The sequence below is a fragment of the Vitis riparia genome, chromosome 10, assembly GCF_004353265.1.
Source record: "Vitis riparia cultivar Riparia Gloire de Montpellier isolate 1030 chromosome 10, EGFV_Vit.rip_1.0, whole genome shotgun sequence".
In the NCBI taxonomy this organism is placed as follows: domain Eukaryota; kingdom Viridiplantae; phylum Streptophyta; class Magnoliopsida; order Vitales; family Vitaceae; genus Vitis; species Vitis riparia.
Genome location: NC_048440.1, coordinates 11,253,560 through 11,325,648, shown reverse-complemented (window position 1 = coordinate 11,325,648; position 72,089 = coordinate 11,253,560). Strand labels below are relative to the sequence as shown.

Here is a 72,089-nt window from a genome sequence, read left to right as displayed (position 1 = left end):
CATCTACCCCCAAAACATAATTCTTCCTTAATTTTATGGAAAAAAGAAATAATTATGTCCCTTTTTAAAAAAAATTCAATTATTATATGATTAGTTTTATTATTATGAGAGGGCCACATATGAAAAATAATAATAATGGGAAGAAATTAATAATAAAAATGAGAAAGGCAAGTGGTCAAATCAAGATGAGGAGTGGCGGGGTGTCAGAGGGTTGTGGACTTTTGTATGGGGTGCTGGTTTTTGTCAAATATTTGGATTGATTCATTTCAGAATTCAGGTTGAGAGGTCCTACCTCTTTGGACTGTTTGAGAATTGAGACCTTCTGCATTTACTGTACACAGTGAGGGTAGTAATTGCCACTGTTGATGATGGTCCACACTCCCTTCTATGTGATTTTGATTTAATTCCCTCCGTATATTATAATATATTGAAAAATCATAATCATATAAATAAGAGGAATGAATTAAGGCTCAAAAAAATAAAAATAAAAATTTAAGTTACGATCTTTTTTGTTATTTCACGACCTTTATTATTACTTGATCTTTTTTGTCCCATTTATAAGTTACGAGGATAAATATTACAATTTGATTATTTAAAATAAATTTTAAGTTAATTTTATTAAACAATCATAATACTTAAAATTAAAATTAAATAATAAGTTTTAAGTTCACAATTTAAATATAATTTAACTTAAATTTAACTTAATTCATTAAATAATAAGTTTTAAGTTTTACCAAGCCCCCTAAACATTACTCTTTAATAAATAAGGTAAAGTATTGAATTTTAAATATAAGGTGGTAAAGTATAAAAATAAAAATAATTTTTTTGAATAAACTGTATTTAATCCTAAAAATATATAAGCTATTTTTTGCCAACTATTTTTTACCCCCTCATCTTTTCTCTCTCTCTCTCTTTTTTTTCTTTTTCTTTTTTTAATTTAAGGTGAAATAGAAATAGAACTCTAGAATGAAAATTTTCTTAAATATTTCTTAAAAAAATAGTTTATGAGAAGAGTTTTTTTGTTTAAAACAAATTTATGTATTTTTAAAATAAAAAGTTTATTTGAGAATTTGAAATATTCTCAACCAATGTTTTGTATTTTTAAATATTTCTTAAAATATAATTTTTATTTATAATAATTTTCTCATTTATTTGGAAACTTTATGTATTTGTACAATTACTAATTAAAACCGAAAATGAGTAAAAATAACCTAATACAATTAAAATATATTTTAAAAACAAACTATATTTTGAAAAAATTTGATTTTTTTATCCATAAGGACAAAAATTGTTCACGCACTTACCAAACATAGCGAATATTTTATTTACTTTCTTTTGATCCTTATAATATGAATCATTCTTCTAGTAACTAGAAATATTTAAAATATAGGGCTAATTTCACTCACATTCCTTAAGGTTTTAACTAAATACATTTAGCGTCCATTAGTTTGAAAATTTGTTAAATACCTCCCTTATTTTGAACTAGATAAAATGTGAAATATCAAATGAGAAGGATAGAGGAGACATATGATGAAATTTAAAACCAATGGAGAGCCAAAACCTCGGAGGAGTTCAATAAAATTAACCCTTAAAAATATATTCTAATATTAAAATGCTATATTAAAAAATTCTCAGAATCAGGAACAATTGTTATTTTGTTCATAAAAACAAAAAAGGCTCTTGATAACATTCACCAAACACAGTCAATATTTTTCTCTACTTCTTTCCATCCTTGGAATGGGATTGACATTACATATTAACTCAAATAGAAAAGACTAATTAGAAGCTCTCATGATGGGTGTAAAGGAAGTGACTTCAACTTCTTAAATGCTTTCTAGTATGCCCTGGTTTATATAAATTATGCATCCTTGAGAAATAAGGCACATGGAGGTCAAGAGATCTTTCAAAAATCTTATATGAACCTCTTATAAAAACCTAGATGTCCTAAAAATTGTCTCACCTTTTTAAGAGTAATGGGTTGAAGTAGCTTTGGAATGAGTTTGATTTTTGTTGGATATACCTTAATACCCTCTCTAAAGATGATATGGCCAAGCACGAATTTTAAGGTCTACCATGAAATGGCACTTCTCTAGAGATGATATGCACTTTAAGCATCTTAGCAATTTCATCTCTTGCTCTTTGGTCAACATAGTAGAAATCATCACTGAGTTTTCTTCATTTTCCTCTAGATATGCTTACTTCAAACCATGTGGTAGAGGTTGAAGAGAACCCAAAATTTTCCATTCTCAAGCCTTAGATCGTATAGGTGCATGCAATCTACCCTAAACCTTTAGATCCTATGCAACGAAAGTGAAAAATAACATTTTTATCGATTATATGAACTAAATGAAAAGCTTTAGAAAATAATACCTTGATTAGATGTTCTGAAATCAAATCCACATGATGAAGAATAGTTACGTAGTCATAAGAAGCCTCGTAAACTCAAAATCTTTCACCTAATGGCTCAAATTTGACCTTGACACTCTAAAGGATAGGTCTTTGGAAGGGAAGAGGCTATGACTTTCTTCTTTCTTTGAAAGTGGAAGACAACTCCCTCAAAAGGTAATGGAAACCCTATCAAAGGACAGCTTTGCTGTCCACACTTCTTTCCTTATTTTAACCCACACTTCTTTCCTTATTTTAGCCTACAATTGTTTCCTTATTTCTCCATTTATTATTCTGTACAGTTAGCATATATTATTTGACAGATTATAGTTTACATGTATAGGACTAGAATCATGAGAGAATTTATTTGCTTTTATTTGCTTTCCATGTATAGCATCCTTGTAAAGTCTATATATAATATACAAAACTTAAGGCCAAGGGATTCGGCCATTCACACAATATTTTGACATGGTATCAGAGCTTGTGTTCTAAACCTAGAGTTTACACGCTTTCTAGTTTTTCTTTGGGTTTTCTCGGATTTAGCCCTAAGGGCTCTCGGATTTAGCCATAGGAGCTCTCGGATTTAGCCCTAGGGGCTCTCGGATTTAGCCCCTAGGGGCTCTCGGATTTAGCCCTAGGGGCTCTCGGATCTAGCCCTAGCGGCTCTCGGATCTAGCCCTAGCGGCTCTCGGATCTAGCCCTAGGGGCTCTCGGATCTAGCCCTAGGGGCTCTCGGATCTAGCCCTAGGGGCTCTCGGATCTAGCCCTAGGGGCTCTCGGATCTAGCCCTAGCGGCTCTCGGATCTAGCCCTAGCGGCTCTCGGACTCTAGCTCAGCTTTTGGGTTCTTTTTCTTTTTTTTGGTGGTTGTGACAACACATCTGTGGTGTGATCTTGGAGTTTTCTTTGGGTTTCTTCGCTTCTAGGCTCTTGGAGATCTTCGATTATTTGGAGTTTAAGATGTTTGTGAAAAGTAAGAAGCAAGACAGAATCTCTAAGTCATCTACGGAATCTGAGTATCGGGCGATGTCTCTTGCTTGTTCTAAAATCATATGGCTTCGAGCTTTGCTTGCGGAGTTAGATTTTTCTGAGACCGATCCTACACCTCTACATGCCGATAACACAAGTGTTATTCAGATCACGACCAATCCTGTCTATCATGAGCGCACAAAGCATATTGAAGTGGACTGTCACTCTATCCGTGCAGCCTTTGAAGCTCGTGTTATCACTCTTCCACATATTTCCACTGACTTACAAATTGCTGATATCTTCACCAAGGCTCTACCTCATCATCGATATTGCTTGCTAAGTAGCAAATTGATGCTTGTTGATCAACCTGCATCAATTTGAGGGGGGCTATCAAAGGACAGCTTTGCTGTCCACACTTCTTTCCTTATTTTAACCCACACTTCTTTCCTTATTTTAGCCTACAATTGTTTCCTTATTTCTCCATTTATTATTCTGTACAGTTAGCATATATTATTTGACAGATTATAGTTTACATGTATAGGACTAGAATCATGAGGGAATTTATTTGCTTTTATTTGCTTTCCATGTATAGCATCCTTGTAAAGTCTATATATAATATACAAAACTTAAGGCCAAGGGATTCGGCCATTCACACAATATTTTGACAAACCCTACCCTTAAAAGGGTATTTATAGGTTTCCCAAATTAGGCTTAATTAACTTAAGCCTACTAAGAGCTTGGTCATGTAATCTAGTCTAAAATGGGTCATAATTGATTAATTAACCTCACAAACCATCTAATTACTCAATTAGTCAATTCAGATACTACTAACCCTTGTGCAATCTTACGTAATTACTAAAACGGCCTTATACACAAAAGTAAACCTTGAACAAATCCAATGCTAATAGACCTTGTCATTAAGGTACATGAACTCGAGTAGGGACCACTAAGACCCATAAGAGTATTGGCTCTCTAAGAATGCAATTTTGAAGTTGATTCAATATACCACTATAGAGAATCAACTACACTTTAATACCTTATGTAAATAACAATAAGAGGAAGTTTGGGTCTATGACCTACTATCCATTACATGCAGATTCCTCATGAATTGGTGTCCATAATCTAACAAGGATATGTTATCATCTATCAAGATTATCTCTTCAATTATTAAGTTACAGATCCTCCTTATTGTGTGATTAATTGACATAATCTAACTCCAATGAGGATATGTCGAAATTTACTAAGTTAAATGGTATGACCACAATATTCTAAATCACATGTCCTTTGGATCACCTAAGGTGATGCACTATCTCAAACCTATGAGATATCATAGTGCTAATATTGAGAATATTTGTTACCACCAACCTCCATTAATAATGACCTAATCTATAGGAATATGAGACCACCTTAGGGTATGACTCATAGGTTAAAGCCTCCTATTGACTATGACATAGGCTCAATATCTTCTCGAGGTTGAGAGTTCATGTAGTATAGTAGTTTGGTAAATCATGTCAGTCGATAGTTTTAGGTAATGATTCATCGTAGGTTCCGTCTAATGTGGTAAACAAACAAACTTGTGCACTTACCATGGGAAACTCATTCCAATGGCCAAGACAGATCGTTCATCTAATTAGGTGATAGTGCGCTACAATCTCTATTGGATTACCTAAATCCATGAATGAACCATAGACAACTTATCTATTTACAAGGAACCCATGACTTATATCTTCTATGCAACTTCAATTGCACCAAAGTCATGTACAATATAAGAGATATGAGTTGAATGCTTAAATCAATGTCAATGTGTAAAAAAGATAGCATAGGGACAATGAAGTCCAACTTTGTTACATTATATTTAGGGGCTTCAACTTTGTTTTGTCAATCTCAACTACCTCATTCTTATTTTCTTCACCAACTATGACTCTGCTCAAAGCCTAAATATTAAATTTTTCTAGTCACTTTGTAGCAATCTCCATCTTCTCTCCTTTTATCATTGTAGTAAAAAATTTCTTTATTTTATCGTCCATCAACTTTTTTGCGTGCTTTTGTACCAAAGCCTCAATTAAGCATACTTGCTCGTTTTCCACGTCATTATGATCCATTGGCTGCTTGCACAAGTTGAAAACATTCATTTCAACGATTATGTTCCCAAAAGATAACTGCATTAATTCATTACGACAATTGACGGGAACATTGGTTGTGGTAAGGAATGGCCTTCCAAGAATAACTAGAATCGAATTCACATAATTCCTCATTAGTTTTGTGTCTGATACCACAAAATCCATTGGGTAATGTAACTTGTCAACTTGCACCAAAACATCTTTAACCACACCTTTAGGTTCCTTAATTGAGCAATCTGCAAAAGAGAGTGTTATGGCAGTAGCCTTAAGCTCTTCTAATCCCAATTTCGTATAGATGAAATATAGGAGCAAATTGACACCAACCCTCAAATTTAACAAAGCTCTCTCTACAAATGAGTCTCCAATTTGGACTAAGATGGTGGGACAATATTTCACCAACACCTTATTCTTAATAATGACATTGACTTGCTTTGTGAGAAATGTGTTCTTACTTAACTTGATCTTTCTCTTCATTATGCATAAGTCTTTAAGGAACTTTCCATAGGTTGGAACTTTCTTGATCATGTCAAGGAGTAATATTTTATCCCATTTTGAAATACCTATTAAATTAATTAATATGACATATGGGGTTTAGTATATGATTTTAGGACTTTACCACTCTGTATAGATATGCTTAAGGGTAGATGTTAGATAACTAGAAATCAAGAATTGTTAAGGTCCTTAGAATTATTGAATGGGCAATTATACTAGCCCGTAACACAAACTAACATTAGAGGTTATTTTGCTTTTTTATGTTAAGGTCTTAATCTTTTATTTAATTTATTATTAAGTTTGATTTTACCTATGTTTACCTTTTAGGTTTCAACCCTAGGTTTTCATACATCATGTCTCAAGATAGTTTTTTAGCCTTTCATGAATATATTGTCACATACACAATCCATTAAATACGATGAGGATCATTCTTGAAAATAAAGAAACCAGAAATAATAAATTAATTAACCATAATGGAGAAGAAAAATAAACCAAAATCCTCATTGTGTCTTCTTCTATGTAAACTCTTTAGAAAAACCTAAAAGCTGAGTTTTTATAATTTGGGTAAAATCCCTATATATGACATATTCTTATTGGCCACTTATTTATAAATAAATAAAAACTACCTTGAAATAACTAAAAATTAATAAATGATAAATATAAAATGTTTAGGGCCCCATTTTGCGTTCGTGAAATGCCAAAATGCTTCAAGCCTCGAGTATTTGTAAACGGTGTCCGATTAGAGTGGTCCATTTGAAATTTATTTCAACAAGCATTTTGATATGACTAGTTGGAGATTTCAACAAACAATTTGACATCACGAACTTAAGTCAAATTTTCATTCAAACAAAAAAACTTGTTGAAATTAGTGGTTGTGCAATTTTGATATGAAGTTCTACTTTTTAATTGCATATTTCAATTGACTATAACTTTTTCATTCTAACTTTGATTCATGCATCGTTTGAAGCATTAGATTCCTAACTTCTCAAGCTTCAAATCAATGTGTTATGCTCCAAAGTGATCTCCGGAAACGCTCTAGAATTTAGTTTAAATTCAAAATTTACTTCATCCAATCTTCAAATTGTCTTTTGATTCTTTTTTAATTTTCCTCAAGCCAGTTTGATCATGTCTTCATCTTCTTTAGATGCCTTCATAGGCTCCATCACTTATGCATCATGCTCATGACTTGTCTCTTTTGGTTTTATTTGGCTTTCTTCATGTTTCATGTCTTCATATTTGATTACCTCATTGCCATGACTAAAAATATCCCTCGCAACTTACGGTCTTTTCACCCTTCAAACTTAAGATTCAGCTCAAACATACAAGTTAGATCTAAAATTAGGCTCCTAACAATATAATGCATAATTTACTCTATACATTTTTCATTAGAACACTTTGGCTCTAATCAATATAACGGCAAAATGGTCCGACTTCCTTTGTCAAGTTCAAAAAATGAGCTTTACTGCTTTGTAGTGGGTAGAGATGCCTTTTTCCCAATAAAACATAAAATATGATGCAGAAGATGAAGACATGATCAAATTGGCTAGAAGGTGTCTGTACAACAACCCCTCACCCCATTTTCTCCACTTGTTGACAACCAGCTAATGGACAAGGGAAAAAGCGTTTCCAAAACAATTCTGGCCACTTTTTCCTGGGAAACAAACAGGAGTTACTTCATTGATAACCCAACAAGTTGTTCTCTATTTAGAAAGAGTGTAAGACAGCAAGATGGGCTCCAAGTGAATGTTACTAAGAAATTTACTGACGTCCTATACCGAATAGGAACCCAACAAAACAAACAAATGGTACCAAGAGGTGGACAGCAGAAAGCACCATTAAGCAAACATAAGCAATACATATATAGATGAGTGTTTATGAGATCCTGATATACTTCATTCATGTCATAATGTAATATTGTACCGACTTTTTTCTAAAGCCACATACTATATAACTTAAGATATAGCAAAGCCTATGTGCATCACACAAAGGACCAGTTTATAAACATGAAAGCCAGGCAGTGATTGGAGTCCTCATCGTTCAGGACTTTCCATGCAATGGCCTGCTCATAAGACACAGGCCTGCCCATGCTGGATGTGCATATCCCTGCTGGCAGATACGCAAAGCCCTGCAATTGAAAAACAAAAGACTTGAGATATTGTAATACAGTTTCACATCGAATTTCAAAATTGGGCTTGTATGTGATTTTGTTAACCCATGATTACAAAACAAAACATGATGCATCATAATTACCTGTTGCATGATCTTAGAGAACTCCGAGCAGAGAATCTTCCTCCCAGCTTCATCAAGAATCTTGTCTAGCATTATATCTTGAAGGGCCACCAGAGTAGTTTCAAGCATATCAAGCCCAGCCTGGTTAGCAAATGTGAAAACTGGAGATGCCTGCATTCGTAGTCAATCACAGTCAATCACATCAATTTTGTTTGTGAATGCAAAACCCAACAGAGCTCCATTTGGTTGTTTTGAGAAGGGAGGAAAAGAAAACACATAGGGATAGTTCACAATAAAGCTGTGCTTTTCACTTGGATGTTCTTTGTAAAAAAGTTGCAGAAAATTTTGGAGCAATTACATTTGTTTTCAGGGAGCAGCACATGATTGCATCAGAATGATTCCAAAGTAGCTTCAAGACAGCATCACCACCTTGGGAGTCAACCCGAAGGAGCTCTCCCCCAGTGTGAATCCTGGAAGTAAGCAAGTCAGCAGCGGCAAAGCAAATAATAGTTGAGAGATGCTTAAAAGAACACAGAAAAGTAAGAGCCTGATGGAAAAACTCTATAATTTTGAAGTTTAATATGATCCAAGTCAAACCTGTAGCTACGACAAATCCACCGTGCCAAAGTAAGAGCCTCAGGAGAACCAGGAAGTGGTTTTAGGCCCATATGGGAGCTGAGCCGGGAAGGGGCAATAGCCATGGCAACCCTCTGAACAGAGGCCATAACACTACGTACATATTGGCGAGCCATAGCAGCCACATTGTCTCGAACATGGTTCTCAAAAGTAAATTGGAATGCAATAGTCAGAACAGATCTGAGGTTATAATTGTTCAAATCAGACTCATTGGCTGGGCGTGCCCCACCAGCTCCCACTTCAAGTGTAGAGGCCAAATCCAATGTCCTAGTAGCAGCAGGTCCATCCTGCAGTACAAAGATATGGCTGTTACAAATGCAAGACAAAAAAGAAAATGTAAAGTAAGCAAAAATTACAGAAAGGGTATGCAAAGGCTTTGGCCAATGAAGTCCAACTGAAAAGTTCCATTTCTTGGTTGGAAAACCTTAGATATTACCCACAATTAAAAAATCCATTATAATGAATCCAGTAAAGATTCCAGCAACCAAATCCTGTCTCATTTTTAGACTTTTCTGTATCTTGCATGCATATTAATTGAACACTCTTGGTTTTTTTTTGAAAAAAAAAGAAAAACACTTAGAATCCTTGAGGAAAATACTCTATCCATGAAACATTTGGTGCACGCTCCTTTTATTATCCCAAAAACTGTGGAACACCATGCTTCATTGATTCTCACTGAAAATAACATTTTCTCCAAAATGGTAATATCATTCAATGTATAGAGCTTCACAAACCGTTTTAGGATCCAATGGTATGACGCGGAAGCCAGATGGCAGCAAAGGAGCATCATCAGCAAATGATTCATCAATAGGTGCAAAAACCAGCTGAGCACAGGCACCAGCTGCATTCTCATCAACCCCACTGCATAGCTGCCACAGAAAATTTAAGAAAAATTTATGTCAATAAGATAAACTTACAAAGTTCTACCTATGAAAAAGATAAGCAAAGTCACTTCCATAAATATTTATTATAGATAACCTGTAGTAAGTACATGTCCCGTGTCAAAGCCACATCCTCAGGCGAGAATGCATGTCCTTCTAGACGAACCACCTCCAAGAACTGCATCAGGTAAAATACGCATTGATAAGTTTGCATTGTAAAACTAATGCATAGAGCAAGATAAGAAGAAAATGATGTAGAAAGAATTTGAGATTGGATGAGAAAGTTGTCACCTCCTCATGCTCCACTGTATGGGCGAGAGGCAAAATGACCTGGCTACTGGGGAAGCCTCCAGGTCTTGCACAGGGAACTTCATAAGGACTAGCTTTAAGACATGCAGCAGAATAAGCATCAACACCATAGTCAGCCCACTCAGAACGGTGTTCTCTCAGGAATCGAACAAGTAAAGCAGGGGGAACATTCTGCAGATTCAAATAAACAGTCAGATATGGATATATCAAATATTTCAATAGTGATGTTAACCCAGAAGATTCAAATAATATTTGTGGGGTGGCATTGAGAGATAAGACAGAAGTTGGACATCCACAAATTAGCATACATTCACTATCAATAGACCTTACAAGGTTGTCTAGACTTTCTATTTACCTGTAGCAGCATTGATGCTTTGGCACACAGCACGCCACCTCCGAAAGTTGGAAACATTGTCGAGTTATACTGGGGCCGAGGAATTTGCTTGGAGATGAGTTAATCACAATGGTTACGTCCTCCACCCCATCACTACCCATGAGCGACCAACCATCATCCGCAAACCCATTAACAGCATCATTGAACCCCCTAATATACATTTTAAATTAGTCGAGAAACAGACTGATGAACATTACAAGAGAAAAAAAAAATAGGTCCTAAAGACCAAATTTCATTTTTGTCTCTTTTAAAAAAAATTCTAAAAAAATCCCTAATCAGATGATAATGTGGAACACATCTCAACTGGTTTGGTCAGTCAGGTTTGATGCAGTGACTAATCCACTGTAATACACCTAATTGCTGGATCAGATGCAAGCACTGAGCAGATATTTTAAAACAAATATGCTTGATGGCATTACCTGCACAATCTCTGGCTAAACGTCCTTAAAACAGCAGGTTGGCGGCCCCCACCATACTGAATTTCTCCACTGGTTTCTTGTGCAATTTGTCGTATGTGCCGTAATGCCTGCATACAAAAAATCAAAAGATATAAGAGAATGAACGAGAATATGATAAAACCAGAGAAAATGACCCCACACAACCATAAGTTCTTACAGCAACAGTCGTTTTCTGAGCGAGAATTTTAGATGATTCATATAGCGGCCTAAGAACTTCAGGAACACTCCATGCCTGAAATATACAAATAGATAAATTAAAGACAAACAAAACAAATAAACCACAATTGGATAATTGAGAACCTGAAGTAGCTTAATTAGATTTTATCCTTACATCCAAATCAACATGATCAACAATGTGAATAATGGAGCCACCACCCTCACAAGGTCGGATTAGATAGCCACTAGGAAGCATTTCCGCTCTTATATAACTTGATGCAGGGGGTCCAGTAGGGCCACCAGTAGAAGATGTCAATGACCTCTCACAAATCTGCAAGTATGTTACTGAGACTGTCAAGCACACTCCAACAATACAAGGGAACTACAGTGAAATCAGTTGACATAGTAGGCCTACATATTACATGAGGTCAGCAACAACTTCCACAAGAAAGCATACAATTTCCCAAAAAGGGGATCATTTGATATGTTACAAGAATGTCTCCTCCATAAATGTAATAAAGGAATGATCTTTAAATCAGAAATATCCATTTAAAATGATAATTTTAATTTTATCCAACTCATGTGTTGTATATTAGTTATTGACAGGTAAAGCTTCAACATGAATAAGTAAAATATTTCTAAAAATTCTCCCTCTGAAAAGATAAAAATAAAAAATAAAACAAGAGATTATGGGAATAAAGTAATGTCACTAAATGGGCTACCAGCCCTAGACTGCCATCTTCCAAGCTTGTAGTATATCTCAATGTCCAAAAATCGCGTGCTGATGCCAATGTTGTAGGAGCATATGTCTGAGAAGGAAAGAATTCAACATTATACATGACCAAGAATTGAATGGTTGAAACCATTACAAACTATTAATTTATAAACACAACAAACCTGCATGTATATGAGTTCTATTGTCCCCCCATTTCCCGTAGGGATACACTCAATACATCGAGGCATCGGCAGTCACGAAACCAAGATGGACGATCTTTGAGGATTTCCGCAACCTGTAAAGATGTTACCACATACTTTACACCAAAACTAACGCAGTACAATAGAGTAAGAACAAGTCAGGACAAGTACCTTCGTGGGTTCTAGACTCACGAGGCCACAGGCTCGTGCTGCTACCCCACTACAGTTGCGGGAAACAGCAACGATTCCAATAGAATCCGGACCAGGCTACATGGATATCAAAAGATGGTTACATTTGGGAACTGCTACAAGGTAAAGCAACTAGTGAAATTAAAGAAAGGAAGCTGAAAGAGATTGTACCTTCATCCCAATCATCTGGACCCAGTCGACAGCAGTTCCAGTAGCCTTGGACAGGAACTCTGCCAGGGTCTCCTCAGCTATTGCGAGTAGACTATGACACACAAAAGAAGGCTCATAAGCATGTAAATCAACCAGGAAATTAGGTATTTTCTTTATATCAGATTAAATAGTTGAAAGTAAGTTACCCAGCTGGGTTGCTTGCATCCCTTTGAGGATGCTGAGGTGTTGGGTTTTGCTGTTGTTGGTGCTGACCGCTCATGACCACAGACTCGCAGCTAGTGTCTGTGGTCGCTGTAGATGCCTGGTATATAATCCAGCAAATGAGATTTATAAGAACATAAGTACAATTAATTGAACAATGGATGACACAAAATAGAATCTCGTCATGCATAGCAAAACTTCCAAATGCTGGTTTAAAGAGGGTGAAAATTGGATTAGAATTATTTCAATGCTGATTTACGAGGTCAAGAATCCACAAATGATTTGATTATAAAAGTCCCTTCAGATATTAGGGACAGAAATGACCAAGTGATGATGCCACTTTTATGCTAGCAAGAAGGTGGAGTGGAGGAGCTTACACTCTGCAGCTGCTGTCTCATGTATCCATTTTCATAAACCAACTGCGAGACCTGCTTCTGTAACCGGTCATTCTCTTCCATCAACAGCTTGTTCATTGCAGTCAACTTCCGATTCACAGTCTGGAGACGAGAAGCTTCCTTCCTTTGCTTTTCACGGCACCTATTAAACAGAAAAAGAGCAAACACATGGGTTGAGATAGTAGCTCATCAGCCATCACCAAATTTTTCCTCAAGACTGAATGGAATAATAGAAGCTATAATCATTATAAAGGTGAGAAATCTCAGTGGCTCCCTATTGCATGGGCACATTTAACTTTTGAACAAGAATTATGTAAGCATTCGGACATGAAACAACAAAAAATGAAGACTTCATATTTTGCTTTTTAAATCCATCCAATTGGAAGCAAACTAAAGAACAATGAACCCTTACAATTGACAATGGAAATATATGCCAAAAAATGATCCCCAAAATTAAAAATTCCTTTCAACTGTGCACACAAACAAGAATGTAACTTCCCAACAAGCCCTTGTTCTAAGAGTTTTGCCATCCAAGTCTCCTCTCAGCTATTCCAATAAGACACATCACATGTACCCAATTTTACAAAAAACTACAAACCATACTACTGTGTTTGTGAAAATTGTCATATTTCTTATTACAATAAGAAAATTCAATTCTCCGGTAAACACAATGGCATGCCCTGTAATTTTTCATAAAATTTGAGGCATTAATGTTCTGAAGTTAATATTCTCCTTCGGGTAGGAGCTAGCAAGGAGAATGTAGCATTACTCTAGACAAAAATTTCATACGCTTTATACTTTCAAAAACAACACTTCCAGAACAATCCGATCACACAAAAAGGATCTTGTGAGCTTCAAGCATCAGGCAATTTCTTTTTTCTTTTCTTGTAATAAAAACAAGCCCCATACTCAATAGATGGAAAAAGATGCCTACACACCTAGAGTGGAGCTGAAGAAAGCTATCTACTTTACCAAAAAGAGAGAGAAAAAAATATCCTAACTTATTTATCAATATCTCATTCTAACATCACCTGTAGGAAAAGTAAAATTAAGAAAAGTAAAACCAGAAATGATGAAATGCAGCAGAAACCAGTAGAATAATATAAAGGTATTCATCAAAAAGCAAATTGATTAGCTGTCATTATCTTTCATTTAATTAGAAAAGCAAACCCATCTCAAGATAACATCACTCATTCAGAAAAAAAACCAGAGAAGAAGTCATGATAAGAGAAAATTCAAATTTCTAGGAGAGATTTCCCTTTACAACTTCTGAACCAAGGGGAATAAAAACAACAAAACACAAGAAAGTGACTACCATGAAAAAGAAGAAAGACAGAAAAGCTAAGGGAATTTTCTAATAGACAGTCAGCAGAATCTGCACCCATTTTCATTACAAAACCAAAGTCATAAACCTAAGGAACCCTTTTCACCTCTTCCAAATCCACATTAAACCATAACATTTTGATGAAAAAAGAAAGAATAAAGAAACAAAGAGAGCAGGGAAAAATGAAAGAAAAAAATACAAACCACCAGGCAAGAGAAAAATAACAACAATTTTTAATATTGGGAGCGAAAAAGGGAGGCAGGATAAAAGCAAGAGAACAGCCTTTTAACTATTAAGCCATTTTTTCAAAGTGGGAAACTTAAGAATCAAGCGAGGAATGAATGCCTATGAACAAAGACATTAACACTTAGACCCAAAAGCATGAATGAATCGCCCAAACATGTCTCATTCTTATTTTCTTGCGAATCAAATGAGAAACTAAATAGAAAGGAAAAATATTTGAAAACGACACTACCCATGATAACGAACTCCTGATTGAAACAAAAAAAACCCATCATAATAGAATAAATGTCACTTCAAAGACTATCCTCACACTCCAACACACAAATGTGAGAAAAGATGGAAAAACAAGAACAACTTAACCAGACCCATCACCTATTCTCATTTTCTTTCAACCAAAACTGAAAAATGAATCAAAAGTAGCCCAACAGTGAAAAAGGGAAAGAGCTCATTTTAACTGACAAGGAAAACAACCACCATGCTAAAACCCCATTTTGCAAATCCTTACCCTCATACCAAAGAATGCGTGAAGATGAGGAGATAAAGAGAGAGGAAACAGTATGAGCCACAAAAATGGACCCATTTCAATCACAAGCATAAAAACAAAAATAAACAGACAAGCCCTCTTTCTAACAAATTCTTGCAGTTATACAAGAAAATCATTAAGGAATAGAAAGAAAGTCGAGAAGGAGGAGAGACTCTATGTCCTTTGCTACAAACTAGAAAGTCTGTTACCTGCGATTTTGAAACCAGACTTTGATCTGTTTGGGCTCGATATTAGAGAGTATGGGACACTCTCTTATGAGCTGCTGCCTTCTCATGGAGCTTGGCTTTGGGCATTCACTATACACCCTCTCTAAAGCTTCAACCTGCTCGGGCGTATACCTTACATACTTGCTGGAATCCATCTGCTGCTTAGACTCTTTGTGCATAGAAAGCGCCATACCACCAAGGAAAACACCCAAAAAAACCACGGATAAAGATGAAAACAGAGAGGCCCAGGAAGGGCAGAGGAGTCCTAAAGCTTTGGGCTTTCTGTCTCAGCAGTATTGGTTCTTCTCAGGCAGGCTCTCTCCTCCAAAGAGAGCCTCCTATCTCCTTCATCCAGATAGTTTCTCTATCACAAGAATGAAAACCCAGTTAGAAAAGAGGCTCAAGGGAGAGCCTGCGGTCTTTATCTGAGACGCCAATCTCGAGATTTGTAGAGAGAGAAAGAACCATACAAAACCAACCCACAGAGAGAGAAAGCAAACAGAAAAAACAACAGCCCCAATGGCAAATACAGGCCAGGTGCTCAGTGGCTTTTTCTGAGCTCTTTTCTTTTTTTCTTTTATTAATAAAAATAAAACTTACCCTCTTTGAAAAAGAATAAATGAAACTGCAGCCTCATCTTTTTAACCTTGGCAGTAATGTTTTTCTCAAATGGGTCTGTGTTGGTGCCCCCCCTCCCTCTCTCTCTCTCTCTCCCCCTCCCCCCATCTCTCTCTCTAGGAAAGTGAAAAAGGCAGAGTCTCTCTTTCTCTCTCTCTCTTCCCCTCTCTGTATGTGATGTATCTCTCTCATATGATGACTTATGATGCATGAGTGAGTAAAGGATGGTATGGGGTGAATCTGTGGGCATGTGGGGTGACATTTGGACGGCATGTATGAGAGCAGACATGAATGGGAGGCGTGAGGGGAGAGAGAATGAGAGGTAGAAGACAAAGCTTACACTGTTACACAACATTTGTTTGGTGGGTTTATGGGTAAACCATTGACGGTTAAACTCAGTAGTGAATCTCCTTTTCCAGCCGTTACACTGCTGCTGGTATTGCCCTTCGCCTTCCTCCACACACTCACCACCCACCACCAACAACCATTTTTTTCCTTTTTTTCTTTTTTTTTTTTCTTTCCCTTTTGTTTTTTCCAAATGAAATTGGAGGTTCAAGTGGCATTTGATCCCTAAATGTGATTAAGTTGATTAGTTTACCTTCTAACGTTATTCAGATTATTTCCCTATGTCACTAGATTACCCACGTCTCATGCTATACCGTACAATATTCCATTAATAATATTTGATAATTTCCATGTCAAATAATGGAGGCACCGTAAGTATATTGCAAAATTAAGTTTGAAAATTTTCATAACAAATATCTCTCATGTTTGAAAAGTAATACCAATAATTATTACTACTTTGCTTTGTGGACTAAATATTATTTAAAAGATTTTAGATCCTTGTAATAAGGATTCTAACTTGAATAAATTAGAAGATTAACCAATGTCAAACTCTTTATTTATTCATGTGTTTAGTCTACACTAAATCGAGACACAAGCAGGAGAATTTGTCATGGAAGCGGAAGAACTACTGAAACTGTGCGAAATCATCACAAAGGTTTATGTACAAAGAATGGACAGACCCTTATGGATTGTATTTGAAGACCTAGAAATGGATGTTTTTATGTTAGTAATAAAAACCCAAACTCATGAAATTATTGACCTTGTAGCGGTTCAATGAAAAAGAAAGGATTTCATGCAAATTTGTGATTTGAGATCTTCTTATCGGGTTTCATTTTCATTAAATTAAATAAAATGGGGGTAATTCATAATCATCCGGTTAGGATCAATCTAAACCAATACATTATATATATATATATATAATTCAATATGTCAACTATTAAACAACTTATTAGAAACACAAGACAACCAATCAGAAATGTCACGAAATCCCCCGCTCTTCGGGGGTGTCCTCAGCGCCGAGGAACATGTACTAGGGTGTATGTGCGACTCGTTCAGATCATGGACTGGGACAAAAAACAACTTTTCCAATATCAATGATCAGTACCAGTGAATAGAATGGAAGAACTTCATTCATTATCTAAACTAAAAATAAAAAATAAAAAATAAAAAGATTTATCATATTTCCCTATTGTGTATTATGTATGAAATTTATGGTTTCCATCAGTGCAAATATAATCACCTAAATTTAAGATGATAAGCAATTCCCCATTGGCAAAAGGGTTATCCATTAAGCGGGGAAAATCAGCAGAAAGATTAAGCTCCTACTCTTGCAAGAACGGACTTAAGAATTACCAACTCAGCCCGCTCATAGTTTTAGCTCCCATTGGTTACCACGAGTTATTGCAAGTTATTAAATATAATAATTATTTTAAGTCTACAATTTATAAAGCATATTATAAAATAAAAGGTTAAAAGCTAAATGTTCATTAGTTATTGACGAAAGAAAAATAACAACCCACAAACTCAAATTTAACTCTATAATATTCTAATAATTAAATAAAAATGATAAACATATTAATTTAAGATAAGTAAAAAGTGATAAATCATAGGATAAGGTAATTTGAAAGTGGGAAATATGAGAGTTTATTTTTTAACTTTAAAGAAAATAATAGATAATATAATTTAAAATTAATAAATAAATAATAATATATTATTAATATTCAATTGGATTGTCCAATTCTTCAATTTGTATCAACCCTAATATTTTTAGATTCATATTTTCCTAATCCAAACTCGATCCCAAATATTCATTCAAATTTTGCCCACGCCAACTTGCAACTTGGGTTGGGTACGAGTGATGTAAATTGAACCCATCCAACTCGTACCCTTACTCATAATTATATTTATATATTTTCATAATTAATGTACTTAATAAAGTAAATGAAAATATTTATTTTAAAAATGAGATAACTTTAAAAAGCGATTTTTGTTATAAAAAGGAATGAGGTGGAGAATCAACCAAAATAAAATTGTAGAGTAGTGGAAAGCTCTTTCCAAGCCAGGATGTCTTGAGATATGAAACAAACCAGCTTTTTATAAGCTTACAAAAAATAAAAGCTAAGGGCTCCATTTAATCATCTTTAAAATGAATTTCAATGGAATACTTATTGCATGGGTATAATTTCTTCAAAAGTTCAAGAAGAAAAATCCTTGAGCCGTCACATTCTAATATTATGTATTAGTTTATTCTTAAGTATTGAAATTAACAATACTTTTAAAATTCAATCTACTATGTTATCATTTGATTGTATTTGCTAAACATCAATTTCATCGTTCTTCTAAAGTATGTGTATATAAAAAAAATTTGGTAAAATATGTTTGTTTGTCTTTTTTAATAAAATCATCTTTTATATGTGTAATGCATGCAATAATGTTTCATATAATAATGTTGGATTGTATTCAATTATGATTCTCAAATACGTCGAATTATAGATTTTAGTCATTTATATTCAAAACTTACCTCATTTACGACAAATATTTTTAATGATTTGAAGATGTAGTTCCTATCATGTCCTTGTCATCATAAGTAAACACTTACCTTATTTGTGATCATGCTTCATGAGGATATAAAATATCCTACACCTATATATGCAAATAATTTTAATTTTGATTTTCTTAAATAAAATTGACTCATGTTAATTGTTTTGCAAATATATTGCAATATGTAGATTGACAAAAAAAGTAATGTCTTAACCTGTACAATTAGCAAAAATACATAAGTGCACTAATAGTAATAAAGATATAATACTTTAGACCCAAATAGTTGTTTGTCATCTTCACGAGCAAGAAATTGATTCTTTTTCACCTCAAGTGATGAGATAGTCATCAAGGAGCTTGAAGAATGTGTTTTATTCATATGAAAATGTTTTAAGATTTTTTCAATACATGTCCGATGTTATTTTGGGTACGTTGTTCTATTGCTAATTCTCAATAAATTTATTGGTTATTTTTCTTTCACAATTAGTATCAAAGTTGAAACCAAACATAGATCAATTCAACATTATTATACTACTTCCTTACACCTAAGTAGGTTAGACAAAACTTTCCATAGCTTACATAATCTTTGATGTGTTGAAGATGTTTTGTATTATTTCAGCACTAAGAAACTCAAATACATTAACAATCTTAGCCTTTATTTCTTACTTTTTTTTGTTGATCCAATATTAGTACACTAGTGGCTCTAATTTCAACATTTTCACCCTTTAGTATATATTTCTATTGTTACTTTAGCTATGGAAATAGAGTATAACTTACCTTAAAGAAAACACACAAACACATACACAATATAAGAGATAAGACACCAACATTGTTATCAAAAGATAATTTTATTTATTGTAACACATGACAATATTTTATTACATGAAATCTTGAGAATTTTGGTGAAATGGACTCACAGTTGTACATGATAAACTAGACATTCTTTGACTTGTTTCTCTTTCTTGTGGTTAATCTACAAGATAGAGATTTTCTAATAAATCTACCAATATTTCATCAAACATGGATAGTTTATTCTAATAAACTATTTAAGTAGATGTAAATAGACTCTCAAGAATGCGGAGAGATGGTATTTCAGAATATTTCAAAGTGTTTGAATTTTCATATAATGGTAATTGATAAATAATTTTCTATGTCATCTCTTAGAGGATCTTGTAGGAATGTTTTAAGGTTTGTTTGAGAACATTTTTTAAAACTATTTTCAAAAAATAGTTTTTGAAAACAACTTTTAAAAATGATTTTTGAGAACAACTTTTAAAAAAAGTTCTCTATATAACAAAAATATATTTGATAATTTGAAATATTTTCAACTTATTTTATATATTTTCAAGTAGTTTTAAAAATAAATTTTATATGTAGTGTTTTATTTTCAATTATTCTTTATAATTATCTCATCATCTTTGAAAACAACTCTTTAAAAACAAGTGAAAATAACTAAGATATGTTATCAAAGAACACTACATTTGTTTTTAAGAACAAAAAACTATAGACTTGAGTTATCTATTCTTGAAAATAGAAAATATAATATTTTATAAGGATTGTTTTAAAAAATAATTATACAAATATGAAAAATGATTAAAAATAAAACATTACTAATAAAAGTTATTTTTTAAAAAGAAAATTGAAAACATAGAAAACATATTAAAAATATTTCAAGTTCCAAAGTAAACTTTTGTTCTATAAAACATCAAAAAATAATTTTCAAAACAATTCCCCAAAAAATATTTTTCATAATTATTTTCATAAAAACTTTCCAAACAAAGCCCTATTTTTTGTTTTCTAGTTGTCGAGCACGTTTTCCATTTTTTTTTCCCATAAAATAGAAAACCATTTTTGAGAAAAAAAAAAAAAACAAATACGATTTTGATATGGTAGTAAACTTGATCAAGACTTCAACCATGAGTTTCACTACTACTTCTCTCATACAAAAAATAAAAAAATAAAAAATAAAAAATAAATAAATAAAGAAAAATCTTGAATGCTTGATTGGAAACCTTTCTTGGTATATTGCGAACATTTTATAGTACAAAACTCAAGTTGAAAAAAGTTTGCTTCACCATAAACTTTTATACAACTTTCAATTGGTATATGATGTATACTTTACTTCAAGGCTAGTGAGAAAAATCAAGTTTGGCTAAAAATGGTAGCAATGCCCAACTTTTTCAAATGGAGCTTTAAGAGATTGGCACAAGAACCTCTTTTTTTTTTATACCAACTTGATTTAAGTGGGGCTACAAAGGTAGGGTATGATGAAGCATGAGACTCACTCAACTAGGACAAAGAAATTACTTAATGTCTCTAATCATAGAATCACTCAAGAAATCACTCTATTCTATGAGAATGTGGAGATTTTTTTTCCTTTTCAAAAATATGTTTTTATTTATTTATTATGAGTATAATTTAAAATTATTACAAAAATAAAAAAAACAAAACATCCTATAGACCCAATTAACATATCACCAAAATATGGCTCACTACCTAAAATCAAGTAATCTATTTCTTAAAATGAACTAATTGAATTTATGGCAATCCAACTAAATATGATGCTACCTATCACAAATCAATTTTAGGAACAAGTCTTCCTTGCCAATTCTTTTCATTCTTTAATGAAGTTTATTCTACATTACTAAATCAATATTTAATTTTATTTGAACTCTTTTTTTTTTTTTTTTTCCGTACAATGTAATTGATCCATTGCCTCGATTTTGTGAGTCTTAGTTTGCATATTCTTCATCTATAATGGCCAAGGATTTAGCTATAGGTTCATAGAAATTAAGGATGATTGGGATAAAATAAGGGGATCAAAAAACTAAACTAACGGTAGCTTTAGAAAGGAAAAAATGAAGGAGAAAAATGATCATTAGAATGGAAGGAATGAAAAATGAGCAATGACTAGAAAAAAAATTATAAAAGGCAATGAATTTTTGAAAATCAAATTATTTACTTGGCAAGCCAAGTGGATCGACCCTTGTTTTAAGTGATGTAGATCCATGTGGCCTATTGTTTAGACCCTTTAGAACCATTGTGCAATATTGCCTGACAATTAGCTAGGGCATAGTCTTTAGATCTTATTGATATTTAGTTAATTAAGTTAATTTTTTGTATCCCTCATTTAGATTTGAATATCCACATCTCCTTTGCTTCAAATCCCAATTGAATGAAGCAAATCTTTAGGAAGTCATGTTTAATTAAAATTTAATTAGCAAAATGAAACTTTTTAGAAAGAATTTGCCAACTAAGGAATTGTTTTTCATAATAAGACCTTCTAATTGATCCATAAAGTAATTATGAGACATCTAAAATAAATTAGAGTATATAGGATGAAGGCCTTGGATACTTGAAAACAAGCCTAGAGTTTGGAAAGCCTATTAAGACCAACAACCAATGACCAAGCAAAGCTAGGCAAAAACTAGTAAGCTTCCTAAACACTGTGAGTTTGGGAATGACCTTAGTTATAACTAGAGTCTCAATGCCCAACTTGAACAATAGTTCCTGGCTAGGATCTATTGACTATCCAAATATTAGGTGATTATAAGGGAAAACCAAGCTATGGGGTTGTCTAACTCCATTAACTTAATTAAGTCCACTACAAAAGATAACATGATTGGGGTGTACAAACATTAACTTGTCTAACCAAGAGAGGACATTCTTATTTGTTTGTTGGTCACCGCCTAAGTAGCCTTAACCAAGTAGTGCGACCAAGGAATAGTAGCCATACATTGCCTAAAGGTGAAAGTTGACTAACCAATAACATAGGGGCTTTGCTTTAATGCGACCATGGTTAAGTTTATATAAGGGCACTTGAGTCTAAAAGGAAACAAAACCTATTAATCTACTTTGCAACCCTAACTTATCTCTCATACTCAACCTTGTATTTCATTGTTGGTGCTAAAGTTGAACCCTCGGTTTAGATCCAATCATTTTGTGCAAGCCTTATTAAGCAGCTTGGAATTAAGAGCCTATTTGGAAGTAATTCTAGTTAAACCTATTTGTGTTTTTAGTGCTTTAGTTAGTAGCACTTTCATTAGGAATGTTTTTAAAAAGAATCATTTTATGTTTGATATAATTAAAAACAATATTTGATAATGTTTTTGGTCATATATTAAATACTAAAAAGTAAATTTTGGAAGAATCACCCACCAAATAATTGTTCAAAATTTTTGAATTTTTAATAGTTCGTCAAACATAAGTTCTATAAGAAAATATTTCCAAGCATTAAGAAAAACATTTAACCTTTCTCAAAATCACTCCTATATGGACTTTAACTTGATCGTCAGAGGGACATAGTCGGGAACCTCCTTCCTATCCATGTTTGTAAGAACTCATTTGAATGGGGCTAATCTACAAATTCATTCACCAAGCAACATGGTGAGGGTATTGCTAGGTTCACTTTTCTAACAACCTGCATTGGAGGTTCATACACCAACGTATGAGTTAAAGAATCAAGAGTAGAATTTAATCTCTAGTCAATCTTCTAGATAATTTTGTGATGTTAATTTCAATATTTTACCATTCTAGTATATTTCAAAGTGGTTTGTTATTTGTTTTTCTTTACTATTTATGCAATATTGTTATTTAGGAAAAATGTGATTTCAAAGACTTATTGTAAAGTACAACTAATTTTTTATTTTATTTTATCATGTGCTCATTTCCTAAGTTAAAAAGAATTTTTAAAAAGTGAACACTAGTCGTATAGTGCCCAAAAGTTATCTATAGGGACTAGATTTGAGAGATTAATACTTTAGCATTCTAAAATAATAGTTTGAGAACAACTTTGGTCATAGATAATGTTAGGATTGAGCTCTTAAAAGTAAGACATGATATAACAAAGTTAGTTTATACTATTCTATTCTTATTTGCATTGATTTTTATTTGAACATTTTGACATATATCACTTGTAGGGTACATAACTTGGGTACATTATGAGCAGCACAGAAGATCCAAATCATGGATTTTTTGCAAGTTGGTGAGTTATTCACAACTAATTCATAGACTTAGGCAATCTATTAGAGGTTGTAGTGCACTATTTTCTAATTGGAGAGATGACTTGCCTTGGTCACGAGATGAGTTCTCCATGGTGAATGGATTATTGTAGGATAGAACCTATGGTAAATCATGACATTAATTATCACAAAGTCATGATTAACTAAGCTACTTTGTTGCATGGACTCTCAACCTTAAGAGAATATTAAACTAATGCTGAGGTATTCAATAATTTTGACTTATGAGTGAGACCCTAAGATAGTCATATATTTCTTGTAGATTGGGTTGCTATTAATTAAGATAGGTGACAACAAGTATTCTTAAGATAGGCACCATGATATCTCACTTGAATGAAAAAATATGTCTCCTTGGGCAATTTTAAGGACTTGTGATCATGAAATCAATGATGCCACAATAATTCCTGTAGTAGAATTTGATATATGCTATTAGTGAGTTAGAATATGTCATTTGATCACATAATAGAGGATTTGAGACTTAAGGATTATAAAAGTAATTTTAAGAGGTTGATAACATTTACCTCATCAGATTATGGATACTATTTTATAGGGAGTTTACATATAATGGATAGCAGGTTATGGAGTAGAGAAATTGATTAAGTTAGATTTAATTAGTCCTTGTCTTGATGTAATGACATAGAATATTAGAGTTCAACTGACTTTTTTTTTTAGTGGAATGTTGAATCAACTAATCATTGAAAGTTTAAACTAATCTATGATAACTTGGTTGCCTTAACAAGTCAATATAGGATTTGGATAAGTTTTTTTAGTTTTTTAAAGGAGTTGATCCCAAGTACAAAGATTTCTAAGTCACCATATCGCCAAAACCTCCTTATCCTATGTTTAATGAATTTTACAAGCCTTTTCAAAACTATGGACACTTTCTAGTTGCAAAGAATGAAAAAAAAAAGTGTTATGAACCATAATCAAGCGTTTGTGAACTAAGGAGTACAAGATAGGGGAAATCATAGAGTGGGGTGCTTTGACTTAAATGGCTATGGTTTTACTCTTACTAGAGGTACTAGGAGCTAAAACCAAAATAAAAAATTCAATGGAAATATGTGGAATTGTTTGTCAAATATGTGGCAAGCCTAATCATTGTGTTTTGGAATGTTGGTATAGGTATAACTAAGCGTATCAGGATGAAATTATGGCTTAAAACTTAGCAACAATGAGTTTGAATAAGAAAAGTAACCTAACCTTCTATGTGGATTAGGGTGCAACAACACTCATGACAAATAACCCAAGTAACATTCTTGATGCAAAACTTTGTAATGGACAAGATGAGATATATGTTTGAAATGTTTAATTATTACTTAGTTCACACATTGGTGATGCTAAAATTTGTATTAGTCATGGCGATCCTACTTTAAAAGATACTCTTGTGGTTCCTAATTTGAAAAGAATTTATTATTGGTAAGTAAACTCACAAATGATGATGCTTGTGATTTTAATATTTTTCATCTACTAGTTTTGTTATCATGGATTAGGAACAACAAATCTTAACAAAGGAATGTAAGAAAAGCCAATTTTATGATTTGAATGAAGAAAAATACAAAGCACTTAATGTAGTCAAAAGGGCAAAGCAGCATTCGAAGTTTGGCATCAATGAACACATCCTCATTCAAAAGTTTTAAGAAAATTACAAGTTAAGAAACTAATTGATATTTTTAGTTGGGTTACTAAACCTTCGATTTGTGTTAATTATCGAATGGGAAAAAAAATGTAGCTCCCTTTTGAATTGTCAAATAAAATTTGTGATTTTCCATTAGAAAATTCATTGTGAATTAGTATTGTTTTTATACAAAATTTTTGCCATTATGCGATATTTATTGATGATTGTACCAATTTATATGGTTATATCCCTTGAAAACAAACTCAAGTTTTTATGATCAATTTTTAAAATTTTAAAGCTTGGTTGAAATCCAATTTGCAAAAATAATTAAAAAATTTCAAAGTGATAGAAAAAGAGAATTTCAATCTCTATGTTTTGAGGAATACTTTGCAAAATGTGGAATAGGTCATCAAATTTCTTGTTTTAGAACTTCAAAATAGAATGACATAATTGAAAAGCATATAGATATGATAGAGATGGATTAACTATATTGTTTTATGTTAATCCCCCTATTACTTTTTGACTTGATGGTTTCTTGATAGTTGTTTACCTTATAAACCAACTTTTGTCCTCAAAACTAAATTTAGAGACACCTTTTTACAAGTTGTATAAGAGGCACCAAATTATAATAACTTGATAATTTTATTTTATGTTGGTGCTATCCATATTTAAGCAACCATGGAAACACCAAATTCTCTAAGAAAACATATCCTTGCATTTTCATTGGGCATAGCTAAATGCATAAAGGATAGTGTCTTGATTCTTCAACAAATCAAGTGTTCATTTTTTGCCAAATTGTATTTGACGAGAGTCATTTTTCATATGCTAATTTAACACCATCTAATTTTTCTTCACAAAAATCTCTTGAATTAGCACATTTTCTATTAATGAAGGATGTTGATCTAAAGTCAACATGCCAAGTGAGATTAATGCTCCCTTTATGCTTACTCATTCCTTGGGAATTTCTTACCATTATAAAAATGATGTGTTGTCCACTTTCCTTAGGAATTTCTTGCTATTATGAAGATGGTGTGTTAACCAGTATATCTAGATTACATCTAAAATCCACTAAATTTCCAACAATTGGAGTAAATGAAGGTCTCTCTTCAACAAGTTATGCAAGTGTATAAGTATCACAAATGACCTCTTCTTCATGTGAGCAACAAGTTGATAATATGAATAACTACTTGAACATCCCTAAGAGTGCAAACGATTTACTTCAAGTACACAATTCTAAAGTTCTTTAAAACAAATTGTTTGTAGGCCTTAATATTCCACATGCTACAAATTTGCTTAGGATTGATTCACAACCTCCCTTAACAAACTCTCACTCTATGATCACTCTAGGGAAGCTTCATTTCAATCTTGAACTTGTCTCTTAAATGGCCTTTGCCTCATTTATGCCTAAAACATTAAAGCGACCACTCAAAATTCCATATTGGGTTCATGCGATCGATGAAGGAAGAATTAGATGGAATATTGAAGACATACAATATATGAGTATTAGTTCCATAACCGCTTAATATTGATAGTTTAAAATGGTTTTTCCATACAAAATTTAAACAATATTGCAACATTTATCGCTTTAAAGCACATCATGTAGCCAAGGGCTTCACCCAAATTCCTAGAGAAAACTTTGATAAGTTATTTAGTTTAATTATTAAATCTACCACTATCCAATTAGTTCTTTTCATTGTTGTGCCTTGTAATTGGACTCTTCGCCAATTGAATATTAAAAATAACTTTCTTCATGGTCACCTTATGAAGATAATTTAGAAGTCAATCAAACATGTTTGCCTTCTATATAAATCTCTCTATGGCTTGAAATAGACTCTCCAATCTCGCTTTGATTGACTTTCCCAATTTCTTCTTTAGCTTGGGTTTCATGTGGTAGACAAACTTTTCATTTTTTATCCCGAAGAATAGTTCTTTCACTTTGCTCCTACTAATTTATGGTGATGATCTTATTCTCATGAACAATAATTATGTAGTTATTAATCAACTTAATAAAAGATTGGGAGAAAAGTTCACAATTAAAGATTTAAGCAAATTATACTATTTTTAGGGATTAGAAATCTAATATTTTCTAGGAGGTTTGCTCTTTCTCAATTGAAGTAATCAAAAGACTTATTAAGTTATGCAAAGATGTTAGATGCTTCTCACATGACCACGCTAGTGGAATCAACATTTTCGTTTGCCCACCATGCAACTTTTAAAGGAGGTCATATGTATCTTACATTACTTAAAAGGAACTCTTAATCATGGTCTTTGAATATTCTCCTAAAGTTCTTTTGCATTGTCCACTTTGTAATGCAAATTAGGTGGAATGTCTAGTTACAAGAAAACACCACTTGTTACTACATTTTTCTTGGTTCCAATTTTATCTCATGGTCATTCAAGAAATAGCCTATTATTGCTCAATCAAGTGTTGAAGCAAAATATTGCTCCATGGTCTCTATTATATAGTAGAACTCACTTGGTTTTCTTTCTTACTATGTGACATTGACATTTCTCTTTCAAATTCCTCATAGTTGCTTTGTGACGACATGGGTGCTTTTTTTATATATCCATCAATCCTGTTTTTTATTATTAAACTTACCACATTCAATTAGATTATCACATTGTTTGTGAAAATGTAGCTATTAGAGCCTCAATCACTTGGTTTGTACCTTTAATTAATCAAATCGTTATATTCTCATTAAACCTTTATCAAGATAGTCTTAGAATTCAAAATATTGACTCATAGCATTCAATCATCTAGAATCATGGAGCTAATCTCTACAATAATTATTGATATTTACTATTCCACAATTATAAAGCGATTCTCTTATGTAAACTCAATAATTTTGAAAAATCAAGAAAGTCAAGGGGACAATGTTAAATTATTATTAGTGACCATTTTTCACTCTTTATACTTATATAATCTACACAATAAGTCAATGAAGCTTTACCATAATTTTCGTTTTTACCTTTGAATTTTTCATAAGAGTGTTATTAGACTTGCCCATCTACCTACCCATATTGGAGGTTCATGCACCAGCATGGAGTTAAGGAATAAGAGTAGAACTTGATCTCTCCTCTTCTAGTTGTTCTTCTAGACAATTTTACATTATTAATTTCAATATTTTATTGATCAAGTCATGTATTTCAAAGCTTAAAGACATGAATAATTAGGATGTCTAAGAAATTTCTTACCAATAGTATTTATACATTATATTTATAAAAAGAAAATTTAAAAGTCCCTCATATGGTTAAAAGTTTAATACACACAAAACTACAAAGACAAAGATACATTTGAGAATTTGTTAAAATTCTTCAAATTTACTTGATACATCATGGTAGGACTTACTTGTCCTATCACCCAATGTCAAAAAGGAAAAACACTATTGCTAGTGGACAAGAACATATGATTAAAATAATGGTCCAACAACATTGTCAGGACACAAAATTAAAGACACTGGATAGGCTCAGGGACAGGGTAAAAGGGGAGGATGGAAGAAGAGTTGGGTAAAAATTTGAAAAGAGAGGAAGGATACTGCAACATAAACAAAGTCATGTCACAAGATATGTCTTTAATACAAGTGGGGTTTGCTGACTATGAATAAATTAATTATAAACAAAATATTGTGAATGGTTGAACTGATTAGTGGGGAGGTTAAGATTAGATTAGGTTACTTTAGTTATAGATAAATGGGGTGGAATATTTTTAAGTCATGTGATGGTTTTTGACATTCTTTAGGTCATTATTAAACAATTAATTTGGCCAGTAGGGTCCTTAGGGTTGGGTGCATTGTCACAAATGTCATTCTAGGTACTGTTTGGCACCCCGTGATTTGGAGTACTTGGGCATTAGTCAAGAATGATTTGGAGCAAATTTCAAGAACATATTTGAAAAGGAGAGAGCTTAACCCATTTTCAAGGTGAAAACAAAGAGATTTCACTCCCACCCTCCTTTGGTCTCATATCTTTTTGAGATGTGAAATTATATAAATAACTCCCCTTAATAATAATAATAATAATCATAATAAATACTTTTTTTTTTTCCCTCTACTGCATCTTTGCTATTTCAAAAAAATTTTGGAAATGTTTTAGAAATAATTAGAAACCAATCATTCATTTTATCTTTTACTATGGTATATATCATAGGTTCATCTATTGTATTTCACAAAAATGAGAGACCATGGATTAAATAAATGGTATATTGATAATAGATAATAATTAGATAACTTTGCAAAATATTATTCTCACATCATAAAATAGTATTATTATCCAAATAATTATATGGGTAGTTAGTGAAAAATACAAAGTGTATATATTTGCATGTTTGAGTATTGGGGACTTTACAATAATGTGAAATTTTTGTCCCAATACTTGATGCCAAGTGAGAAAATATTAATTTGGATCCACAAGAACATTGACTTAATCATTTTTGAAAGGTGCCAATGAGGATGTCTAAGAAAACAAAACCTGCTTCAAATTCAAACTAAACATTGAATTGGCAATGATATAGATGCACACACACACACACACAAGTCTAGGATCCATTTTTCAACTGATCAGCCACATACTTTCTCATCTCATGAGCTGAGTCCACTGCAAAATATGCCAATTGGCCAATGGGTTTAGTCACTGGGTCTTGAACAATGATGATGCATGCCAAAGTAGCTATAGAGACTAAAGCATTAATTTGGTGGACATGGAGGAAAGCCCATTTCAGACCATTGATTAGAAAACCAGAAGTGGAATGGCTTCATATAGAGAAGAAGGATGACCATTGACAAATGGATGATTTAGTTGTACCTAGTACTGTAGTGTAGGTCAAAGTTAAAAAAGTTGAATGAGAGCAAGCTCTAGATGTTTTGAATTCATGTGCAGTGTCATGATGAAGAAGAATTATTCATGCTTTTCTTCTATCAATTACTTCCTGCCAAAGGGCACAAACAACATTAGGGCTATGTTAAGGGTAGGGATTATATTGGTTAAAGCAAACATTTGCTTACTAGCTAGAATCTGTTATCTTTTTAAAATAAAATTGCAATGAATATTGGACTTTAACACCCAGGATTCTAAACCCTAAAATGGAGTTTTGTGGGGTTAAGTTCGACCAGCACCAACCACACTTTTGGTGACAATTGAGAGTGTTTCCCACCTCCATCCCTTCACTAAGAAGAATCCAAGAGAGAGATGATGGTGAGAAAAGCAATTGACTTTTAGATTTCATAAGGTTGACATTTGGCATAAAGAGTTTCTATCTTAAAAGCATCCAAAGCAAGAAAAAACACTCTTCAAAGGTCTCTTTTTATTCTCTCTCTCATGGATATATATAATTAATGGCTTATGATGGGGGGCTGAAGGAGGAGGAGTCAATGGCTACACAGACTCACTTGGTGTCTGCTTGTCTCCTTGGCTGTGAGATGATGATGATGATGAAGCTCTTTGCTACACTCTTCTTTTTCTCTTCCTCTTTTTTTTTTTTTTTTTTTCTCTTTAGCTTTTCTCTTTTAGAAGAGAATGGCACACCACAGAGAATATTAAGGGAATGGGACAGTGAAACCCCACACTGGGGCAGGTCCACTGAGGCGTGTTCCCATATCACATTGCGTGATTTTGCAAAATTAACAAAGGTGGAAGTCGCTTTCCAGCCCCAAGCAGAGGGACCCAGAAGTTTTTTTTTGGGTGGAGAGTGACCCCATTTTTTGTCATGCACCAAAAGAGGAGATATGAGAGACTCCAAAAGCCCCACTCACCACGTTTCTCACTCTGGAATTGTGTGCCTTTGCTTCCATTTTACACCTCTCTCTCTCTCTCTCTCTCTCTCTCTCTCTCTCTCTCTCCCTCTCCCTCTCCCTCTCCCTCTCCCTCTCCCTCTCCCTCCCTCTCTCTCTCTCTGAGGTGGTGTTTGGGGTCCATGCATGATGGTGTAAAGCCACATATCGTTGTATGGATAACAGCAGCCCAGCTAGACAGAATGCTCATGTGAGGAAAAATCCTATTGTCTTTGCTACTAATAATAGCACTATATCATATAACACTTGCCATGATTAGGAGTAGTATCAAAGCCTATGAATTTAATTCGCCAATGCCACAGAAAAGGAACCGAAAAAAGGACTGAAAGATTGCATGCTGAACACCACTACTCTTCAATTTATGGCATTAATCAGTCTCAAATTACAACATATCATCAACCACATTTCTCTTTCGCATGTCACCATGGCCAGAAATATTTACAAGGTGCCAGTAGGTGGGTGGAAGAGGCTCACTTTCATTAGTTCATGCATTTTCTCTCCATGTCACTTCTTAGTTAATAAACCTAATGCTCTCCATACCTTCAGTTTTACTCGTATTCGCAGGCGGGTTTCTGCAAAAACTGAACAAAAATCACCCCCCAAAAAAAGACCGAGTAACACAGTTGAACAAACCCTTTTGACAGATTCTCTTGCCATGCATGGAAAAATCTTCCATGTTTCGCATTTTGATTTACCTATAATCTCTCTCTCTCTCTCTCTCTCTCTCTCTCTCTCTCTCTCTCTCTCTCTATATATATATATATATATATATATATATATATCAAACCGAAGTGTTTGGGCCAAGCCAATTCACCATTTAGCAGAAACAAAATCATTGATCCTCCCAACTGCTACGCGGATTCTGATCAGACGTAAATGACAGGACCTGTTATCTGATCCAACATTTGGGTATTAATAAGATCAGTCTTTAGCAAATTAATCTATATATATATATAACCCATGTTGAGAACATGATCTGCAAAATCAAAAGCCCCCATTATCCATGATATGGGTGGAAAGTTGCATCATTGGGAATAAAATAATCTGCAGAGCTATAAAAACATGAGTGAAGTCTGAAGCATAATCCTGGTACACCCACACCCAGTACCTAACTACCCAACTTCAATTCAAAAAAAGAGCCATGCATGTATCCATATAATGCTATAAAGAGACAAACGCAAGCAACGTTAGAGAGTCTTAGGCAAAATGGAAATGATTCATGGGTAGAAACCTGGGGAATCAGATATAGTTTTATAAAGAGAAAAGGTAACAGTGATGGGTTGAATTTTGAGCTAGAAACAAAAACTCCTTTGATGAAGAGATAATTGAGAGATATGATCATATGGGACTATGGGTTGTAGAACATTGACAGTGGTCAACAGTAAACCCCACTTTTGACCACAATGTTTTCAACTTCCCTTTTTACTGCTCATAGCAAGCCAGCACCACACCATTTCAAGAGGGTGGAATATATCTCTTAAGAGAAGAGGAAAAAGTGTGACCAAATACATACAAATATCAGAGAGATATGACCCACTTCAATTAATTTTATAGTTGGTACATGGGATCTTTGATTAAGAGCATCAATTGCCTGATTTTTTTTCTTTTTTAAAATTTATTTTTATCCATTTTGTAGGTAAGTAAATATATATTCTTTTCACCAACAAGCACTATCTCAATGGGACATGAGTGGCATGGAGTTTTGGGGGAGGTCTAGGTTTTGAACCCTCTAAGAAGGAGCTGTCATGTTACCATGATGAGAGGGGACAAATATACATTTGATTTAAGGAATTCTAATGATGTTTGTTTATATATATATATATATATATATATATATATATATATATATATATTTCTTAGACCTTACTTTTAAAATAAAAAATGAATGAGAGGTGAATCAAGATCATGGTGGCACTTGTGGTTTTTTTTTTTTTTTTTTTTTAAAGTCTAAATAACTTTTAATTTATCTCAACATAAACCATTATATTAATTTCAGATTTCTCTGATCTCCTTTCACTCATATCTTAATTTATTTTTTGAAGATTTTTTTTTTTAAGTATTATTAATTCTAAACTATACCTATATATTAAATAGGCCTTGTAGATAATTTTTTTATAAAAAAAAATAAGAATGAAGAAAACTTATAACAAATTTGCCAATAAGTAGGGATGACAATTGGGTAGATTCGGGACAGGTTGTCCCTATCCCAACCCTACTCCATTTATTAAAAAAAAAATTCATATTCCAGTCTTATTAAAAAATTAAACGAGATAAGACATGACAAAACGGGACAGGTTTACAAATTTCTTATACCATACAAAAAACATATTATATAACTATACTTATCACACTAGTTTGTCCATCTATTTTTTGATAAAAAAAATTTAACAGAATGATTTATTCGATATTTAGGTATAATTTAGAATTAATATTAGTAAAAAATTTGAAAATTAAATTAATTAATAAGTATTTATACCACGTGTTTAAAAAAACAACCTCCACTTATCGAAAATAATAATATAACCTTAATTTGATATTTGTTCCTGATTTTCTATAGAAAAATGTTTGGATGTGAGATGGGGATAAAAAAAAAAAAAATTAGTAGAAGATATTTTTGCCTAAAAAAAAAATAATATTTTACATTTATAAAAGATGAAGGTTATTTTTTAAATATGAAATTAATTTTAATCAAATAACCCTTAAATCAAGACATGGAAAAGAGTAATAACCATTTATACAACCTGAAAAATCTTTGAAAGAAATTAAGAAAATTAATGTTTGAGTGAAAATCATCTACCAAGATTAACTAGATTAATTTAAATAGACTGAACAATATACAATCACAAATGAAGATTTTCGGCTCTAAAAGCTGAACCCAAGTTTCAAAAAGTTTTAAGAGGCAAAAATAAAAAATAAAAAATAAAAAATAAATAAGAATAAATTTGTGCATTCACCCAAATATATTACTATAAGAAGAGATGAAGAAATTTACAAAAAGAAATGCCATATTGTATTTAAAAATCCACCTATTTAATAAAATTTGAGAACATTTTCTGTCCTTTAAAGTAGACTTGTGCTCTAGCAATGAACAAAATAAATTGGTTTTAGTAAAACCACCACTTGGTCCAAAACTGTCAAGGCCTTGAATGGGCCGGCCTGGTTTTAATAATTTGGGCCCTGATCTTAACCTTAAGCCGAAGCGGCTTTGGAAAACTCTCTCCCCTTGAGGACCAATGAACGAAGCTTTTTAGTGTTTGAATATTAAAATAAAAAATAAAAAAAATGCTTTGATAGTGATATATTATATACTAAAAACAAAAAATGATTTTTGAATAATCAACTGAGAAGTGATTGTGTAGAAGTCACCAAACAAGTGATTTTTTGGATTTTTAAAAGTGGTTTTAAAAAATTTGTTGAACTCCTAATTTTTGTAAGAAAGCCATTCCAATCATTAGGAACCACTTCTAGATTCTTTTAGCAACACTCTCAAACTTAACCATTTTTTTTTCTTTCTTTGATCTAATCCTTCTCCCATTATATTTCCTTCTCATAAAAAAAAATTGCAATAATTTATATTTGCATCCATCTACCCATCCACTTTGTTTATTCGCCTACTCCAAAATATAAATTCTATTAATATATTAACTTAATTACTTTAAATAATTTGGAATATCTTTTCCCATTCTTGTCTACTTTTATCTGCATCCCTGATTTTGTCTTTTTTCTTAATAAAACTATTAAGTTAAAAATACTCTTCTTCAAAGTTTATTTGTTATAAAAAAGCAGTGTTAGACAAATTCGAAGCTAATTTTAACATTTTTTTTAAACATTGCGTCCTTGCTAAGCCCTCTTCTTATTACATAGCTTGTGTTGCTATGTTCGTCTATGTTTGTGCCGATTATGTTGATCTTTCAATCCAAGGCAATCATGCTAATGTTTTGTGTTATAACCGCATCCCATGTCATTGCGCCTATGGGTTGCACCATGTCCATGACATTACACCCATGTGTGTGAGCTTGCAAGGTTCAGCACTATCATTTGCACATGTTCAAAACTACTGTGTCGTGCCCTAATGTATCATAGCCATGGCACCATGACCACTTTTGATGTAGTCACCCCCTTCCTAAAGAGCATTCTAAACCATTTGCACAATATTAGGAGACATCATAGGTATCTTAGTGAGTACGATAAATTTTCTAAAAAATAGAAAGTCTAAAAAATCATTCTTCCCCCTTGGAAACCCCTTCTCAATGCTTCTTCTTTAAAGAAAAAATAGTAGCCACCTAAAATCCAATACAAGAATTTTGGTCGACTTGAGCCACCTCATGTGCTACCCATGCATGTTACACCACATGTTGTGTATTACCCCCGCATGCTAGCAACACATGTTGTATCCTCAAGCTACCACCAAGTAGAGTCAATACCCTCATCAATTTAGCTTCTAGATACTTTTGCACTACCTCCTTAAGTTGTCATGAGGTTGCTCCCTTCTCCCAGCTAGCTTCACTTTCTAGGATCCCCTTTCAATAAACTAAGAAACCCATCCTATTTTTTTAATTACTTGTAATCCAATGATGTAAAATCTTGTAAATCTCGTTCTCAATCTGCTTTCAAATGGAAGGTGGTGTACAACTTTGTTGTACCTTAGTAAGATCTTGATCCTCGTGAAAGGGTTTTAGAAAACTCACGTGAAACAAAGAATGGATTCTCAACCTATTCAAGATCTTTAACCTATATGCAATAGCACTAATTTTCTTCATCACCTCGAAATGACCATCAAACTTCAAAATCAAACCCCTTTGAACCTTTTTGGTGTTCTTCTTCTTCCATATTTGTGGCGTAGGTTTTAGGAAAACCTTTTCTCCCACCTAAAACGTCAATGATCTCCTTCCTTTGTCCACATAATGCCTCATGCACTTAATTTTTCTAAGCTTTCTCTAGTTTATGTTAAGTAACTTTTATCAAGTCTTAGCGATTACTATTGCTTATTGATTGCATTCTAACCATCACATCTAATAGCATGTGAGGCTGCTACCTACTTGCTACCTCAAATGGGCTAAGTCTTATTGAAGCACTTTTATGCAAATTATAACACAATTGAGCCACCTCTAGTAGCTCTATCCAATCCTACTATGTTGTAGTCATGTAGCATCTAAATACTCCTCCAACATAGCAATCATCCTTTCAATATGCCTATTTGTTTGAGTGTGACTTTCAATTGAGAACTTTAATTTTGATCCTAACATCTTAAAGAGCCCAACCTATAACTTACCTATGAGGTGAGAATTTTTATAGCTTCCAATATCTCAGGCAGCCTAAAGTACTTAACCACATGACTAAAGAATAATCGTGTTATTCTGTTGCTTCAAGACTTAGGCGGTGTTTGTTTTTTTGGCTTTTTGCTGAAAACAATTTAGTTTTAGAATTTAGGTTATTTGTTTTTCTACTTTTTCATGACTTATTATAAACTTTTTACTAAATAGAAAAAGCCAAAATATGTAGCTTTTTTTAAATAGAAAAAATAATATATTGGTTTTTTTTTACTTTTTAATACTTAATAAAAATAAAATACTACAAAAACAAGGAACCTAATATTTAACACTATTAAGCATTAAGGTTTTATTTAGAATTAAGTAAAAAAACAAATACCACCTTAGTTATGCGGTTATTTTTTTATGCTTTGAGATTAGTAAGGAACTCTTACCACCTTACTTACTCGACAAATAACTTCTGCTAAGTCTTGAAGCAAGTTTTAACCACATTATCAATCACCACTACAAACTTGGTACCTAATAGATATCGTTTCCAATGCATTAGATAATGGATCACTATGACCATCTCCTTCTCATGAGTTGAATACCACTGCTCAATTTTATCCAGCTTTCTATACTCAAAGGCAGTAGGATGTCTTACCTGAACTAGTACTTCACCCAATGTTTTACCTAAACTATTTATGTGGACCTTGAATGACATCTCCAAATCTAGAAGTCTCAAGATAATATTTGAAGAGGCAACAAACTTCAACCGATCAAATGCCTTTTAGCAGTTATCTCCCTAACACTACTTCCACTATTTCTTCAAAAGATTAATGAGTAGCATTACAATTTTTAAGTACCCTTAGAAAATCATGATAATTAAGCTAACTTAAGGAAGGAGCACAACTCTATCACCTTGATGGGTGTTGGCCAATGGTCAATCTTTGATTGCCTTCACCTTACCTTCATCCATTTAAATCTATCCTTTTGATATTAAGGGGCCCAAAAACCTCATTTTGGTCTTAGCAAACTCACACTCTCCCTTCTTGACATACAATTGGTGTTGCCTAAGCCATTGTAGTACCTCGAATAGTGAAAATGTTCTTGTAGAGTTTGGTTGTAGATCACTATGTCATTCAAATAGACTATTATAAAAGAGTTTAAATAGTAAAATAACACATCATTCATCAAATTGCAAAAGGTAGTTAGGGCATTAGTATGCCTAAACGACATTACAAGGAACTCTAACTACCATACCATGTCATACAAGTTGTTTTCCCCTCATCCTTTTTTGCTATATATTTTGACTTTACCAATACCCAGATCGCAAGTCTAGCTTTGCAAAAGTAAGAAAATTTTGGTAATTTGTCAAAAAAATCTATAACCAACAAAATATGATACTTGTTCTTGATGGTTACCTTATTAAAAGCCTAGACACACATCCTTAATAATCTATCCTGCTTACGAAATAACACTAGTGCCTCGTATGGTGCTCTTGAAGGCTGGATCAAGCCCACATTCAACAACTCCCTTAGTTGCTTCCTTAATTCCACTAACTCAAGTGGAGACATCTAATAAGGCACTTGTTCAAACCTGATATCAACTCAATATGGTGATGAATAGGCCTCCTTGGAGGGAGCTTAGGAAGATATTGAGGCATCACATATGTAAATTCCCACAACACCTTCATCACAACATCAAGTATCTCTACAACCTGATCTTGTTTTATCTCCATCAAGGTAACCATGTGGATACCTTTCATAGTCCCTACTCTACTTACATAGTAGGGAGTATTCCTGCCTTGGTGACTAGCCCTGCTTTTGGGCCTTGCTAGGCCCCCGTATAAAGCAAGGTTGGGTTTCATCCATCATTGCAAGGTTGTTCAAATGTGGCAACAAAAGCACATTGGCCTTCAAGAGGAATTCATTGTCAAGGATCAAATTGAAGTCATCTAAAGGTGTGTAAAGCAAGTTTATTGTGCTTTTTTAACCCCCTAATAGAATTGGAATATCCTTGGCCATACCATTTATCTCTAATGCTTGGCTGTTCATGATCTTTAGCTTGCTATCATCCTTGCTCAACTTCAAACCCAACCTTGTTGCCTCTCTAGTGGCAACAAAGTTATAAGTAACCCTGTTATCCACCATGGCCACAATCTTTTGACCATTTGCTAGCAACCCAACATGCATCAACCCCTTACGCCCCTTGGTTCAGCCCACATGGTATTTAGGAGTTGTATAGGATTCACCTGACTTAATGCCTTAGGTTCACTATCATCCCCTTCTGTAACCAATGAGGGCATTCAACTTCTCCTTCTTAAGGTAATTCTTGGCCCGATGTGGACCATTGCAGATGAAGCATCTTGAGATCTTCATCGTTTGCATCTTGATGGACTTCTACACCACTTTGGCTTGAGACTTGTCAGTCTTCTTTCCCTTATTTTTCTTTGAGGATTTAGACTTCATATTTGGCTTTTGTTGTTGTTGTTGTTGTTCCTTTTCCTTATGACTTTAGAGAGAAGAGTCGCCCAACTTCTTGTCCACTAAGCAATTTGTTGCTGCCATGATTATAAGCAAATCTCTCACTCCTTGGTGCCTCAACTCAATCTAGGCCTATCATTGTAAGCCAAACATGATGTTGAACAACTTGTTTACCTCTAACGTGTCTTTGATGTCAAGGATCAAAGAGCCAAACTCCTTGAAATAGTCTTTGATAGATCCCATCTACTTCAACTTTTATAAAGACTCTCTAGCCATCTAGGCCAAGTAGGGAAGAATTGACACTTCAAGTCCTTTAAAGTCTCATGTGGTGATACGAGGCATGCCCAACTTGACATTATCACTTGCACCACTATAGCTTTGCGTCTCTGGGTAGGTACATGGTGGTGATTGGAACCTACTCACTTGGAGGGATACAAGTAGCATTGAAGTATTGCTCCATATCCTACAAGAAATTCTCTAAGCCTTTCGCATTACATACCCCACCGAAAGGCTTGGGCTTAGGGCCTCACACCTTCGTTGAGACTATTTCCATATCGTTGGATGTGCCTTGGATAGCCTATTTTAACAGTGCGAGATCCCCCTCAAGCGACCACATCTGGGCTTTAAACTCCTCCATCGTGGCCTTGATATTAGTCATAATCCCAACAACTTTCTTCTCCCTGAACTTGTCATGCCCATCCAACAAGTTCCTCTGAACTCCAAGCTGGATGAAAGCCTTATCCATTCTTGCAAAGAGAGTGGATGCAAATATAAACTTTCAAATTTGAAAAATGCAATGCCATTCAATTAGCATTACCTATAAAATGATTGACAGAATTCTTTTAATTATTGAGATAATCTTCGATACAATGCTCTTATTTGCGTTCAAAATTACACTTAAATGACATTAAGTTCAACGGCAAAATTAATTGATGGAATATAATTTTTAATTTTGAAAATGAAATAAGTTTTCTAATAGCCTTCATTATATCACACGTTTGGGGGGAGATTTTTCATGAAGAATCAAACAAAATTCTTATCTTTTACTCCAAAACAAACAATGTATAAGAGAAATAAATACGAGCTCAGCACAACTTCCCCGCAGAGGTGTTCCACTTAATATAACTTTTTTAAGGCAAAAAAAAAAAAAAAAAAAAAAAGAAAAATCTTCAAGTGCCCCATTTCCATTTTTATTATTCCAGAACTATAAATAAGCAGTTACTCCAATTGTCATTCAGAACGAAGCCTTAAAATGCATTTACAGGAATAAAAGCCTAACACCTCAAACCTAATTAACTTTCTTAAGCTACCATTTCCAACGCTATTCTATCAATAACCTAAACCATCCAAAACTAAAAAGGAACTTATTCTCTGAATCTAATACACTCATCAGGGTGAAATGGCTAACATTGATTATGTATAGCAAGCAGCAGATGGGAACACTATTTCATAAATCATACCAAGCATCAACAAAAACTAATTTTTTTTATGTTAGAAATCAAACCCAACCTCTACATATTTCAAGTGCAAAGAAATGTCCACACAGCAAACTTAATTCCCACTCCTTCACACAGAAAAGAGCAAAGACATATATTTTCATGCCTGGAGAGGATGACCTGATGCACTTCGGAAATACTTAAGCCTGTTTCATTTCTGCCACCTTCCTACAAACCTACTACTCAAAAGCCTATACATACTACTCAGAGCTGCAAGTATGGCGCCTCACCGACCTGTAAACCTCCAAATAACAAGACTACTATGTGGCTTCATTTGGGAACTTCTGGCCCCCAGGCACTGCTGATGGAACAACTTTCTGCTGTTGCTTCCTCCCAGGATATCAAGATGTGCTATCAGAGGAGGCAAGTTCATTTTTATCAGAGTTGAGATTGATATTGGACTGTGATTTGTCACCTGATGCCACTTCGTTCTGTTCGCTTTCATTTTTCTTTGAATTCAGGAACCGGCCCCCACATCCCCTAGCTCTTCTCAATGCATGCAAATGTCGAGATTCATGCAAGTATGGCTGCAAGATTAGCTTCAACTATAAGCCAGAGAAGGATTGATATTTAGAGAACATAATCAGAAATATAGACAATCAGACGTCACTACAGGCATGAGGGTTTGTCAATACAGTTGCAACATGGCAATTAAATAGTAGCACCACACCCCCTAAATCTTACTCAACTGTTTAAACTAGGAAATGATAATAAGACTGACTTAGACCATCAGGTTGGGCATCTTTTCTTTTATAAAATTGATATGCATCTAAAGTTGCATTTCAGTTCACTCAGGCATGCACCTTGTGTTTGCACCTAAGCTATAAGAGACTTCTGCACCTTAGGTGGGCATTGCGCCTTTTAAAACTATGATAAGATCACCACTTGAACTTGCCCTCTTTTCAAGCCAAAAATAGATATACACATAAATCTTCTTTTTTTTTTTAATTCTAAATTTATATATTTTCTTTGGAGATTATTTGTCAATGACAAACCATTGTTATAGTTAAAATATGAAAAGCCATACAACCACATAGTTTCTTTTTTAAGTTTTCCCCCCTTCTTGTTTCAGTTGATCTTGAATTTCAATCAATAAAGAAAACCTACCTAAACATCAAATTGAAGCAAGAAATTCCACCATACCTTCCGAGATTTAACAACTTTATTTTCTGATTCAGCTTTTGCACGAGATTGTCGCCGCCGTAAAATGCCATGATATTGTTTTGCATTAACAAACACAGGCTCCTCAACTGCATCTGATGGCAAAGGAACTCCAGCTTGCTGAATTCCCATCAACTGAAGGTGGACCTGAAACAAGCAAATGCTGAAGAATCATCAACCATTTTTAAAAGCAAATCTGTTCTCCATATCCAAGTAAACCTTTATCAAGAAAAATATCAATATCAATATATGGCTGAAAAAAGAATAACTTACCATAGGTTGTCCGCTGTAATGTTGTGCAGGATAGGGCTGTGCATCATAGGGAGCAAAGATACTTCTATAGTAAGGATCTGGATATGGGTAGGCTGCTTGTGCCTGAGATATATTATGTTTCAATTAGATGAACTGAGGAAAAAAGAATCTCGAATCCAAACTGGTTAAACACTGGAATCTTGAATTAAAGAACAAATTTTGAAAGTGGAAAAAGGAATATGAATAAAATAACTGAGGACATAAGGCTTGTGCAAATTGGAAAATTTATCTACAGAGGGAAGTTCTTAAAAGGTTTTATTAGAAGTAATGAAAACATATGGAGATCTCAAGATAATGTGAATGATCTATCAAGAACATACAGACAGCATACAAATCAATTAACTTACAGATAAGACAACAGTAGAAAGGAGGGGAGAAGAAGAGGGGAAGATTGGGGCAAACAGAAGGAAGCTATGCAAAAATATAGATAAAGCTTTTTCTTGATTACTAAATGTCTCAGAGAATTTGAAACTTGGACAGCAACAAACTTTTTCTAAAAAAACATTATCTAATTTCCCAAAGCTCGATGAACCAAAAAGTCAAGTTCTATAAATCGATATAACAATGATAACATTGTTTTTCCTTTTTGGGATTCTAGAATGAGTATGTAAGACATTATAACTAATTTCATCAAACTATACTCCAACATGTCAACTTCCATAAATCTATAGAGGAATTACACTTCCTTTTTCAATTGTGACTAATACCTTAAACACTAGAATGCCATACAGCCATTAGAAAAAATTGCATCTCACATTTTTTATGAAATGGAGTAAAACAGAGAGTTCCAAAGGATTGCTTGCCAAAAACAGAATAGAGATAGAGGACTTCCTGTCAGAATCTATTATTGTTCATGAATCTAAAATTCTTGCACTTCTGTCAGAATATTTCCCCATGTCAGCCAAGTTCTCTCTCTCAATTTTTTTTTTTTTTAATTAGGTTTGTTTTATAAAATGTACACAGAATGGAAAGTCCATGACATACTACATACTTTGAGAGTAATTCAGACCCATGACATACTACCACACCTAATTAATAGTTTAGACACAATCATAACAAACTATTAGCAATAAATTATGCAACTTCAGTCTATTCCAGATACTGGTCATTCCCCAGTTTAAAAATAATGAAAATCCCATTTATAATGAAAAATGCAAAAGACAAAGGATTGATGGAAAAGGAAGTCTCAAAGGGCACATCTCCTAGTCTGTTGAAACCCACAACAACACTAGCATGGAAAGTAACTTCCTTGTCAAAAAGTTCATTCATTCCCTTCCAGGGAAAACTTTTGATTGTTAGACAAACTTGGAACTTGATGCATCAATAGTTTGGATCAGATGGAATGTGAATACCTGAACCCCCTCTATAGCATCCACCAGACAGTGAGCATGATCAGACTGATCATGTAGCAACAGAAAGCAGAGGAAGGACAGACCAGTTGTTCACTAAATAAACTGTTGGCTTATGTGAAACCTTGACTGCAATGACGAATTGTCAAAAAGTGTAGATTATGGAGATGTACATACAAGGTATGCATTAGGGTCCTCTGTACATCCTTCAAAGGATTAGACCCTGCATATTTGATGCATTGGCACCTTGTGCCCATGACATGAGCTCAACTTGTGAATCATGATGAAAAGAACAACCTTTTCATTAATCAGCAAGGAGAGATGTATGATCAAAAGAGAGTTGACTGGACTTCAAAGTGGCCTGTGCAAGCCTCGATAACATTTGAACAACCAAGGTAAAGATCTCAATGTGCCCTAAAGAAGACCAAAAAGAAGGCAGAGTCGATTCCAAAGAGGGCAAGACATTGTCCTTTCTTGAAAAGAAGCGAAGATCAAGCCCTACACAACAAATTGGGTCGGACAAGCAGTTTTATTTGGTGTGTGAACTTCTGTTCCAAGGTTCTGAATGAAAGCTTGCATTTTTTTTCTGGAACATGTCCTGGAAATGCTTTTTGTCCCCTTTTTGATGAATTTGAAAACAACTTGTATAAGAAGTTTGTTCAACATGATTTTTCTTGACAGTCAACAGCTTTCCTCTTTTTTTTTTTTTCTCTCCCTTTTGGTATGTATAGAGGCTAGGAAGACATGGTGAACAATAGATTATATTTTGCAGTTTGGAGTTCAGTGAGGCAATGAACTTCTGTATTCACAAAGTACTTGTCTTCTCCTTTGCTGCAGTGACCCATTTCTTTTAGCAAAGTGATCATCTTGCAGCTTGATCATGCACCAATGTCCACCTTGATTAAGATGAGTTTTCTCTTTCTCCTTATTTTTCTTCCTCTTTTTTTTCCTTTGCCCATGTATTACTTGAAATTTTGTCCCAAATTTGCTTCATTTCTTTTACACCACCAACAAACCACCAGTAGCTAGTATGCACAATCCCGTACATGTTAGTGCTTCATTAGGTTGGAAATTCCAATCCAAACTGGAGTCTACAAAAAATCAGATACTTCCAAAGGACTAATGTGTGCATAAGGAAGAACACTAGTTCATGTTTACATGCAAATTTGGCCACGATTACTTATTTTGTGTAAGTATATTCTGGGTATCTAGAATACCTGATGGCACTTGTATGTGAGAAGCATCAAAAGTGTACAACATCAAGAAAAGGCAAAATGAAATCCAATTATAGTTCATTTGAGGACCAACAAATCAAAGCTTGGGGCCAATCAATTGGTCCATGGCCATGATCGAGCGACCCTTGCAGTACCTCATGGATGTGTTTCACTTAAGAGGCAGATGGATCAGTCTTTTCATCCAATTGATTGTTCCCTAGGCAATAGCCTTTGGCCTCATTTGTTTTAAAGGGCCTAATCAATCCTTAGCCTACCCAATCCATTGGCTTTCAAATTTTTGACAAGGATCCTATTTTTATTAGTTTAGAAGTCCCATTTTTCCAAGAGTTTGACTTTGATTTATTCTAGGGAATTTTCTAATATAAATGGGATTAAAAAACAAGAAAAAAAAAAATCCCTAAGTGCATAGTAAGAGAAAAATAGATTATCTTGTAGCCATAGTTGTTAACTGGTAAAATGTATTATGTATCGCTTTTCGATTTTTCTAAATCGTGCATCTTACAATACACATATCATAAGTTTTTTATATATAGTAAAACAAAATAGAAAAAATATGTATATGTGTGCATATCTATTGAAAGGATGAAGTATAGAGTAATATAACCAATTTTATAGAAGGTACTAGGACCTAAAGAGTTAAAATATATCATATCATATCAAAACATTGAATGTTAGTTTTGACAAGTTCAATTTAACAAAATATGACTTTAATAATTAATACATAGATTAATTACATAATCCACAAAAATAAACTTCTTCAATTTTTAGCTATGGTTTTTAGTTCCAAATTCTAACTTATGCATTTATTGTTGTTGATTGATTTATATATATATATATGTCTTTATGTGTCATGTTTAAAGTTCCAACTTTTCAAGTTCATAATCATTCTTTTTCCACTAAAAAAGAAATAAAAAAAGCTAATATACTAAGTAAAAATTTTCATTCACCAATCATCATCATTTTCATTGTCAACATTCAAACCATTTCAAATGAAAATTCTAAAATATTCATTGCAAAAATAAAATAAGTTCACTTGACTTCTAATATAGCATTTGAGAACAAGAATATAGCTTTTCTGATAAAATTATTTACCTATTTCTTCTTTCTATGATCAAATTTTTATTCTTTTAGTACATTTTAAACAATTAATATAATAAATTCTTTTAACAAAAAAATTAATTTGATTTTTTTTTTTTTTAAAAAAAAATTATAGAAAATAGTGAAGGTGCATGTAACATTGTATTGTTATATCATGTATCATATCGTGTGTTGTATATGTATAGTAAGATAAGCTTTAAGATAAATTACGAATTACGATATGCATCAATTTCCATAAAAAATGTAGTATATCATTGTATTATATCGTGTATCATAAGTTTTTAACAACCATACTTGTAGCATCATCATTCTTTCATTAAAACCCAAAAATTCCACCTTCAAGATCAAAATTTTGATTCATCTTCCCCAAGAAAAGTGTCACTAGGAGACCATAAATATCACTAAGAATTGATTTGTGATCATCAAGTCAATGATGAGAGGAAGATAATGGGTACCTTTAGAATAATTCCCTCAAAAGGAGTATGCATCTTGGAGTTGGGAAAACTCCGTAACTCTTTTTAAATTAGCAAATTTCCTTGTGGTTTTTAATCCTAAAGAAAAACCATTTTTGGAAGGGGGTTCTTTTACATATATTTTGATCTTATGTGCATGCAATTTATTTTGAATTAAGAGGCACAAACCTTCTCATCATGGACTCGAGTATTTATAACTTATCAATTTTTTTACATATTCAATGTGCTTGACCTCCACACCTTGATGTCATCTTGTCTTTGCTTATCTCCCTATGTTTGTACTTGCTTATCTCCCCATGTTTGAATATAGCAACATTGATGCATTAGTGTATTAACTCACTTGGGAGTCTTGATTGTGCCCTTATCATTAGCAAATTGTGTTTACTCACCTATGTTTGTACTTGCTTATCTCCCCATGTTTGACAACAGAAACATTGGTACATTAGTGTATTGACTCACTTGGGAGTCTTGATTGTGCCCTTATCATTAGCGAATCGTGTTTACTCACCTTAGTGGTGCTTAACAACAATATGACAAGTGCTTTAGTGCACCTACTCACTTGTGGGACTAAAACACATTGTCATCATTCGTACATTGTGTTTGTGCACTTTGCGGCACTTTGACCACAATGTAATCAGTTCCTCCATCCACACACTCATTAGTCCTGATTGCACCTTCATCATTGCTACACTGAGCTTGCTTACCCTACAACACTTAACTACAATGTGACCATTGCATTAGCACATCTACTCACTCAAAAGTCTTGACTAGACTTATATCATTAGCACATGGTATTTGCTCATCCAAAAGCACTTATTTTCAACATAACCAATGCACTTCTGCTTGTTCACAAATATTGACTACATTGTGACCACTTGCATATTACGTTTGTTCATCCATGACATGTAGCCATGATGTGATTAGTGTTTTAATGCACCTGCACAATTGAATATGATCACAACTATGATCATTGTCATATTATGCTTACTCACCCAATGATGTCACTAGCGACCAATGCCTGAGTGTAAAGCTCTTAATCACACCTTTATCATTGACTTTACTTGATTAGCTTACAACACTTTACTAAAATTTAAGTGCATAAGCACATATGCTCCTCAGAAGTCTCAACCACACCATCACTGGTGTTTGATATTTAGTCATCCAACCAAGCTTGACTAAACATGACCAATGCATTGGTCCAGCTCACTTTATAATGTGACTATTGCAACATCATATTTATCTATCACAGAATGCTTAACTATCACATGAACAGTGTTTCAATGCACCTCCTCATTGACATGATTTGACCACAGCACGATCACTATGCTTGCTCACCTAATGACACTTGACTACAACATCATCAATGTCTTAACTCTTAAAAATGTAGATGTATGTTGTGATCAGTCAAGATGAGTTAGATTCACCAATATCAAGGCAAAGAGGGAAGTGTTATAAGCAGTGAGTGACTTTCTCTCTCATAAACGAGGTGACATCTTTTTAAAGGAGAAGCAAGTTGCAATTGAATAATTCCTAGAAGAACTGATGTTAACACCAAAATTTCAGAGACATCAAAAGACTCGTTAAAAAACCAGTGCGATGAGGTTGAACACTTATTATTCATGGGGACTTATTGAAGTGTTCCATAATTCAACTGCATTCAACATAATTATGGACATCTTTTAGTGTTGTGGCTGAACCAGCTATTATTTTCCCAAGTTGCTTACATACAATTAAAAAATAAAATAATAATGTGTTGAAACCTTGCATCCAACTCATTCACAACTCCTTCATTGGTAGTTTTAATTTATTGATTTTATTTGAATTTAAGTTGTGTGCCAGATTTCTACTCCTTGAGAAAGTGGATCCCTAGGTGAGGTGACATTTTGGTGTTTATAGTCATGGTTGCAAAGATGAATAATAATAATAACAGCAAAAATTGAGTAACAGAAAAAAGCAATCCTCACATCAAATAATAATAATAATAATAATACTCATTATCACAAAACAAAACCAACAATCATCAAATTAAATAGTAATATTCAATACATTAAATACATCAAAGAACTTTTAGCTATGAGATTAACACCAATCATCAAATTGAATAATAACATTCTATACTCTTAACGCACCAAAAGAACTTTTAGCTATGAGATTGGACTTCTTAATAAATGAAGTTCAAAACAAAACATCAAACCTAAATGCATGCTGTGACTATCCCATAAAAAAACAGATCTGCTATGGCCACATACATGCAATTCCTTTCTCTTTACTATCCAAACTCTTGGGTTTCTTGTCCCTTTTGAAGGATGAATAGCATGTATTAAATACCATGATGAAGAAACCTTATTCAAATAATAGAATAAACATTGAAGAGAAAAGTTAACATTTTTGTGCAAGATGATTTGAGAACACATATCCAATCAACTAATCATGATAGACATACTCATATAAAAAATGTTATTTCAAAATGTTTAGCAGAATGCGTAAGCAATCAACTAGATACAATCACACACAGTGCAATAAAGATGTTGCATGTAAACAGAAAATGTGATAAAGCCTCTTCTTTCAAGAAAAGTGAATATTTAAAAAGTTGGTCCCTTTGAAGATAGTACCATAGCATGTCCTGCCCCAAGTTGTGGAGGTGTTGCATATGGAATGTTTGCAGCTGCACTGCCAGGATGGGACGCTCCAGCTGCAGGAGATGAAGACTGAACTTGAAGTTCTGAGTGTTTTTGCGGCTCGTCAGCTTCACTATTATCTGGAAATAAGAAAAGAGAACTCATATCAAAAGGTAAAGATGCAGCCGATGCATGACAGAAGGCAAAGGAGTCCACCCAAACTTCCAAAGGGAAAAAAAAGAGAATGAAAAACAAGGAACTCAATGCTCGGAGAACCATTACGAGCAAACTAAAAGTGAGGGAATCATATATGCCAAGAGATTAAAACACAATACAAGGACCACTAGAGGGAAATATTCAAGCAAATAATAATCAGGAATATCAGTATTCCCATGGAATGCTACAGGTATGGTTAAATTCAAGTACCCAAATCAGCACATCCTTCTTTGTACTCATTCTTCCCTTTTCTTAATTACAACTTGTGTTCCTATAATTTAGAAAGAAAAAACATTTTAAATCAGTCAATGTTCCCATGCCATCTCAAAACCAACCACAACCAACACCCAAAACAAAATATAAATAAAAAAATGAAACCTAATATTTAAAACTGAGCACTTTTGGGTTCAGCGCATAGGATGTGGGACAGGTCTTCATACATCAAAAGATTCAAAACCAAGCTCTAGAGTGAGCAACACATCTGGATCTCGTTGGGCTCAAAGATCCAAGTCAAACAAAAATGGCTAACTATCAAAGACAGACCTTCATCTTCTCAATAACCATAACAAGAATAAGAAAATTGTTCTAAAAAGTTTCAGATATTAGTGAACATGCAAAACAGATTTTTGAAAAATCCTTCATTTTTTGAAATGGAGGGAAAGAACATGTTGCTCCTATTTGGATCTTTTTCAATGGTTAAAGTGCTTGCATTTTTCATTTGCTAAAAATGATCAGGAAATGTTTTAGAAAAATGTTTGGAAATGAGCTATCAAACAAGTCTGTCTCATTTTCATTTTTGGTATGTTTGAAAACAAAAAGTAGTTCTCATGGCTTCTACCAAACAAGTCTTAAACATTCTATTCAGGCATGCCTCCTCAGTACCCTGTTAAAAAAATGGGATTCCTTTCTTCCTCTACAAAACCAATAATTTTAGTTGAGGAAAATACTTTCAGGGGACAATAAGCATAAAGAGCGCTTCTTTAAAGGCTACTTCTTTGTTTGGGAGGTGGTTTGGAAGAAGATTTTTTTTTTTTTTTTTTTTTTTTTGTGATAAGTAGAGGTGGTCGGGAAGAAGATTTTGCTGATTGAACAACTCATGAGGAGTTGATCATTTAATAATAGCTGTGGATCATGTAAGCATAAGAAAAAAATCAGCCACCTATTCTCAACCATTTACAGAAAGCCTAAATCTAGTGGTATGAGGATCGTAATTTTGTGCTTGTTTGGTGCATCGGAAAAGAGCACAACTGAAGAATTTGAAGGTCTTGAGAGCTCTAATCACACAGAAAAGGAGCAATTCCTAAAAGCATTGCTTCAAGGGTCTAGGGATAATTTGGGGTTGGTGACATCTTCCATTCTTAAATTGTTTGTTTGGGGCATTGGCCGTTTGAAGGTCTCTATTTTTGCCTTTTGGTGCACTTTTTAAATATCCTGTGTACTAAGAATCCATCCCCTTTCTGTTAGGCACCAATCATACACGCATCTCTCAAATCTGCCCATCAAAAAAAGAAAAAAAAAAGAAGAAAAAACTAAAGCAGAAACTTAAGGCCCATCTGGTAACTGTTCTTGAAAACATTTTTTTTGTTCTTAAGAACAAAAAACTGTTTCTAAACTTAGAAAACACGTTTGGCAAAAAACAATTTTTTCAAAAAAAATTCTGTTATTTTTTAGAACAAATTTAGGATGTTTTTAGTTGGCCTTTTTTTTTTTGATAGGTAATTAGTTGGCTTTTATAGAGTGTCCTAAACACAAATTGAAAAGATGGAGAATATTTTAAAAACTTTTAAATTGCACATAAGTGTATAGTAGCTTCATGGAGAGTAAGCTAAGAAAATTGTTATTCATATTTAAGTTCCCAAACCAAATTTTGCTTTTTAAAAAAATTGAGAACTATTTTTAAAAACTATTCTCAAAATTTGTTTTTTGAGAACGTTGCCAAACAAGCCCCTAGTTTGCAAAGATCTCCAATTTGCTTGTCTATATATACATGTATTTCAAAAATGTAGCTTAAAAAGTTAATAACATGAAAGATTTGTTTCATGACCAACACACATGTACTTGCTCAAGATAAAGCCTCCGGTCCGGATGGCTTTACCATGGCTTTTTGGCTATTTTGTTGGGACATAGTGACGATTGAGATAATGGGTTTTTTCAAGGAATTCCGTGAGAGGGGCAGATTTGTTAAATCTCCGAATGCAACTTTCTTGGTCTTAGTTCCAAAGAAGGGAGAAGCAGAAGATCTGAAAGATTTCAGACCTATCAACCTTGTAGGCAGCCTCTACAAGTTGTTGGCCAAGGTGTTGCCAATAGAATTAAAAAGGTGATGGGGAAAGTGATTTCGGAGTCCCAAAATGCCTTTGTGGAGGGTGGTAGACAGATTTTGGATGCAATTTTGATTGCAAACAAGGCTGTGGACTCAAGGTTGAAAGACAATGTTGGAGGGGTGTTATGCAAGTTGGATATAGAGAAGACTTATGATCATGTTAGTTGGAGCTTTTTGTTGGCAGTTTTTAAAAAGATGGGTTTTGGGGAGAGATGGATAAAGTGGATAGATTGGTGCATCTCCACTGTGAAATTCTCCGTTTTAATTAATGGTTCTCCATCCGGTTTTTTTCAAAGCTCGAGGGGGTTGAGACAAGGAGATCCCCTCTCCCCTTACTTGTTTGTGATAGCCATGGAAGTGTTTAGTAGTATGTTGAGAAGGGCTATTAGTGGGGGCTTCTTATTTGGGTGGAGGGTGAGAGGTAGGAGTGGTGAGGGGTTTCAAATCTTGCACTTGTTATTAACGGATGACACATTGGTTTGTTGTGAGGAGTCTTTAGATCAGATGACTTATCTAAGTTGGCTTCTCATGTGGTTTGAGACGTGTTCAGGGTTGAAGATCAACTTAGAGAAGAGTGAGCTGATCCCAGTGGGAAGGGTGCATGATATAGAGGGATTGGCCTTGGAGTTGGGTTGTAAAGTGGGTGGGCTTCCTTCTTGTTATCCGGGATTGCCTTTAGGGGCACCTTTCAATTCATTGGTTGTGTGGGATGGGGTTGAAGAGCGTTTTTGCAAAAGGCTTGCTATGTGGAAGAGACAGTATATATCTAAAGGGGGGAGACTCACCCTAATCAGAAGCACTCTTTCTAGCATGCCTATTTACTTTATATCTCTCTTCTACTTGCCAAGAAAAGTGAGGTTGAGATTGGAGAAGATTTAAAGGGATTTTCTGTGGGGTGGGGGAGCTCTCATCCAAAAACCTCACCTTGTTAGATGGAACTTGGTTTGCTTGGAAAAAAAGAAAGGTGGGCTAGGTGTGAGAAATTTAGCTTTGATGAATAGTGCTCTTTTGTGCAAGTGGAATTGGAGGTATGCTAATGAGAGAGAGGCGTTGTGGAGGCGTGTAATTAGCCTCAAGTATGGTGAAGAGGGGGGGGATGGCGTACTCGGGATGTAATTGAGAGAAACGGTGTTGGGCTTTGGAAAGCAATTAGGAAGAAGTGGTGGATGTTAGACGGTAGGATAGCTTACCATGTGGGTAATGGGCAAAGAGTGAGATTCTGGAAAGACAAGTGGTGCGGAGATGGGCCACTTTGTGAGTCCTTCTCCTCTCTTTTCTCCATTTCTATGTCTAAGAATGCTTGGGTTTCGGAGGTTTGGAACTCTGTTGGAGATGGGGATGGCTGGACTTCTCTTTTTACAAGGGTGTTTAATGATTGGGAGATCGATTTGGTGGAGCGTTTGATGCAGAAGATCCATGCCTTCAGGGTTCAAAGGGAGGAGGAAGATAGAGTGATTTGGACAGCTTCAAATGATGGTGTTTTCTCAGTTAAGTCTCTTTATTCTATGTTGGAGCGGAAGGGTTCTTCTATGTTCCCTAGCGAAAGAATTTGGAGGGTAAGAGTGCCTCCAAAGGTAGCTTTCTTTGCTTGGGAGGCTTCCTAGGGTAAAGTCTTAACTTTTGGCAAACATGTGCTTACTTTGTCTATTCGAAGCAGAAATGGTGGATCATCTCTTACTTCATTGTGTTAAGATGCGGGTCCTGTGGAACCTTCTTTTCTCCCTTTTTAGTGTATCTTGGACTTTTTCGTGTACAGTGAAGGCAACCCTTCTTGGATGGAATGGAGTTTTTGTGGGGAAAAGGCGCATTAGGGCTTGGCAAATGGCTCCTTTATGTATATTTTGGTCAGTCTGGAAGGAGAGAAATAAACTAGCTTTTGGGAATGAGGAACTCTCGCTTCAAAGGTTGAAATATTCTTTTGTATGTAATCTTTGGTCTTGGGTCAGGGTTTCCTTAGTAGAGGGCCCTTCTTCTCTTGTAAGTTTTTTAGACTGGATAGGCTCCTAGTAAGGGAAGGCGGTGTGTATACTCCCTATATACTTCGAGGGCACTGGTTTTTTGGTGTTTCCTCTTTTTGATTAATATAATTTCTTTTTACTTATCAAAAAAAAAAAAAATGTACTTGCCCAAGTTCGTCAAGGAAAAGGAAAAGGATAAGGCAGCAGACTGGCACTGTTTGCATCCCCCTTTTTTTTTTTGATATGATGTTTGCATCCCCTTTTTTGTCTGGCACCAATTAAACACACCTAAATGTGCATCTAATTGATTTGCCTAAAAATAAATAAATACATAAGAAACAGTGTTCAGAACATGCATAAAGACTTTTTTTAAGACAACCAAACATGTACTTGTTCAAATTCATGAAGGATAAGAACAAGGCAGCAGACTGGCAATGGAAAGATCGCAGTCTTCAAGTCAAATTTTCCCAATGCTACTAATTCAATTAGAAACAAAATTTTCTCACTAAACTCCCAGAGCCAAGGAATCCTTCCCTTTCTAATAGGCATATGTTTCAGAAGCACCCATCTAAGATTGCATGTTTGCATAGATAGAGGTGTTGAATATTACTCTAGCAGTCTGCAGTCAACTGCTTAGTTCATCTGTAAGAATGATTTTGAATCAATTGACTGCCATCTTATCCATTCCTTCATGCATCATGTGTGAATTATGGCATTTCCTTTTTGCATTTTTTGGGGTGGTGATGTGGAGCTATACAGCAAGGGTGGATCATTCCCATTATTTGGTATACTAAAATGAGCTGAACAAGACTATTTTTTCATAGCTCCCAATCTCCGAATCAAAACTCTCCTTTCTCTTATTATCTTCTTTTGTACGAAACACAATTTGCCAAAAATTAAAAAATTAAAAAGATAATAAAGCACAAAAAAGAGGGATAAGGTATTGATTTTATAATTGATTCTGTTTTCCTCATGTTGTACACCATGTGTGTATAATGTAAATGCCATTTGTCTTTTTATCCTCTAAAGATAAAGAATATCCTTTAACCTTTGATTAAAATGAATGTCTGCAATAGCAAGAAAATCTCTACTACACTCAGCAAAAATTCTTCATTAAAAAGGAATAGAAGTTCTTCATTTCATGAAATCACATCATAATGAAATGATAAACTTGTACCAATGACACAAGGATAAATGACTGAAAAAATGGAAAATTAAAGCATGCATATGCTTGAGTTTCTGAACATTGGCCTTTCATACAGGAAATCAATTATAAGATTTTTTTTTTTTATCAGAAATAAAAACATTTTCATTAATAGAGTAAACAAGTGAAGCATGAGAAATCTTTCCCTAAATACAAAACCTAATCAAAACAAAGGAAAAGAAAATTAATCCAAAAGGCATCAAAACGTCTTGACATCACTATTTTAACCCTTTTGATCTACATATCAACTATTACAATTTTCACATGCACTTCTTCCTTCTCAGGGTGCAGCAGCCATAAGTTAAAGGCGGTCAGCATGTTACAAATAAAACTTTTGGGCTGGCACTAATTTTCTGGGCACATCAGATTCTTCACCGATGAACCTGATAAATGAGCTCCAATTACATCGACACAAAGACAACATCTCATGTGAATTAGACCTTGTCAAAGATTATAATATCCCCCACACCCTTCCTAACAGACCTTACCATATGAAAAATAAAGTTTCTGCCATGACCAAAAAAAAAAATACATAGAACAATATTGCACAAACTTATGTTTAACAAAAAATATCTGAAGAAAATACCAGAAAGATCATGCACAGAAGACGTCATGATGCTGCTATGGACACAGAATACCCAGGCTCAAATCTGTTCACACATTCAAAAGCATAAATGCAGGTTAGCATGTACCAATAGCCCTTGTGGCATATATTTTAAAAAGTATGGTAACATGAAGAGGCAATAAGAAATGATAAGTGCAAAAGAATGCCAGACGTGATCCTCCTACATGGAAAATTTCTGAGCAAGACTACGCAGCAAAAAAGAGAAATAGCAATAGCAAGTTAAGAAGTCAAGCAACAATTCATGTCATCACAATAATGGATTTTTCTTCTTTTTTGACTCCTGGTGATATACAAAGAGATCAGGAATTGACACACTCCATAATCATAGTAAAACTTCTCTTACTATCACCTTCCCAATACCTTGTAAAGAGCATAACAATATAGTTGAAATCCTTACCTTGCTTAGTGTTTAAAAAAATAGATGAGTTAGAGGTTGATAGTCTTCACTATTTTCAAAATATTAAGCTCTTTAAATAGATAAGCCACAATAAACCAGTGAAAGAAAGAATTGATGAGAATGGCAACTGCTATAGCCTTCAACCATGTGTCTTATTTTCAGCCTATGACATCTTTGTCAGAAAGGTCCTGATAACTGATTAGCAACATTCAATTTTATGGATCAAAATAGAGGGAATATTTTCTCCTTGTATCATACAACGTGTCTCGTGAGTTTTACACTTGGTTTGATCCATTACTTCATTACATATAAGGGGAAAAAGGGAAAGTAAAAAACAGGAAACAAACAGTTGAGAAGCAAAATTCTGTCTCTCTCTGTCTGCCCAGGCGAGGAAACTTAAGAAAAAAATTAAGAGAAGAAGATACCCAAGCAATTATAGCATTTGTAAGTCGTAAACTGTACTAACTTGTTCAACATACATTTGGAATATTTTCCTCCCATGCCCACTAGGATTTCCTTCTCCACTTAGGTGTGAGGAAATTATTGAATTTTAAAAAAATTCCTTGCCCTTACCATGCTTTCTTCCCTTCTCCTCTTTCTAGAATTAAATGAGGTGTTACTTCTAATGGGAATTTGAGCAGGACCCATGATATGTATCTTGATCTAGGTAGTGATTAAGGAATAGAACCAAAGATAGCACCTTCTAAGAGGATTCAAGAACTTGGAACTTGGTTGATAGATATAACCATAAGTATGTAGTTATACTTTGTAGATACTTACGGGTTTTTTGGGATTTTTTTTTTGTTTTCCCCCCCTTTTTTTGGATAGGAAAGATGCTCATAATACTATTGATAGTATTTCACTAGTTTTAAATTTTTTTATGATAAAAAAATTGCATTGAAACGTCAGGTTTTGTGTTGGTTATATTAAAAACTGTACTATTCAATGTTAACATATTATAACATTAAAAAAAAAAAGTTAACATTCAATTTGCCCGCAATACATAAGAGTTTCATATATGTAAAAATATTTTTCAAACTATTTCCAGATATAAAATAAAAAATAAAAAAACAAATGATACACCATCCAAAGAAACAGAAATGATACACAATATGTTTCATGAATTGGCAATGGCAGCTATGAAGGTAAGCTCGACTCAAAGCATGGAGTGTATAAAAATTAAACATTTAGCAAGCAACTTCTTTACAGATTTATTATAGGTAGGTTCACTAAGGATATAGCATGTATCCATTTAACATCTCTTACACATTATGAAGAAAAAATATTCAATGACCCAGAGGGACTGACAAAATTGTGTTTTATATATCAAATGTTAAACAAATACTTCATGGTGGGTTGGCCTCTTAGAAAAGAGGAACAATCAAACTCCAAGTATATAAATATCAAAGGATAAAATTAATATATCATCTTCAATTAGGGGTTGTCTTCAGCAGATGTTCCTTGAGAATAAATCAAACTAAAAATGTACATTATCTGTAAAAGGATTTACACCCCTCTCAAAGTGAGAGTTTCTTGTCCTTTCTCTATTTTTATTATTTTGCTAGTTTCTAATGTGGATTAACAAATATATCAACCGAATTAACTCCAGCAAAAAGGAAAACTAAAGTGACCAGTCTTCACTATTTTTCAGGCAAGATTTCATCCGATTCATTTCTGGACAACTCAAAGGTCAGATCAGAAAATGAATCACACAGACCAAAGAAATCAACTTAATCAAATTACACGAACCCAGAAAACCAACTGAATTAGACATATGGAAAATCTCCTCAACCAACATATAGAATCCCAAAATTCAACTCTATCCGAAGAACCAACCAAAAATCTCCCCAACAAACAAAACCTAAACACTTCGCATGGATTCCAAACCCTGCCAATTCCCAATGCCACAAAGCAAAACTCCAACACGTAAAAGATCCAAAACAATTCAACATCACAGAGCAATCCGTTTGGTTTTCGGGAAAAACATAAGAAGAAAAAACAAAATCCAAAGTTTCGTTTCCAGGAGCCAAAACTCAAATTACCCAAAATTCTATATGGTTTTCCTCTCTCTATGTTTTCCGCACCATTTCTCAGCAACCAAACGGGTTAGGGAAAAGAGAATCGAGAAGCTAGGGTTTGAAGATTTGATCTTTTACCTTAAAGATGGCTCTTTGTGTCGTCCCTGTTACAGTTTTTTTGGGTTCTTCTTCTTCTTCTTCTCAGCTGCTAATATAATAATAAATAAAAAGTCTGTTTGGGAAACGAGAAACCTTGAGAATTTTCAAATTTGGACTTCTTTTTACCTCCGTACTTCACTGCAAATCCACCCACACCTTTCCCCTTTCTCTCTTCACTATTACTATTTTTATTTTTTTTATTAATTTACAATTTATAATAATTTAAAAATTCATATTAAAATAAATATATATAATAGGTTTACCAAAATAATATAGATAATGAATATATTTCAAATATTTATGTTTTTAAATGAAAATTTAAATTTTAAAATATTTAATTTAAATTTAAAAATTATGAAAATAAAAAAGAAAAGGCTAAAAAAAGAGAGGATAAGAAAATTTGGGGCTGCAAGAAATGTGGGGACGGGCAGGGGCAGATTGTGGACCTGCCGATAAGTGAGGAAAGCGAATCTCGTCCACAACTTACGTGGGGTCCAGCAATTGTGTGGATGGGATGAAAAGTATGGTCAGTGGGAGCCCGCCGGTTGAAGATTGGATTACGGCAACTTTCCGTGATTCCATATCTCGTAGGATCATATTATCGTCAAATTTGCCATCTCAGCATTCGCATGGCATCATCAAATTTGCCAACTCAGCATTTGTGATGCTCCCACGTGCCTAAATTAACTCTCCTCGGTAGAACTGGGTATCATCCATCTAAGGTGTAGTGGTAATGTTAGCATAAAATTTTCCGAGGCTTTCAAACTCACTGACATCATGTAACAATTAAATAATTATTTTATTTTTTAAAATTATATTGAAAATTCACAATTAGAAACTATCACTCTAATTCAAATTCAAATTCAAATTCAAATTCAAATTCAAATTAAAAAATCGCATTTAGGAATTGAGCCTTCAATCTTATTCTAATTATTGTATTAATATCTTGATTTTTTGTTTTTTTTTAATGGGATATTTATAAATCTACACAAACAAGAGTTTCAATTTAAAAATAATAATATTTAATAGTAACCTATTTTGTATTTATTTAAAAATTAAAAATAAATTAATCATGCCCATTGCTCATATATTGATTAAGGTTGAATAAAAGGTATTCTCATCTAATCACTTATTTCCCTTCGATTTTGGATTGTTGTCGAGGCTAAATGCTGAAATTAAGGAACAATTCCATCACTAAAGTCAACTAGTGACTCTAATGATGAACTCATAGCTTTAGAAGGAAATGTGGTACTCCCAATGTAGTATATTGGTTGATGATTTGATGGTCTTTCAGGTCCATCTATTATAGATTTAGGAAACTTGTGTTTCCAGCCCATGATTAGAAAAATATATGGTTTTGGAATCCTACATAAGTGAAATATGAGATTTCCCTGTTAATAGGGAAAATATTATATTTCTTATGCACTATATACTGTATAGGTATGCATTTCCAAAATTGTCCTTTAATGTTTTCCTATCAGTAGCCAACCACCGGTGTTCATATCAGGAAAGTGCATTTCCAAAATTGTCCTTTAATGTTTTCCTATCAGTAGCCAACCACCAGTGTTCATATCAGGAAAGTGCACAATTTAATAAGCACCAAAATCTGAAACTCACAAAACACCCGACCTGAGAAACATTTGAAAGTTGGGAAACTCTCTTTGTCACTTCCTTTTGTTTTGCCCTAACCCGATATCAGAAAATTCTCATTTTCATAGCTCGTTTGATACATGAAGATAGGCAACCGATCCGTTTATTGACGTTCTGACCAGGTGATGGATACCCATCTTCCCAAAGCCGTCTTCGTCTCATTTTGGCCTAACCCTAGTATGTCTCTCTTCACGAGTTGACCACCCAAACCCAATAGGAATCTTCCAAAAACCTTCAATGAAGCCAAAGTTGAGGCATATCTTCATATTTCTTCATCAAATGTGGAATTTTTTTAAGGTTTCTGGAAACCGAAGTGGAGCTTCCTCTTGCTGTGGATTAATCAATCATTAGTGAGTTTTCCATTTAAGGATTCGTTTGGCTGTTGAGAAAATATTGGGGTTGAAGGTCTTATATTTTGGGGTTTGTTGTATTTTGATTCATTTTCGCATGAATGAAATAGAGGGAAATTTTGTTTTGGTTAAAGAAATTTTCAGATGGAGTTAAATCGAGTTCATCATAGCAATATCAACAAAGTTTTTCAATAATCAATGGCCCTAGCTTGTGGAAAGGCCTAAACAACCAATTTAGCTTTCTATCACTTTTTATCACATTCAGCCCTCCCATGGTTCCCTTTGCAAACATCAGATACATGATGTGTCACTTAATGCTGTTTTGGAACTGGTATGAGAAGCCAGGAAATTATGGATTGGATGTTAAGGCTAAAGATTCCTGAAATCTTAAAGGTCTGCTTACTGATTCATTATCATTTCATGCCCATTTTGTTCTTTTCCTTTCAGCCGTTCAGTTGTTTTGTTACCCACAATTCTCCAATAGTCAAAGTACAAAATATATGGAGGTTGAAATTCAGGACATAAGCGAAGTCAAATCTCATTCTCCTTTTGAAACCCAGATTTATGCACCTTCTCTAGAAGCAAAAGATATGAAGCATATTCAGGAGGAAATAAAATTACTGCTGAAATCTGACTTAGCTCAGGAGCTTGTCCATTCATTCGAGGCTTCCCCATATGATCGAAATGAGTCTTTGAGTATAATTTCTTTACTTGCATTTTCAAGTAATAATGAGCTTGTATTTGAGTTTTTTGAATCTGAGCAGCCATAGCTATGAAAGCCACAACATAACAAGTAAGTTCTTGCTACTTTATTGTTGTCTCTCTTTATTTTTTCCTGCATTAAATATTGTTGATTTGAATCTATGTTTCAACTTACGCTTAAATTAAGGATGGTGCCATATTGTTATGATACAGTTGGCACACATCAATATTGTGGCCCTATGCTATTTCTTTGGCTTTAATTTGTCAATCTGATGGTGGCCACATCTTGAACACCTCAAATTTTGAGGTACTTCCAATTCGCATTTCGACTTATATGTTTTAATTTGAAGTGTTTACTTCTATGCGAATATCTTCGATTTTCACAAAATCTTTTTGACTTTATTTAAGAGGTCTAATAATGTATGTATGTTGGACCTTTTGAAGCAATTATAAATCTTGGGAGACAATTCTAATTGGTCAATAAAAATACATTTCAATTTTTTATTTTTATTTTTCGTTTTTTTTAGTTTAGCCATGTGGCAAATGGACAAATGAATTGTGGGGTAATTTTTTATTGTTGAATTTGTGATTTCTTTAATGGGTTTTTGTTGAAATAGTGGTGAAATGTGTAGAAATTATAGGACAATATGCAGTGACAAAACAAAACACAGAAAGCAATATGTAAATAGGATTTATGTGGGCCTCTTGTTGAACCCCTCTATAACTAAAACAAAACAAGGTTACTATTTATATTCCACTTCTGGTGATGGGAAGAAGTGCTTCCATAGTGTTCATTTGGTTTCTGTCAAGTTGAAGGAAGAATTTTGTGAAACTGATCTAAGGCCACCCATGATTTATGGAACAGAATGATGGGCAGTCGAGAAACAATACATCTAAAAAATTATCATAAATGAATGAGGAAGTCGGGATGGTATATAAAGAATGCCAATGATTGCACTAGCATAGATGTTTAAGGTTAGCATCGAGACAAAGAGGAAGGGGCCAAAATAAAAACAAGATGAAACAGTAAGAGAAGACGAAATATTATGATTTAACTAGACTATGGGTGTCCATAGGGCTGAATGGAAAAAACATTGATTTTTCAGCTTTTATTTTTTCCATTTTTGTCCAGCATTAGCTATTTTGTTAACTTTTAAATGCTCTTCATCTTCCTACCATTCTTGCATAATCATCATTTTTGCTCTTAACCCATAGTCTATCTGTGGTTAATATTTCACTGGTAAGAGGCTAATCTTTTATTTATTGCAGGATTATGAAGTTCATCAACAATGGAAATTCCAATCATCAAGCATTTGGTGACCCATCAAAGATGGCATGCATGAAGCTACATGAGCTACATCTTGCATCTTGGTTAGGACAATCTAATCTAATGAGGCTAATCATAGCATGCCTATTGATTACTCAAAGACAATTATGGAATTGCATAGGCATGCTAAGCTTGAATTCCTTTAATTAAGGGTAATGAAAGATAACTTTACCTCTAATATTTTTAGTTGATTCTAAGTTTCAACTCCGAAGACCCCCTGATTTTTCCTATCTAGAATTGCAGTATGTGCCAACTATTTTTTTTTTTTATAAATCACATTAAACCGTTTTTCTCTAGCTTTTGATACGGGCAAATAGAATAAGGTGTAGTAAGAAAATCCACAAACTGAAACTTAATGTCTTTATTCATCATTTTCACCTTCAGATTTATGTACACAAAAAAGGAAGATTCTTCACATTGGGATTGGATGTTAAGTAGATTATAGCACATAATTTTGTGCAGATTTTAAGATTAATATCATTATCTTTCTACTTTGACTCTAAAGGAACCTTGCTGACAAAGTTGCAGGTGACAAAGTTGCAGGTGCTGGATTCAACGTGGTGTCCTTGACTTCTTCTATGGAGAACCATTTTTACTTGAAACCAATATACCAGTGTGGATAAAAAACGCATGGAATGGTTTGTTTCTAATTTTATCCAAAATAGCGTTGCATTTATTTTTCATTTACATATGCATCATTATGTAAGTTTTATTCATAAGCCTTACTATGACATTCCTTTTTGCCGTTGTTGTAAGGATAAAGGATTTCAAGATGCAAAACCGATTATTATAGAATTGAGAAGCAAAGACATAAACGCAATTGGAGCAACAGGATTTTGATGGGGTGGTGAGAATGGATACACACAGTAAGAGAAAGTGGGATGAAGCATGAATGAAGACCTTTTTGGGTCTCCTGTATTTGTTTTATGTTTTGTCTTAAGGACAAGATGACTCAATTTTGTTTTTTGTACCATTTTTAGATGAATGTTAGTATGGTGCCTAAATAAATTTTTTCCCTTTAAAGTTGGTTAAGAGTGGAAAGTTGTCCATCATGGGGACGAGATAAAGGGTTTTAGGCATGTAAGTCTTTTGATTTGTAAATCTTTAAAGTACAAATAGGGTATAGTACAAACATTATTTGAATATTATGAGTGTGAACAGATAGTATTGTGACTCCTCATATTTATTCCATACGTAGTCATCCTAGACAAAGTGCGAATCCACAAATTATTCGTCTTGTATTCTTTTTGGACTAGTGTAGGGCAATTATTATAGCTGTAAAAATGGGTTGATTTTTCAGGCAAATGAAATCAAACTCTCATTTAAGTCCGTCTGCGTCTGGTTAGATTTTCCTGCTTTTTTTTTTTTTTTTTCTTATGGGTCTGTTTTGTTAATTGTAAGTGTAGTGTAAGTTGAAATGTGAAATGGGGTTTGGTTTATATTGCTGATTATTGCTTGTTGGGTTGATTTTAGGATCCTTTTTGTTGTAGGTAAGTATTACTTTCCTGGAAATTGAGTGAAAGTGTGTAAGAAAGTTGTGGGGGATGATGAGAAAATGAAGGGGCTTGACATGGACTTTTGATTTTGAGTTTGTAAGTACTAAGAGATTCAACTAGAGACCCCATATAACATTATGTGGGCATTCTGGCTATGAGATACCTAAATGTTTTATGTTGGTTAACATTTATCCAAATCTAGTCACTGCAGGCAATTTATGTTTGTTAATAAGGGGGACATAAATTTTTGAGTTGAAAAGAATTCCTATCATTTTATTGTCCATGATTAAATTATAGATACATAAAATTTCTTAGCCCTTCTTCTTGCTTTTTATAATTTTTAATTACATTAATTTTGCATTATCCAAATATAATTTCTATCAAAAGAAACAAACATAATTTAAATAATTAGAAATTTATTTTAGCTTATATTGACAAAATTTGTACATATTAGGTAAAATTTAAATTTGGAAAATGCTAAACTTTAATTTCCATAGATATAGTTGTTAGCTTTACATCTCAACTAAAATTTATTCCAAAGCTTATGATGTGTCAAAAATTCTCAATTTCTCTAATGTTATGACCTTTAATAAACAAATTATCTTATGATCCAAACGTTTGAGTGAGCATTTTCAGTTTAACAAAGTTGATAATAATAATCACATAGTACCTGCGAACACTACGACAAATACATTACTAGACATTGATATTCATAACATATTTCCACAACCTATGTTAAACTAGATATTACAATAAGCAAAACACATGCTAATAAGAAGCCAACAAAGAAATTGAGTACATGTGTATATGAAATATTTTGCAAGGAATGTTGATCATCAACTGCAAGTTCAAACTTTGGTTTGCCAGCTGATGAACATTCATCACTTCTTTTCCATCTTGGTGCATAGAACACCCAAGCTCGAACAACTTCCTCTCTAGAAGTATATGATTTGTAAACACTCCCTTTATAAAGGAGCACATTCTTTTGACATTCAACCCAAGAATCGTACACTCCATGTCTATGACTCACAAACACTACAAGTATGTTTGCTTGTTCATCATCTGATGACATAATTGTTGTTGTTAATTTTTTATAATCAATCAAGTAATAACTATTGAAAAATATAGTACGAAACGTATATCATTCATACATGTGTACTACATTATAGGATAATAACAGTGATGATTAACTAAAAAATTTAAAATATAACTAGTAATGTCCGGGATTGAAGGTCCGAGGCTTTAGATAGGTAGAACCCAATTTAACTAAGGTAGTACCTAAGGTCGCTTAAGGTAGTACCTAAGGTAGAATAAGGTGGTACCTAAGGGCTATTAAGGTAGTACCTAAGGTACAGTTCACAAAAAACCAAAGGTGAACCACTTGACCACACAAAAGAATCACATAATGGCATGCTCTAAGGGTCACAAAGGAAGGTCTGAGGCGTTGGATAGGTAGAACTCAACTTTAACTAAGGTAGTACCTAAGGTCGCTTAAGGTAGTGCCTAAGGTAGATTAAGGTGGTACCTAAGGGCTATTAAGGTAGTACCTAAGGTACAGTCTGCAAAAAAACAAAGGTGAACGACTTGCACACACAAAAGAATCACATAATGGCATGCTCTAAGGGTCACAAAGGAAGGTCTGAGGCGTTGGATAGGTAGAACCCAACTCTAACTAAGGTAGTACCTAAGGTCGCTTAAGGTAGTGCCTAAGGTAGATTAAGGTGGTACTTAAGGGCTATTAAGGTAGTACCTAAGGGCTATTAAGGTAGTACCTAAGGTACAGTCTGCAAAAAAAACAAAGGTGAACCACTTGCCCACACAAAAGAATCTTATAATGGCATGCTCTAAGGGTCACAAAGGAAGGTCCGAGGCTTCGGATAAGTAGAACCCAACTTTAACTAAGGTAGTACCTAAGGTCGCTTAAAGTAGTACCTAAGGTAGATTAAGATGGTACTTAAGGGCTATTAAGGTAGTACCTAAGGTACAGTTCGCAAAAAACCAAAGGTGAACCACTTGATCACAAAAAACAAAAATCATATAATGACATGCTCTAAGGGTCACAAAGGAAGGTCCGAGGCCTCGGATAGGTAGAACCCAACTTTAACTAAGGTAGTGCCTAAGGTAGATTAAGGTGGTACCTAAGGGCTATTAAGGTAGTACCTAACGTACAGTCCACAAAAAACCAAAGGTGAACCACTTACCCATAGAAAAGAATCACATAATAGCATGCTTTAAAGGTCACAAAGGAAAGTCCAAGGCTTCGTATAGGTAGAACCCAACTTTAACTAAGGTAGTACCTAAGGTCGCTTAAGGTAGTACCTAAGGTAGAATAAGGTGGTACCTAAGGGCTAGTAAGGTAGTACCTAAGGTACATTTCACAAAAAACCAAAGGTAAACCACTTGGCCACACAAAAGAATCACATAATGGCATGCTCTAAGGGTTACAAAGGAAGGTCCAAGGCATCGGATAAGTAGAACCCAACTTTAACTAAGGTGGTACCTAAAGTCGCTTAAGGTAGTACCTAAGGTAGATTAAGGTGGTACTTAAGGGCTATTAAGGTAGTACCTAAGGTAGAGTCCGTAAAAAACCAAAGGTGAACCACTTAACCACACAAAAGAATCACATAATGGCATGCTCTAAGGGCCATAAAGGAAGGTCCGAGGCTTTAGATAGGTAGAACCCAACTTTAACTAAAGTAGTACCTAAGGTGGCTTAAGGTAGTACCTAAGATAGATTAAGGGGTACCTAAGGGCTATTAAGGTAGTACCTAAGGTATAGTTGCAAAAAACCAAACCATTTGACCACACAAAGAATCACTCAATGGCATGCTTTAAGGGTTACAAAGAAAGGTTCGAGGCTTCGGATAGGTAGAACCCAACTTTAACTAAGGTAGTACCTAACGTTGCTTAAGGTAGTACCTAAGGTAGAATAAGGTGGTACCTAAGGGCTATTAAGGTAGTACCTAAGGTAGAGTCCACAAAAAACCAAAAGTGAACCATTCTACCACACTAAAGAATCACATAATGACATGCTCTAAGGGTCACAAAGGAAGGTCCGAGGCGTGGGATAGGTAGAACCCAACTTTAACTAAGGTAGTACCTAAGGTGCTTAAGGTGTATCTAAGGTAGATTAAGGTGGTATCTAAGGGCCATTAAGATAGTACCTAAGGTACAGTCCACAAAAAACCAAAGGTGAACCAGTTGCTCACACAAAAGAATCACATAATGGCATGTTCTAAGGGTCACAAAGGAAGGTCTGAGGCTTCGGATAGATAGAACCCAACTTTAATTAAGGTAGTACCTAAGGTGGCTTAAGGTAGTACCTAAGGTGGCTTAAGGTAGTACCTAAGGTGGCTTAAGGTAGTACCTAAGGTAGAATAAGATGGTACTAAGGGCTATTAAGGTAGTACCTAAGGTAGAGTCCACAAAAAACCAAAGGTGAACTACTTGACCACACAAAAGAATCACATAATGACATGCTCTAAGGGTCACAAAGGAAGGTCTGAGGTGTCAGATAGTTAGAACCCAACTTTAACTAAGGTAGTACCTAAGGTTGCTTAAGGTAGTACCTAAGGTAGAGTAAGGTAGTACCTAAGGGCTATTTAGGTAGTACCTAATGTACAGTCTGCAAAATACCAATGGTGAACGACTTGCCCACACAAAAGAATCACATAATGGCATGCTCTAAGAGTCACAAAGGAAGGTCCAAGGCTTTGGATAGGTAGAACCCAACTTTAACTAAGGTAGTACCTAAGGTGGCTTAAGGTAGTATCTAAGGTAGATTAAGGTGGTACCTAAGGGCTATTAAGGTAGTACCTAAGGTACAGTCCGCAAAAAAACTAAAGGCGAACCACTTGACCACAGAAAAGAATCACATAATGGCATGCTTAAGGATCACAAAGGAAGGTTCGAGACTTCAGATAGGTAGAACCCAACTTTAACTAAGGTAGTACCTAAGGTCGGTTAAGGTAGTACCTAAGGTAGATTAAGGTGGTACCTAAGGGTTATTAAGGTAGTACCTATGATACAGTCCCCAAAATAACAATGCGACTTACAACCAGATATGTTGTAAGTTTCATCTAGATTTAATATGACTTGTGGGTCATATGGTTATTTGGGATTAATATGGTTCCCACAACCCAACACAAAAGTTCAAGTCCACTAACGACTCCAAAATCGTTGATGTGCTCTATTTCAAATAAATGAACTAAATAACAATAAATGAAAATAATTTACCTTCAAATTTTGGTTTGGGGTTAGGGCAAATGGCCACTCAATGACAGGAAGAGATATCTTGTTCACAAACCCAATATTTTGGATTCCACCTTTCCGTTCCGGTACGCGCTGCTGTAGTAGATTCACCATCACAGATGCGCCTCTTGAAGTCGTCTTTTAACCGGACATTCTTAGGATGGAATGCTCTATTTTGTTGCACTTTTATGTAGATAAGAGAGAAACACACAGATTGGAGTTTTGGATTAATGGTTTTTTTTCTCTCAAATGAGACAATTTTTGGGAAATTTTACATGGGTCTCGGGATTGTGTGGGTAATGAAGCCAAGAGAGAGAGAGAAGGAGAGAGAGAGAGAGAGAGAGAGAGAGAGAGAGAGAGAGAGAAATACTCCCAAATCAAAGAGAAGAAAGGTTTCAGATTTGAAAATAACAACCGGTTGTCGGGTCGGGTGATTTTTCATAGGTTTCAAATTCAGATTTTTTTGTTTTATAAATTTTCAATCTCTCATGTGACATGGAGGGTTTCCTGCTAGTATGGAGATAGGGTTGCAGTTAACGTGGAGGCATGGAGGGGCAATCTAGGAATATAAAATGGAGTCAGCAAAGAGTGCATGAGAAAGATAATATTTTGCCCTTTCACGGTCAAATCTCATATTCCAGTTCATTGCAGTTTGATTGTCATAATACTTTCAAATAGTCGGCTACAAACACAACTTTCCCTATAGATTTCCTTTTGAGGCATATATGCTCCCAACAAATCATTTAGAAGTAAATCCTTGGAATTTGGGTCATGTGTTTGACCATTAAAATACAGGTTTTAATCCATTTTTAAAACTTATATCTAATGTGATTTCTTTCCCATCGTGTTGGATCATCCTCTCCTAAAAATGAAGAGAGTTTGGTATAAAAATGGAGTGTATTTGATTGTAATTTAAAAAATATTTTTAATATTTTTAATTTTTTAAAATAAAAAATTTTAAGTATTTGAAATATTAGAAACACTTTTTAAAATTAGTATCAAATACATTTGAAGTCTTAATTGACAATTAAAGCTTCAGTTGATAATTGAGACTTTACATCATCTTCTCATAACTAATATTTTTTAAATCAAAACTTCAATTGGTAATTGAGATTTTAGGTTAAAAAATAAAGTCATAATTGATAATTAAAACTTTTTTTTTTTAAAATGAAGTCTTAGTTAAGAATTGAGATTTCAACTTCTTTTTTTTATAAAATATTTTTTAATCATATGATTCTTATATAATAATAAAAAAATCATTTCAAATATAAGTTTGACAAAGTCATTAAATTTTATTTTATTTCCTTCAAAAGGGCTATTTTGGTCAAAAACTCAAATTCATGAGTTTGATTGAAAATGAGAGTGATCATGATGTGTTGTCACATCGATATTAGAAAAAATGTGTTGGACATGGTATAACTATTATGAAAACTAAATCAAAGAACACAACATATTTATATTATTGAAATAATTTTAAATATTAATTTAAATCTTCTAAATAAATCATAATAATAAACAACAATAATTGTCTAAGAAATTGACATAGCATACAATGCATCTATGTTCCACCATTTGTTGATTTCAATGCAATGGAAGGTATAAACAAAGGGTTTAGTTAAGACATCAAAGTCATCCTTTTTGGTAGGTACGAGAGCTATATATTTTTCAAATAAATTTATTTTTGAAGAATAACTTATAAGAAAATTATTAAGATATAAAATTAAAGTGATAAATATGGGAAATAATTTTTCTTTTTTTTTCTTTTTTAAAAAAAACTATGGCACCATATTAAAAATAAATAAACTCATCATCGGTTCGAGTGTAAAAATTGCTATCTAAAGCTACAATATGACTTTTTGTTGATTTTTTTTTTTCAAAGATCCAATTTCTTTATATCCTAATTCTATTTATTTGTTCTTTTACTTTGTCTCCTTACTTTATACCCTTGAGCTCATTGTTTAAAAACCCAAAGTGTATTTAAGTAATTTTATAATAAAGTTAATTATTTGATTAATTTATCATGTTTATAACATGTATGTGCTTTTCCAATCTAACAAATGTGATGTCTAAACATTTTTTGTGATTTTGCTCTCATACATTCAAATTCTGCTCCTTAGTCTCCCAATTACACCTCCAAGTTGTCCAATTCCACTTTGAAGGAAAGAATTACAGTTAGTCTTGTGGCTTTATACTCAAAGTCTCGTTTTGTTATATCACATCTCATATTTTTGTACCTTGGTCCTATAACTTTATGTCCTATGTGATTGCTTTAAATAAGAATATGTAATTAAATAATACAAAGTTTTTTGCTAAGAGAGCAAAAAAATTCATAATATTTGGAAAATGTATAGATGATTGACATTCCATTTGTCATGTTTTTTTTTTCTTCATAATTTTAATGATTTTGTTCTTGTGTTTTCACAATCCACTTCTTAGTTGCTCAATGTCGCTTCCTAAATGTCCAATCATTGCACCCTGATTGCATTCCTTTGTACTTTAATTTTATGTCTTTGTATCCTCCTTTACCTAATTTTATAGAAAAAGTATTTAATTTAATATATATCCATTCATTTATAAATTTTAAGCAAATAATAGTTATTATATATTGATTAAAAATTTAAATTATTTATAATTTTTTAAATAATATTTTATATAGAGTAATTTTTGTTTTTTTTTTTTGAAATTACTCAATTTAAATGGTGACATTAAAAAATTTGTTTCACATTTTTTATGATAATTTATTTAAAATAATAAAATTATATTTATTTTTTTATGTTGTATGTACGCTCGAATTTTGTAAAGTCCTGCAAAATTAGCAAAATAATAATAATAATAATAATAATAACGCGAACAAAATATTTATTGAAATTAAAATATCGTGGGTATAATATCAAAAATAATATTCTTTACAAAATATTTCCCCTCTGATTTTTTTGTCTTGATCACAATTTGGAAGATGATGATGACGTTTTCTTGATTTCGAAGATTAATCAAGGACCACAAGTGGTTTATTCCCAAATGAACTCGTTGAATGACGAAAAATGTGTGTAGTAGTTTTGTCGTTTACCGAACTTACAAGGAGATTTGATGAAACTTTTTTTAGGTGGTCTCTAGATTTTCTCCTTAGGATTTCCTTTCTGGATTTTTTTTTTGAATTTCTCCTATTTTTCTTGAAAGTAGTCACTTGTATTTGTAGGTGAAGACATGAAATTTGAATTTTGAATTCTCAGATTTTAGTTGCTTAATTCAAGGGATTTAGTTACTTGATTTTAGCAACTTTTCTTCTTCCGGAGGTTTCATCGAGATAATAATGATAATAATATATTATCATTTTCCTTTTTATAATTGAAGATTAGTTCCACTTTTTTTTTTAGGAAATTTGATCCATAATAGGATATTTATTTATTTATTTTGAAGACCAAAATAGTGGTAATTTAATCCACTAAAATTTTTATGTCTACAAATGCCCCTACTTCAAGATGTATCATGTACATGTATTGTCATGTGGATGAGGTGAGTCTTGAAGTAATTTTTTTTTTCAAAAAAATATTTAATAGGAAGTTTCCTATTTTTTTTAAAAATATTTCTTTATCACTTTTTACCAAACTTCACTTCGTTTTCCTTCTTACTTTACACTTTGAATCCTCTTTCAATCTGTCAACCCTTTATATATATATATATATATATATATATATATATATATATATATATATATATATAAATGGGACAATAGTTGAGATTTTTTTTTTTTTTTTTTTTTTTTTTTTTTTTTTTATCTTTGGATGTTTTTCGACCTAATTTGAGAAACTTGACTTGAATCATTTTAGAAAATTTTCAATTTTTGGGTGATCTTCAACCAAATTTTAAGGAACCCAATATGAATTCTCCACGAGGAATCCTTCCATTTTTTCAATCATCTTCAACCTTGGATCAATTTCCAAACCTATAAGTTTGTTTTTTTGTTTTTTTGTATTATATATGCATTGGAGATCATGTTGTGGCATTCAACATCAAGTTGTGGGGAGGCATCAATAGTGGCCGAGTATAGAAGGTCGTTTGTGGCATGCCAAAATCATGTTGTGGAGCCAAACTAGAATGCATGTGTATACATATATTTATGTATATGTATGGAGTTTCAATGACTGGGTTGTAATATATATATATATATGTGTGTGTGTGTGTGTGTGTGTGTATAGATAATCTCCTGAAAAGTGGTGGAGATTTTTTTTTAATGTATATAATATGCATGGAAAAAGTCAAACCTTCCATAAGTTATATATATATATATATATATATATATATATATAGACATGCAATCTCCTTATTTATTCGATTTTTTTTTCTAACTTTTTTTTTTGTCAAGGAAGAAAAAGACTCACCTTTTTCGAACACGTGTTGGACTTCATCATTTGCAGAGATGAATTTGATTTTAGGTATTTTTTTTAAAATTACCTTAATACTTGAGGGGGAATTTTTAATAAACTTAAATATCCATAAAAAAAACATTAAAGTTTGACCCTCATGTAATCAAGGCATAGCTTTGATGCGAAACGGTGTCATATTTTCAGCACTTATGTGCTAAAGTCTTCACCCATGCAAATGGGCTTGACTTGAATGCATAATGATGTTCAAGTTTTAATATTTAATTAAAACCATAATAATACTTGGTATCTATGCAAACAAGTTATGGCTCTGATGCTACGCTGTATTGCACTTTCAACACTTAAACGACTTAAGTGCTAAGGCCTTCACTCAGGCGAATTGACTTGACTTAAATGCATAGTGGTGTTTAAAAACTTA

At 33.7% G+C, this 72,089-nt stretch overlaps 2 protein-coding genes across 3 annotated transcripts; both read right to left on the bottom strand.

Moving 5' to 3' along the window:
* Positions 1–7,781: 7,781 nt before the first annotated feature.
* On the bottom strand, positions 7,782–15,733 carry LOC117924188 (homeobox-leucine zipper protein HOX32-like). The gene is given in 20 exon segments (XM_034842768.1): positions 7,782–8,090; positions 8,216–8,365; positions 8,553–8,664; positions 8,792–9,117; positions 9,565–9,699; positions 9,809–9,889; positions 10,003–10,191; positions 10,376–10,449; positions 10,452–10,564; positions 10,834–10,940; positions 11,030–11,104; positions 11,204–11,359; positions 11,751–11,837; positions 11,926–11,972; positions 11,975–12,038; positions 12,115–12,210; positions 12,304–12,394; positions 12,489–12,604; positions 12,882–13,041; positions 15,199–15,733. Coding segments are annotated over 20 exon segments (2,535 nt in total). The 5' UTR covers positions 15,408–15,733; the 3' UTR covers positions 7,782–7,943.
* A 24,570-nt stretch (positions 15,734–40,303) lies between these two features.
* LOC117924012 (nuclear transcription factor Y subunit A-7-like) lies at positions 40,304–57,658 on the bottom strand. Of its 2 annotated transcripts, XM_034842555.1 has the most exons (7): positions 57,640–57,658; positions 57,493–57,559; positions 54,901–54,964; positions 48,608–48,753; positions 41,802–41,903; positions 41,511–41,675; positions 40,304–40,894 (listed from the first exon to the last, which is right to left on the bottom strand). In XM_034842555.1, exons 3-7 carry the CDS (start codon positions 54,926–54,928, stop codon positions 40,709–40,711), a joined length of 627 nt encoding a protein of 208 aa, XP_034698446.1. In that variant the 5' UTR covers positions 54,929–54,964; positions 57,493–57,559; positions 57,640–57,658; the 3' UTR covers positions 40,304–40,708. The 2 variants fall into 2 exon arrangements, with proteins under 2 accessions (XP_034698446.1, XP_034698445.1); XM_034842554.1 differs by lacking the exon at positions 57,640–57,658 and having other exon boundaries at positions 57,493–57,633.
* Positions 57,659–72,089: the final 14,431 nt, after the last annotated feature.

What these genes read in the sequence shown, in the direction of transcription:
- LOC117924012 (XM_034842555.1), bottom strand. Translation starts at nt 54,928, where the DNA reads ATGACGTCTTCTGTGCATGATCTTTCTG. An exon ending in TTCTGTGCATGATCTTTCTG is followed by an intron (nt 48,754 to 54,900) that starts GTATTTTCTTCA and finishes TCTTATTTCCAG; the next exon opens with ATAATAGTGAAGCTGACGAG. An exon ending in AAGTTGTTAAATCTCGGAAG is followed by an intron (nt 40,895 to 41,510) that starts GTATGGTGGAAT and finishes CTAATCTTGCAG; the next exon opens with CCATACTTGCATGAATCTCG.